Raw genomic sequence first — 72089 nt, 5'->3', positions numbered from 1 at the left:
CTGTCAAACTCTCAGCTACAGGCAGAGCAAGACTGCTGACCTAATTTGGATGTCTATACAATGTTTTAATCCTAAATACTGTCAAACATCCAGATGTTTTTAGAAACAGGACCCCCCTCAGCTGGTGGAGCTCTTCAAACGTATGCTAGCAGCAGCTACTGCTTCCTGATGTGGTCTGTCCTGTTCTGTTTTCCAGGACGTGGCGGCGCAAAGCAGCCAGCCAGCGTTCACAGCAGGTACGGACATCGCCCATTGACTCGTGTCGCTGAAGGAAGCCTGTTGTGACAGCATGCTCTTCTCTTTCAGCCATGTTTGGTTCCGATGCGCCCGCCGCTCCAGCCGAGCCCATGTCTGATGGAGGGCTGCAGTGTTCTGGCTGGAAGGCCTCCGCAGCCGGCGCAGCATCACAGGCAGCTGGGCCGCTGTGGTCATCAACTGACTACAACCAGCAGGACTCAACAGCTCCGACTTTGGGGTACCAGGCTGCCCCCGCCCTCACCGCCGATGTGTACATGCAGACTCTGTGTCCCAGTTACACCATGCTGACCTACACCCACACTCCACTGCTCACCAACTTTGGGGTGAGTACCACAGCCGCAGCAGCCTCATTCTGATTTACTTATACCTTCACACATAGGCATACAAAACAGAGATGTCTTGCAAGGCACTGACCAGTTTTAACAAGTGTCCTTCCCACGGACACTTGAGGGGCAATATTTGCATGTGGTCAGTAAGGGTCCAGCACTCGCACCTTACTAACAACTAGACTGTGGCATAAGGGCACCGTACAACACCACTACCCATATTTCATGAGTGTGTGCAACTTTCCCTATCCTAATAAAACGTCACGATACACTCACCACACACACAACGATGGTCTCTTGGGGTGGTTGCTAGAGCCTGAAGGGAAGTGTGAGACACACCTGCACTCCCCTGAAGATGCGGTCGCTCTTGCCTATGACCCTCCTGAAACCCAAAAAGCTGTAGCACCTCTTTTAAAATTCAAGCCGAGAGCGGCGTTGTATGGCCCGCAGGTCCTCGTCGCTCACCTCTACCCGCCACCTTTGTGAGCTCACTACGTGCACGCCATTCAAGTCTACAACTTTTTAATCCAACATTTTTCCCCCATAGCTTCCAAATGATGCTTGAGAAGATGAGAATCTCCACAACAAGATTTCATTTGTATCTGGTAAAAGGCGTTTTTTTTTTTATAAAAACGGTGGCCTCTTCCTGAGGTCAAAGGTCGACAAAACTCCAGGGGTGATTGTAGACTTAAGGTTGTGGGATGAGTGTAAAATTTCATGAAAATTGCTGAAACAAGAGTTTCCTTTTCCCGTATTGTGGGAAAATGTGAAAATCGCCAAATAATACAGTTTGCCACAAAATGGTCGCCAAGCCGAAGGTTGTGTGGCCATCACATAAGAAATTCAAAACGTCCTTTGGACATCCCTGGTTTCCTTAGATGATTTTGAAAATGTATTTCTTTTAGGCTACATAAGCGATTTTTGCTCTGATTTTGCCTGCCACGATGTCATCGATTTTGGGGGTGGGGCTCGTGCACTATGCCCAAAATTCATTTCCACCGGGTAGTAGGTGTGTGCAAAATTTGGCTTAAAGGGGCAGAATTTGTGAAAACCAAACGGTCCTCGCAGTCCGTGACTGCTGCGAGCCATAACGAGGATTTCTGTAACAGTCATTCTGCAGGAATTTTGGTCCTCTCTTCCAAAACAAACCGCTCCATCTGTCTCTGGGTTGAAAGGTGTCTCCTCCGGACACACACAGGGTTTAGATCCGGGCTCACCAAAGACATGTCGGGGTGGTGAAATGGTTTGCTTCCAGGCAGTCTGTTAAAACCATGATGGACTCTGTTGTTGGACTTGATCGTCAGTGTCTCTGATGTTTGCAGCCACAGTCCTGAACGATCAGCACAGCTTCTGTCACAGGAGCATCAAACTGCTTGGTGAGGTTCAGTCTTTCTACCAGAGGATACTTCCTGGGCTTGGAGGGTAAGGTCGGGCTCTGATGGTCTGTCTTCCATGTGCTCTGGTGGAACAGGAAGCCAGGAAGAGGAAGACTCTAGGTTATCAATTTCTATATGGGGTTTGGGGTTTCACCTGGTCTGTTATGACAGCCTCCTCCTCCTCCCAGTTTTGCTTTCTATCTGCGGTTTGTTATCTTGATCGGTGCCGCATTTCACTGTTTGAAGAAATCCTTATTTCTCTGGGAGTTGAGCAGCAGCGACAGGCTCAAACATGATGTCCCGGCAGCCCCCCCCCCGCGCTGCAGACTGATTTAAAGGCAGATACATTTCAAACTGGCTCATGTGCTCAAACCAGGAGCTGATATTTCTCATTTGAAAAACACATGGGAGCTTTACATCCTCTCTAAATCAGACTCTGCTCTGGGATGATGTTCATTTTGAGGTTTCAGTTGTTGACATGATTCTGCTGACAGCGCTGCTGGGGTCAGGTTAGTTCATACCTGAGCGTTAGCTTGACTCATGCTATCTTTGAAAGACTCCAAAAAACAGTAGCCGAGATTTTTTAAACTCCCTTTTTGTCTGTTGGGGTCCTACAGGATCGACATTTGACGCTCAAAACCCGTTGCTTTGGTATTTCTGCCTAAAGTTCCTTCTGCATTTTTAATGTACACTGTGCAAATGTTTACAGTTAAACCCAGTTGCATTGTGGCGGGTAAGAACTGTAGGCTGAAGGGGAAAAAAAAGCTTAGCAAACAGTTGACTGCCTTTGAATTAGAAACCAAAAAAGAAAGAATTGGCTCACTCATTTTTCTTCTGCTTATCTGGGGGTTGCAGCAGATGCTCACAGCTCCCTCTCCACGGAAACTTCCTCCAGTTCTGCCGGGGAAAGCCCCAACCAGCTCCCAGGCCAGCCCAGAGACTTAGTTCCTCCAGGATGTCCTGGGACTTCCCTGGGACTGCTTCTCAGTGTGACATGCTCAGAATACTCCCCCCAGACAGGCATCCATGAGGTTATCACACATCTTTCCAGCCTTCACAGTTAAATATCCTTCTGCCAAATAATTTTCTTTCCACATTCAAAATGTATTCAAAGTCTGACAATGCTTTTTTCTATGGGAAAACACTTTTTTACATTACTTTTAACACTACAACATAACAACAACATAGTGGTAGATGGATCCCAGCAATGGAGCCACTGCCATGGACTCATTCTTGTCAATAATTGTGGCCAAACAGTCAAAACACAGACAAACTCCTGGTAAATTGGCTGAATATCCTCCAATTATATAATTACAACCAAGCTGAAGGGTTTTTTTTTCCACAAGAGCAGAAACTAACGTGTTTGGCTAAAATGAAGCAGATGGTCAATGCTAATTCAAACTTTGGTCTGTAACTAACAACAACATTTAACTATGACTTGTTTGCCTAAACTTTTCTTCTTCTGCCATTTATACTAAAACATGGACAGACAGTAATATACACGCTTGTCCATCTGGAGAAGTTATAAAAAATGAGGAAAGACATGAACTGTGGCTGCCCGGTGGCGCAGTAGTTAGCGCTCTTGCCTCACAGCAAGAAGGCCCCCTGGTTCAAGTCCCGGCTGGGGGACCTGAACCAGAACAGTCAGACCTTTCTGTGTGGAGTTTGCATGTTCTCTCCATGCATGTCTGACTTCCTCTGGCTTCCTCCCACCTTCCAAAACATGCTTCATAGGTTCATTGGTTACTCTACATTGTCCTTAGGTGTAAATGTGAGAGTGCATGGGTGTGTGACTGTGGCCCTGCGACAGATTGGCGACCTGTCCAGCAGCCCATGACCCCGAGAGGGAAATAATGGATTAGAAACTGAATGAACGACATGAACTGAAATCAAATCCTCTATGATGCACCTTCTGCAATACTTTATTGTAGAACATTTTCAGACCTTCAGAGCACCACCTATTCAAGCTGCTCTATAGACACAACTCTATGGCAATGCACAGAGTTGTGTCTGTGGAAAGGGCAGAGTCTCTGACTGGTTACCATCTCCAGTTGTTTTTGCCAGGGCTGTTTAGTGGCTCCGACTTCTTCAAAGACCATCTAATGTGCTGAAAAGGTCCTCCAAGTGATGGCCATTTTCCACTTGACTGGCATAGGCTGATGATCCAATTCTGCTCAGTACTTCCCACTGAGCAGAAGCTCTAGATATTTACAGTAAAGAGGCAGAGAAACTTAGCCTTCAAGTAAACAGAAAAGAGTTGGCAAGATCAGCCTTGCAGTTTCTCTGGAAACCACTTTGCTGGCATCAAACCATCTTATTCAAGACAAAGCTCAGGGTTTACAACTCCGCAGGACTCTTCACTTTGCTATATGGCTCAGAGAAGAGGCCTCTAAACAGGAACTTGGCAGCAAGAATAGATGGATTTGATAGCAGAGCTCTCCGAACAGTGTGGACATTAAGTGGCACCTCCAGTGCTAGGATGTACTGTACATGCCAGCATCTTGCCTGGCTGGGCAATGCCACACCCCTTGCTTGGCCATGTTTTTTGCGAACCACTAGACCCCCAGACAAGAGCCATCCCCCAGTTTGACCCACCCAAAGGGTGCCGGTTGGAGACGACCACAAGGCAAGCCTCGTTTCCAATGGCTAGATATTATCGCTGCAGATCTCAAACAACTCGGACCGTCAGCAATCGAGTAAACTAGTCCACCTGGTCGGCTCTACACATGAGGACAGGATGACTCCATTCCTCCGCAGGAGATGATGATCATAATGCACCTCACCTTTCCTCCTCTGATGTGTTCAGCTGTGTACATAAATGTTAGGTGGCATAAAGACATAGCTCTCTTCATTTCGCCATCAAGGAAAATTAAAGTATGATGTTGTCCCATGGATTAGCTAAAGACTTGGCAAAACAGAATTCCTTAATTTTTGAATTTGTCTGCTGTTGACTGTTTCTATTGTAATGTGAATACAGACTTGATGCTATTTGCAGCACATTCATAAGGACTTACAGCATAGGACGTGTTCAGTCTTTACTCCAACGATGCTTTCAGTCTCCTTTGGGGATTCGGTTGTGCTGACTCATGTACAAATAAGAATCACTCTTTTTGTCACTGTCAGCAGAGATCTTTGTTCCATTTGTTCATTTATTATGTTTGTCTTTGTTTCAGACCATACCAGTGGCCCCAGCCCAAACCTCTGTCCCTCAGATGGAGCTGTCAGACTCAGGGTTGACCTACCTTCCCTGGGCCCAGCCCCTCACCACATTATCCTCCATGTCCAACCCCGGGGTCCAGTTTGCCTCCAGCTCTGCGGCTCTGCCTGGGTCTCCTTTAGTTCCGATGCCCTTATCTATGTCTCTGGCGACAATGATCCCACAGCTGGGGGCCCAGGGTGGGGACCCGCACTCTCAGATCCTGGAACTCCCGCTGAACTCGGATCATCAGCTTGACCCGGAACAACAGGGCCAGTCTCTTACTGAAAGCCCAGAAGATGCTCCGGAGTCACCAAACCTGCTGGATAAACTTCTGGAGGACCACAAGAAGCAAGAAGAACAGGACAAGGACTCTTACAGCAGCTCTCTCTTCATCGCTAATGTCTGAAAGGTCTGCTGTTGTTCTGTTTGATGGAAAGGCCTTCTCCTCAGGGCCAAGGGCCTTGAACAAAATTCCAAGCAGTTTTTCTATAATCATTACATTTTGCCTGTTTTACTCTGTATTTCTGTTAAACCTCTTAGAACCTTACAGTTATGATGCATTGCGTTAGCGGGCATGGATAGAACTCATTCCTCTCAGGAAGCCTGTGGTCACAACTAATTGGTTTGTATTGGTGGACGTCAATAAATCCTTACTTCCCCAAAATTGTTCAAATTGGCAGGACAAACAGGTCTCTTAATTATTGGAACAGGCCATATCTTGAACAAAAAATTCAGTTTACAGTGGTAGTAAATGTGAAAAGCAGCTGAAGCTGAAGAGGCTGAAGAATGACGAAGCCCTGGAGGGAATGTAGAAGGCTGGGATGATCAATACCCATTTACTAGCTACTTTGATGCTAAACCAATAGCAGAGATTGAAGAATGTGTGATGTCATCAGTTGGTTCCTGAACACGTTAAAGTATAGGAAAGCCAATTACAAGTTAAAGAGCCTGATGCCTGTTTGAGAAAGTTTGGAAGCTCAATTGTTTAAAAATGACGTCCTTCTTTGAACTAATAGGAATGGTAAAGAAATGTTAAACTCATGCTCCATGTTCTTTGTGAAGAGAAGTCACAACATTGATCTAGTACTAAGAGAAACAGCAATATCCTTTGAAAACCAAAAATACGAACAAGATATTGTTGGTAAAAAGATATAAAATCAATCAGGAAGTAAATAACTCTGTCAGTTTCTCTTCCTGTTGTGTCTTTACCATCTTTGTCTTTTTTGTTCATGTGATACAAAGACGTCCAGTAACAAACTTGCGTCTACCAAGTCGGGTCAATCACAATGGACTGAACCACAGCGAGGGATGTGTGTTTTGTGCACTAAACATATGATAACCTTTTTTTTTCACAGTACTCCAAACAATGCTTGAGTAAATTAACACGAGACTGTTTACCACAAACAGTCTAAAAGGTCAGAAATGCAGGTTTTTATGTTTGAAGCTGTTATGTCCTTTAGACGTTTAATTCTATATTGCTTTAAAATAAAAAGTGCCAGTATGAGAAAAAAGAGTTTATCTGTTGAAAGGCCTTCACATCTATAGTTTTAAAAAAAGAAAAAATAAGAATCTGTTTGTCAACTGCAGCAAACCTGATATTCTCCTGATGCTGTGTTCTCTGACATGACTGTTTTAAATGAAGGATTTTTTATGTGACGCTTGTTGTTTACATTGAAGACTTTGTGCCAAACGTTCTTCTTATCTAAAAATAAACCAGTTTTGAACAGCAGAAACTGAAGTGATGCTGAAAAAATCTGCCTCAGTCAAGTTACCAGTGTCAGCTGGAATCCTGAACGCCATTTGATCAATGGTTCAGTGATGCCAACCGAGTTTCTAGGGCTGTGTCTGAATTTCCTCAGTGCTCCCTAACCCCTAAAAGATCATATAAAGCAGGACGATCTAGTGCATTTTGTGCTCACTACCACTTCACTATCACCTCACGTATGATGTCACACATTCAAAACCTAAATAACGTGAACACTTTCTGAAGACTATTTATGAATCCACTGTGTTCTGAAGATGAAAATGTCATTTTTTCAAGACAAATCATTCCAATGCAATGGATTGTGGTCTTCTTCCACTAATCTGTGGAGCATTGATGCACACACTGGCTTTTCCCAAAGCCTTCTGGGAAATTTCTAGAGCACTGGTTTTTGGAATGGTATATTTGAACACCCTTACAAAATGACAAAAGCTTTATATTTTTGCACTCAGTAGTGAGTGTTGAGGGATTTCATACACAACCGTGGTGTTGCTACATAGATTCTCTTTTCTCGTAAACCCAAAAGACCTTTGTGCTCTCAACACTCAGAGGGCTGTTCTTATCACCCAGCTTTGTACATTTTTTAGACTTCTGTTTCTTGGTTTAAGACAACGTGTGAATTGTGCTCAGCCCTGGGGCATCTGATGTTGACTGCTGTGAGACAGACACGTTTTTGACAGTGGGATCCGCTATCTGTTTCTGGACATGTTTTCACGAGTTTTCTGGAGTTGTTTTCCCAAACCATAGGTACTCAGTGAAACGACTCTGAACTTCTTTGTTCTCCCAAAATTAATGTTCAGTTTTGTTAATTTTGAGACACAAGCTTGAAAAAACTGTTTGTCTTCTTCCTGTCATCTCAGATGATTGATTGGTTGATTGGACTTTATTGATCCCCGGAGGGAAATTGTGTTGTTACAGCAGCCAAAGAAGAAATATGGCAGTTAGAGAAACAAATAGCAATAGTAAGAATAAAATTAGTAGTAAAAGTACACGACATAAATAAAAAGTAAACGCAGCAGCAGTTTCAGCAGTCCTATCGTGTCGTTGTACCGTCTATCTGCCGTTGGGACAAAGGACCTCCTGTAGCGTTCCTTTTTGCACTGAGTGTGCAGATGTCAGTTTGTCCCGGCAAAAAATTGGAATAGACTTGTCATGTTAGCAAAAATGAAACGCAACAGACACAGTAGCTAGCAACCTGGAAAGATGGTGGAGACCAGGAAGGAGGATGCTTGGTTTTATGGTCCAGGTGGAAACTAGAGAACAGGACGGAGTTCTGTGGCTGTGGGATCGTAGCAGACTGGGAGGAGGAAGCAGCGAATGCGTCTTGGGGGGATGGAATAGAGAACGAGACCATGGAGAGGAGGAAGGGGGCAGTCCAAGCAGGTGTGCAGTGTTTTCCTTTCTTTCCTTAGTGGGGGGAAGGGAAAAGGGTAGATCCCGGAGCATCATGACAAGACTTCCTTTTAATGATTTGGAGAGGAGGTTAATACGGTGGCCCTGAAGTACAAATCACACCAACAAATCACATCAAGCAAGAACATATTAAAGATCAATTCAAAAAGGAAAACAAGTAATAAAAAACAACATTACATTTTAGAAATCAAAACAGAATTCCAGAAATCAAAAGACAATTCTACAAAAGGAACAAAAAAAATAAACATTTTGGAAAACCAAAGTAAAATGTCAAAACTTTGTTCAGTTAGCGATGTCCAAAGTACCTACCTTTTATGTTGTGTTTGATTTTTTACAATTTAGTTTTGACTTCTGGAAACTACTTTTGTTTTCCAATGCAGTTCTTTTTCATTTTTTTTTTTTTAGAATTGTGGTTTGGTTTCTGGAATTTTGTTTTTACTGTTTTTTGCTTTTTTAATTGTTGATGTCATTAAGATGGATCAGTCCATCATTCCAGTGTATGTTCTAAGAATGTTCCCTTTTGATTCTTTGGATGTGGAAAAACCACAGTGGGCTGAACTTTAGGAAACTTGCAAAAACAAATTATGATATAAATCAAATCTTTGTTGGATCAAATCGTTACATTCACTTCTTATCCTACTTAGCTCCTGAAGAAGAACACTGATCTCCGGTCCAAGTAGTCAGATTCTCTGGTTTGGCAGCTGCTCCTTTGCCTTTTGGACGATCTTTTCAGCAGAATGTGGACGTAGACTTGTCAGGATGAGGTTTTGTTGTTTGCATCTGCCAATATACTGAAAGAGAGTCCTGCAGTCTGTCCTTTCCCAGCTGTCTTCTCATTTTCCTGCCCCCTCTTTAGGGAATCTTCCATAATTCATGTGGCTATGTGTTGATGAAGTGTCTCATTCATCCAGGTGACGCCTTAAGTCCAGTCAAGGCGTCTGGACTTAGGATCTTCTCATTTTGAAATGTTTCGCCACTCATCACATTTACCACTCATGAGTGACAGAACACTTCATGGTTCATGGTTTGGTGCCTCCACCCTCCCACCTCTCTTCATGTTGGTGCTTTGCTCCTCCCCACTTGTTTGTCAGATAATCCTGTCATTACACTCAGCTGTTACACTCAGACTCCTTTTGTTAGAACCTCGCAGACCTACAGTCAGCACTGGTTCGTCTTTCCAATTAATGTTTACAGTATCTGATTGGGCTTTATGGCGCCTAACCCTGACAGACCCCAAGTTGCACTGACCAGTTATCTCTGTGGATGATTTATGTCAAGACGAATGTGTTCAAAACAAGAGTAATAGACGCACTTTGATCATCTTTTGTTCTAGTTTCAAAGCGTTCCCAGTGGTTATAATTATGGTGATGCCGGTTTTAGCCAAAATAAATAAGACCTGTGTCGTTTTCTAAGTCACAGTTTCTTCAGAGCAGCAGGAGCTCATTAGAAAAAGGTGAAATAACTGAAAGCTCCGTTTGCACTCTCTCCTGCCAGTTTACAGCCCCTGATGCCCCTTAACCTAACGTTAGCTGTGTAACAAAGATGCTGATCAGTATCTGCGCTACTCAATTGTCCAGTTCTGATCCAGATTCCAGCTCAGACCAGTAAAAAAAAAAGATGTTCATGGATGTGTTTGTCTGCAGGTGGGTGATCGGAAAGGTCACATGAAGGAGCCTGCTCCTGATCCATCACGATTGGATTACAGAAATACTCAGAAATAAAATTTCAACTTTAAGCTATTTTTTGTCCTCCATCATGAGAAAATGCTACAAGAACATGTTAAAAACACCAAGAACCCCATTTTCACTGGACCGGGTCCTTTCTTTCCTCTGAGCTAATGAGCATCTGCTCTCCAGAGACTCTGCTCACTGCCAGCCCGGTCTTCCAGTCCTGCCGGAGCTCAATACTTTTACTTTTCATTTTTACAAAGCATTACAGCAGGAAAATCAATCATCAGTGCAAACATACAAATATTAATCATTCAGAGGGAAACACAAATTACAACACTTCAGGATTTTTTGTTAACTGTTGTGCATGAATACAAAATATTAACACTAGTTTTCGTTTTTATTTGCATTTGTAAAAGATGGATCCAGTTTCCATCGTGTATCTAAGCATGTACTGTTCCCTTGTCCTCTGTAGACATGTTGAATGAATGTTCACAGTTGCTGTTAATAATCCCATGTGAACTTGACCCCCCATCAAATGAACGACCTCGGGAGAATTTCAGGCAGGCAGCTCAGCAGTGCATTGCTGTTTACTCCTCCCTAGGGGCGGTTCAGCACAATTTACTCACCTGGGTCCTCACTTCACATGGATTTATCCCCCCAGCCTCCTCCCCGGCCTCCACCTGTCAGCTCCATTAGGTAGTTTTCTATGGAGATCTTTGTTTTAATGTATCTGACCGGAGCTTTATGCCAAACTAAAAGAAGTCTGGAAAATAAATCATTCTCTACTGCATGAGTTGTCTGACTGAAGTTGTGTTTGTGGATTTCTGTCTGTTAAAAGAACGGCTGTTAAGAATGGGAACTGTCAATAATCTCAAAGTAAAGTAAGAGCCTCATTAGTTGTCACTCAACTATACTGTTCTGTTTGTTTTATCATGTTTGACGCAAAATTAAGTCACCTGCTGTCCTATCTTTGGTCTGCTGTTCCCCCCTTTAAATGAAGTAAAATACATAAAAGAAAGAAAAATGAATGTTAGCATCCCGCAAAACGGGGCATGAACTTAAGCTCGCTTCTATGAAACTGTGCACATCTGAGATTTTAATGACGGCGTATGAAGATTAAATAATTATAATTCTTGAACTCTCATATGTTTAAGTTTGAGCCGGCAGATATACTCATTTGGATATCAAGAAAAAGCACAAATCCACACGAAAAGAGTGCATATCTTCACTTCAGAGTTTTCAAACATGGATTTTACAACATGTGCTAGTAGGGGTGCTATATAAACTCCTCATCCTCTCCCTATCTCTCACTCATGGTGCAGAGACGTAAGCATGGTAAGTAAAAGTAACTCGGCAAAACACAGTAAAACAGCTAAACAACTAAAAACATTTGGTCAAAAACCCACACTTAAACCCAAATCCATCCAGACAGGCCAAGGGAATGGTATCCCACAATCCCTTGCGGTGCCGATCTAACAGCAGCACCAAAGTTACACCTACTTAATTGAATTAATTTAAATAAAAGTAAAATAACTGTCTGAAAACTACGTGTTATTTTTAAGCTGACTTAACTAAAAAAAAAAAAGATTTATCTTAACTGAAGCAAATAATTAAGTTAGATCAAAGTAAAAAGTTTATCTTTCCAACATCCATATGTGGTCTTATCACCCTCTCACGGTGTAAAAAGTATTATCTGAGCTTCTTCATCCACTAATTCATCTTCAAATGAACACACCATGCTGCTTCACCTCTCTGAAAACAAACTAACCTTCAACTAAACCTGCTCCAGACCAGGTTATGTTCAGGGCATGAGTTGCCATGGCAACTTGACATACCCTAAAACATACTTTCATTTCTGGAACGTAAAGCTGAGGTTATCCACTTCTTTAGCCTCACACTTACCGTGGGAGCTAGCATAACCTGCTTTCTGGAATACCCCCCAGATGAGAAAGGTTGGGACAAGTATGTGGGCCTTCATGGCCCCACATACAAGGGAGGGGAGATCTGGTCCAGCGACATCTCTGCTGACACGTTTTCAGGAGTCTCAGTCTTTTTTCATCTTCTGCTCCCATGTCACTGTCGGATTATCTTGTCTTGGTGTGCATCATCATCACAGCTGACAAAAAAAGCAATTTTCTCCACTTACATGCTTGTTTTCAAAGAAAAAACATTTGGGGAGAATTTATCAGTAACAATCGTCACGGTAACAACATTGTAGTTTGTTTGTTATGTTTCTGTCAGCTAAAAGCATCCAGTTTTGTTCTGTTTAGCTAATAGATGGGAACATCTCCCCCCCACACACACGGATACACACACACACACACTCACACACACAGATACACACACACACTCACACACACTCACTCAGATACACAAACAAACTCACCTACACACACAGATTCACACACACACACACACACACTCACACACACACACACGCACACACACCCACACACACACTCACACACACACACACACACACACAGATACACACACACACTCACACACACTCACTCAGATACACAAACAAACTCACCCACACACACAGATACACACACACTCAGACACACAGACACAGACAGACGCCCACACACACACACACACACACACACACACACACACAGACAGACGCCCACACACACACACACACACACACACACAGACAGAAGCACATACACATATACACACACACACACTGCCCGGGGGAAGCGTAGAGGAGCCTCTGCTCTGCTGGAGTACAGCTCGGTGAGTCTGAAGCTCGTTCCCTCTTTGGCTCAGCCGTGTTCAGGGATCTGCAGCAGGTATCTGCCACCTGGCAGGTGTTGCTCCAAGTCTGTCACCTCTGTTGTTGTTCATGTACCTTTGCAACCTCCACATGTCAGCTCTCCTCCTGATGTGAGTGGGTTCAGAGCAATTATCAGGAAGTTCATCTTCAGTAAATTTGCTTCTCTAGATAAGAGGTGGAAGCTGCACACCTGACCAACAAAGCCTACTTCCAGGGAAACCTTCTTTGGTACCGATGCCAAAGTGATGCAGCCTATGGATCAGGGAGGACAGACAGGAGCGTAAATTCTGTTAGTCAGAACATGTTGTAGTCAGTGTGTAGCCTAAAGAGAAGCTGGACACATGACAGCAGGTTGATGTTTAAAGTCCCACTTTGATCCATTTTCAAAGTGTTCCCAGTGCTCTTTTCATTATGATAATAATTGTTTTCCAGGACATAATTTCTACAGAGCGACAGGAGTTTGTTAGAAATTTGGCTCTGACTTGTGGACGGGACTGTTGGCTTAGAACAGGGGTCGGGAACCTTTTTGGCCAAGAGAGCCATAAACGCCACATATTTTGAAATGTAATTTCAAAAGAGCCATACAATAATGTTGTGTCTCTTTCCCACACTGAGGCACGGAGACTTAACCTCTTTTAAGGTTCTTTATTCTGGTTACTGTAGACTGCAACAAACGCTGTACGATTAATTCAGCAACTCCTTATTCTCTCCAGCGAGACGAGAGCGCTTCTCCCAACTTTATATTCCCCTGCTCCCCGCTCCAGCCCTCACATTTCCCTTATTCGGCCCATAGCTGAACCCCATTGGTCCAAACTACCTAACAACAGGCTGAGCGACAGAACTGAGGGCCAATCAGATCAGAACTTTTAACCCGGCCCAACAGCCACCCAGTCCACGTCAGTAAGCAACGATATGTTTAAAACTAAATATACAAGTGAATGTGTGCATTTGATGTAATTTCAACATTTTTAAAGTACAATAAGTCTGTGGATCCTTTTTAATAATATTGTTATGCTGTTGCTGATAAATGAGGCGTTGAGACTTTAAACCTGATTGTAGGTCTGAATGTTCTTTAGATGTGAGAAAGACTGCTCACATGCAGACCTGGAGCCAAACCCACACACTCACGCTGCAGTGAGTGACGGGCAGCAGGTTTTACGTTATTACAATCCCTGCGCGATTCACCTGCTGCCTGTGCCCACAACTCCACCCCCCACCCCCACCCTCTGGTTTCTTCCTCACACATCCCGTCTCCGCGCTCCCGTGAGAGCGCGCAGTTTTAGGCACGGCAATTCACAGGTTTCCGGGTGGTACAAACTCTGTGAAATAATAGATAACAGTAAACTGATAGTTTTCTCTCCAAGCATCAATACTACTGCGCGCCTCTGGCATCGCATCGCGCCCGAGAAGGACTGGTCTAATGAAAAAAAGAAAAAAAAAGTATAATTAAAGATTTGTCTGCGAGCCACATGTGACCATCAAAGGAGCCATATATGGCTCGCGAGCCATAGGTTCCCGCCCCCTGGCTTAGAACAACCCCTCCTGCTAGCTTACAGCCCTTCACCTAACCCTCACACCCCCAAGCTTACATTAGCGGTGCAACAGAAATGGTGATCAACATCAGGTCTGTCCATCCATCCGTCCAGTTCTGATCCAGATTCCAGCTCAGACCAGAAAAATAAAGACGTTCATGGATTTGTTGGTCTGACAGTGGATGATCAGAATGGAACAGAGCAGGGAGCCTGTGGCCCCGCCCACCATGTTTTCTACACATGAATACAATCTTTTTCAAACGTTTTTTTTCTGTTTGTTCCTGAATATTCAGAAATGTGATTTTAATCTTAATCTTCTCTATGATTGTCCTCCCGTCATCAGAACTTGTTAAAAACACTAAAAAGCCCTTTTCCATTGAAGTGGGTCTTTGATCAAATCAACACTGTCAGCCGCCGCTGGAGACCCGCCCTTCCTCCCATGCTGCACATGCTGCGGCCCTGGAGGCATCAGCCTTTCAACACAAGCCTCTTCTGTGTCCCATCGCCTTCACTGGAAAGCTGAAAACAATTTGGCGGATGAGTCACTCTGTAAGCCTGTTGTTTTAATGTGGAGCTCCAGTTTGGCTGCAGTTCAGCGGCCGTGCTGACTCAGCGCGCATGAATGTCCTTTGGGGTCCCATCAGCTGTCGTACTAAAGAGGTGAACGCCTGGTGCTGAGAGATGAGGAGCATGTTCATTCCCATTGTTGTTTCTTTTGTAAACCTGCTCAGAGAAACTGTTAGGTGCATCACTCCGCCACCCTCAGTGCAGAAAACTGGAAGTTCAGGTGAACGGAAACATTTTCCTTCCTGAGCTTGAGTGGGACCATCATGTTCTCCCAGGCCGGGTGGCACAGTCCATGACGGAGACCACGACTGTCCTCAGGACAGAAACACAAACAAGTTGCAGAAAAGTTTCCCTGCACACTTTCTTTTATTTGTTAACCAGAACTCAGATCTGATGGCTACTGTGAGCGGGTTCCTTTGTTAGTGGACTTAAGGAGCCTCATTTATTTTGTCCTGTCAAACAGATGGTTTTGAGCCTGATGTTGAGGTGGGTTGAGCAAACTGTCCTTAACATTCAAACTAGGCCAAAGTCCCGCTGCACCCTTACGGGGGTCGACCCGTAAGGGTGCAGTGGGCTTTTGGGTTGTGTGGGGCCGTAGAGGCTCGTAGAGAGGAGCGGCTGCATCTTAGAGCAGTGTTTTTCAACCAGTGTGCCGCGGCACACTAGTGTGCCGTGGGAGATGGTCAAGTGTGCCGTGAGAAATTGCCCTCATTAACTGATCTAAAAATATTTTCCATCTCCAGGAAATCAACTCTTTGTTCATCCAAACAGGCCCTGATAAAACACTGAGTAGTTAGGAATATAAAAGATCTTAAAATTACTTTTTCTTTGTGTTTATTTAATTCTATTAAAGACATTTTGATAAGAATCACGGTACCGCGATTTACCTGCAGCTATAACTGTGTAAGGAAAAGTCCCGCCCCTTTAACTGTCTCCGCCAATCATTCTTGAAGGCTTAATCACACGTCATCAGTCTGACCAATCAGAAGTGGTTAAAGTCTCCACTTCCTTGTTCTTAATTCTGCTGATAAAGTCGCTCAGTTCTAACAAAAATACCAGCTAAAGCTCGTCTTTAGCTGGTGGTTCATCTCTTAGAAAAAAACATCTGCAACTTCCTGCTTTTTCTGCCACAATTATCACAAAAATCCTTTTTTTTTTTGGATGCTGGTGTGCCGCGGGATTTTTGTCAAGGTTAAAGTGTGCCGTGGCTCAAAAAAGATTGAAAAACACTGTCTTAGAGGGAGCGCAGGTGTGTCTTCCCTTGAGGCTCCTGCAGCCACCTTAAAGGGAGACATGAAAATGGAACTTACCATTGTTGTGCATGTGGTAAGAGTATCATGTAGTATTTGTGAGCTACACACACTTCATGCACACAGGTGATGCTGTTGTGCGTTCTCCTTACAGCACACTCTAGTCATTAGTATGTTCTTTGCTCCACCTTTGCTAATAGACGCACAGGATGTGCACGTACACGTGAGTGCCTGTAGGACGCCCGTGGAATGTTTCTACAGACTATACTCGGTGTGTCTAAGTTCCATATTCCTAATAGCCAGGCCCTGCAAAGGAGCGTGCACTTTCCACTGGAACAGCTCTAACTCCTCCTTGCTCAGGATTTGGGGGATGAAAAAAGGAAAATCCCAACGACACGCCTGCGTTTCACCTTCTTCACCAGGGGTGTCCAAACTTTTGCAAAGAGGGCCAGATTTTTTGAGGTGGAATGAGTAGGGTCGTAATTATGTTTTAGTTTTGTTGCTACCTTCTGTTTCCTCTCGTCCTTGGGTTTTTTTATTCCCTCCAGTCACTTTTCTCTTCCACCTGTCACCTGTGTTCAGTTATCTCATCCGTCCACCTTCTTTAAGCATTTCCTCCACTTGTTGCCAGATTGTTTAGTGTTTCTTCCCGAGTGTGGAGCATCTAGCCTTGTTTTTCAGTGATAAACCTGGATGAAAGACTTTTGGATTGGAATTCCCTGCATCCTGCGTTTGTCTCTGCAATGGGATCCTGACTATTTTAATAACATTGAACTTAAATGAACTGTGGGCATAATGTCCCACAGCCTTACCTCCCCTTACACATTAAGTGTTTGCTGTGGCAGCATGCCTGAAGGAAAAATGAATATTTTTGCTCACCTTGTTCTTTCCTGCGGGCCCCGAACAGATTTGACCTTTTTTTTTGCCTGCAGACAGCCTGTATCCACCTGTAAGGGCAGTTGTGACCATATGTCTACAGTTCAAAACTGCTAACTTCTTTAATGAGCAGCATCAGCAGCATCTCCGCCTTCAACAGGTTCGTGTGATTGGCATTCCCTCTGTGTGCCAGCTTTTGGAAGCCTGAGTGTGAAAACATGGCTGCTGAATCTGTAAAGACAGTTTTACCTGCAGGAACAAGCATGAGCGACTCCACTGACGGCACACATGGGGGGTGCATACATCTGCTGGAACAGGGCTCTGCCTCAGGGTCCCCAAAATCTGTCAACGGAAGGAAGTTTTGAGAAAGATTTCATGTCAAAGTTGTGCCTCGTAGCCATGCAGTTCAGTTGGGAGTCCTGCTTTGATTTGACTTGATTTCAACACGGAAACGTTGCATTTGCAGGAACTTGATTCACCTCTGCATTCTTAGACTTGACCCCGTTTGAATCTGAGATGAATGGAGCAGAGCTCCTGAACGGATCAATGGTGGCGAGGCGCCCGTGTCCGGCGACTGTTAGACAGGTGAGGCTGTGCAGGCCTGAGGCCGTCATCGTCAACCTTCCAGCACTCTCAGGTCACATTTAAAGACACATTTGTTCAATATGAGCAGCAGCATTCAACAGATGTGTGTGCAGCGGTTTTCACTTCCTTGTTAGCATGCTTCTTGGCTTCAAACGGACTAATGGGTTGTGTGACAGGCTCATTTGACCCGTTCTTACCCAGTTCAATGACATTTCTGAGCTCCATGGCGTCATGGAGCTCAGGGAAAGGTTGGGGTTAGACACAAACTGGTTCTGGGTGGTTTGAGGTTGAAGTCAGCTATAAAAACTCACTTTTAGTCATTGGAATGTCTAAATAGGATGAGCTGTTCAAACATGCGTGGGGTAGGATGACTTAGAGAAAGCTGACTCAGGTGTAGACTTCACTGGTTGGCCTTGAAGAGGATGTCCAGGAGTCAGGAGAAGAGCCACGAAACCTGCGGTGACCTTTGGTCAGGATTACTATAAATAGGGATGTTCCAATCTGACAGGATGTTGCATCCTGATCAGAGAGCAGAAATGTATTTTAATCTTATTTTGATCAGCGTTGCTTAATCTTACAGATAAACATCCTAATAGAAATCTGCATATCATGAATGAATCACGATATTTTGTTGCCACAAAGTTCAGCAAAATACGGCACACGTTTGAACAAGAGGCACACAAATGGCGCACAAAACAGGAAGTGCACAACAAAGGATCTTCTAAGTGTTAAAAGATTAAATAAGATGAATAAAATAAAAATCAGGAAAATCTGGATCTTTTAATTAACCCTTGTGCTATCTTATAGACATTTTTCCATTGGGAGTTGGGTCATCTAGACCCACTAGACAGTGCTCTGAACCTTTTTTCTTCAATGATTTGTGATCTTCACTGGTGTCCATGGATAATCTTTCCACCTTTATCCACCTTTGTCATGGTAGGGAGAACACGTCAATGGAAGGGGGGGGTCATCTAAGATAGCACAAGGGTTAAGTGTGTTTAGATGTGCTTGAAAAGTATTGAATCAGGACTATGGATGATTGGCACATCACATTAATCCAAACAACTATTGTTCCCCTCGCCTTAGCATATTGTTAGCATGATTATTCATGATAAAAACAACAACAACCATAGGCATAAGCTGCCAAAAGTATTAAGCCTTCAGTTGTTTCCAGTCAGGTGTGTTGTTAGTCGTGTTTGTCTGGGTAGACGCTGCTCTGGAGTGAGTGTTTTGCTCTGTGGCGGACCGTTACACACCCGGGTCTTCAGTCGTGCCACGTCTAAATCCCTCATGAACCATTTTACGATGCAGAAACCAGCTTTGTATTGCAGATTAAAAATTCCTGCAGCCGCAAAAAATGCCTCTAAATAAACTGAATGAACAAAACAGAAAATACATCTCATTATGTAACTACAGGCAGCAAAAAACACTGCAAATAACCACATGCATTTGGAAAATTATTTATGATATATTTCACTCATGAAAATGGGATTATTCGAATACTAAATCCATCCTCCTCCTCTTTCCTCTAAACAGTCCATCACCCTCTTGCCTCACAGAAAGATGGCCCCAAAACAAAACACTAATGGGGGACCTTTCTGCGTGGAGTTAGCATGTTCTCCCCGTGCATGTCTGGGTTTTCTCCGGCTTCCTCCCACCGTCCAAAAACATGCTTCATAGGTTCATTGGTAACTCTAAATTGTCCCTAAGTGTGCATGTGAGAGTGTGTGGGTGTGTGGTTGTGGCCCTGAGACAGACTGGGGACCTGTCCAGGATGACCCCTACTTTCACCCACTAGCGGCTGGGATAGGCTCCAGCAGCCTGAAAGGGACAAGACGGGTTTAGAAGAGCCATCCATCATAGTCCATTTCTGTTGGGGCGTTTTAATTTTAATTTGCAGCATCAGTTCTTTTTTTTGTTTGCGCTTTATTTTTGTTTATTTTTTATTTTATTTATTTATTTTTCATTAACTTTTTTAGTAACATTTTTAGGTGGGTCTCGGCCACTTCAGTAAGGCTTAACCCTTGTGCTATCTTAGATGACCCCCCCCCTTCCATTGACGTGTTCTCCCACCATGACAAAGGTGGATAAAGGTGGAAAGATTTCATGTAATCCATAGACACCAGTGAAGATCACAAATCATTGAAGAAAAAAGGTTCAGAGCACTGTCTAGTGGGTCTAGATGACCCAACTCCCAACGATAAAGTGCCTAGGATAGCACAAGGGTTACTTAAAACTTTCTTTCCTTTTAAAACACGTAAAGACATAAAAAGGGTTTAACTGTTCATGGAGCCAGAATTGTTTTTACATTTTTTTTAAAATTGAAATAAAGAAAACCTGCAGTTATGCAGCTCTACTGAGGTTTGGAGAGTGATTAAGTCAGAACAGAACTTTTAGAAGTATTATCAATGTTGCTTGTTCTTCTATTGTCTGAACACAAACACACTAAGTGGCATTTTGGTAAAACACGGTGGTGGAAGGCTAATGATATGGGTCCCAGTGGGACAGCTCCCTCTGGGCTGCAGTGTGATGCTCTCCAGCAGAGCCGTCACACAGAGCAGCTTGGGTGTTGCAATGAAGGAGGCGTCGTGCTCAGGCTTGTCCCTCAGCTGCCACCGAATGGAGAGTTTGTCCTCAAACACTAAAAGAGGCAGATAAAGATAAAGAGCTGCAGCTGAAAGCTGAGGGAACTGTGTTTTTGTTGTCTCCACTTTGTCATGTCCTTCAGCAGCACCTGGAGACGTGCTGAAGGACGAGGCTCTTTCTCCGAAGACATCGTATCTCTGCTCACATCCCTCCAGCAGGACTCACAAGGTCAACAGATTTATAACTTTCTCTTTTACTGAGAAAGCCCTGATGTCAAAAAGGTTTGCACAAGAATGGAAACTCCCCAATGTGCGATCCTTTTTTTGTTTTTCTTCCACAGAAATTTCAGTTGTTGCTGCTTCTTTTAATGCCAAACAAAACTTAAGCGGGAAACTTCCTGAAAATTTTTCCTTGGAAAACAAAACAGAGGTAAAACAGGAAAAGTGAGAACAGGGCATTCAATGGTGAGAAATTGATGGGTTGGAAGATGTTGATACAACAGAGATATCCTGAAAATAAGTGGGGCTTTCCTGTTACTTTCTCCCGCGGGGCGGCACGCTGCTTGAACCACCAACCTACTGTCCCTGTGATCAGGTCTGAGCTTTCCCTGCAGGAAACACTGCAGAGAAAAAAACGGTCTGCAGCGCCGGCAGGCACAGGTGAAAGGTGACCGCGCAGCACGACCTGAGCTGCTGTGGCGCTGCGCTCTTCCTGCAGCTCCACTGACCGTCCAGGACACGCCTTTCCACCGCAGGGGGCCGCCTGGAAACAACCGAACCACTGTGACCCGACAGCAGCTTTTGGGGATTCACACAGCTGATAGAACCGCTCAAATATTAACAAGCAGAAAGACAAAGGTTGTCCATAAATCAAGCGATAAACCTTCAAAGGAAACTCATAAATGGTACAAGCTCCACCATAGATTCCACAGACGTCTACTTTACAGCAGGAGCCTGAAGGAAACCTACTGTAGAAACACTTCTGGCCGGGATCAAACCTTTTCAGAAAGTCAATGTCTAGCCTAAAGGCTGTGCACAGGAACCTAAGTACCTCTGACAGCTTCAGCGACAAGTGTCTTCAGCTTTAATGTTGTCCTTAAATGGATCAAAAAGGACTGAAAAAGGCCAATGAAAACTTGATTAGCAAAAAGACGGAAAAGTATCGGTCAAAATTAAGCAGAAACTTGGTAAAGACATGGACCTAAATGACCGGCTAGAAACAGCTACAATAAGAAGAAAAGGACAAGTCATGTGCTGTTCAACTGCAATTCCCATGATTGAAATTACTTCCCTAGAATCTGGACCTGGACTGCCAGGAATAGTGGTTTGGACCCAAAATAAAGATTATTATGCTTGTGAAAGTTTTAAAGTTTAAAAAACAAACCCAAAACTTTAAAAGACAGCAGTAACCAAAATGGTGGCAGCAGATAATCCTGGAAACCGACTAAAATATTCTGAGGACAAATTCATTGAAGTTGACAGCCGTGGATGGTTAGCAACCGTAACATGGTGTGACTGTAAATGGGGTCAAATACACAAACCAGAACAGAACCTTGGTTTAAACCTAAGCTCAAACAAACAGAGCTCAAATAATGAGATACTAATCCTAACAGGCACAACAGGTCTCCGCCTGGTCTATGGGATGCCTCTGTTTCCTCTGGCCCCCGGTTGACCCTCTGACTCCGTTTCTGGTTCTGGTGTCGAGTTTCAAATGCCCAACGTCTGCTTTTCCACAAAGAAAAGGGACATGAACTGGGGGGACACCATAACATCTGTCCACAACAGGAGGCTCTCGGCTTTTGTCTGCTTAGCTGCTGGACAGGACCAGCAAAAAAGGACAGATGATGCAGTTGATAGGCAGATTACCAACATTTAACTCTATCAACCCATGGACCTTACACACCTGACCGATAATCTCTGACGACAACCAAAGGATTCCAAATGGAGTGGACTGGACTTTTGGTTGTATTTACAAAGCTTTCTTCAGGGTCCACGGTGTACCCTGCCTTGCCCAACAGTACGTGGGATATGCTCCAGCATCCCTGTGACCCCAAAAAAGAGTAAGCGGGTTTGTAAAACGAATGCATGGAACTCTTTACTCATGAAGTCCCTGCAGAAAGGCTTCTTTGTTTGCAGCTTGAGTGGTGCCGGACACCGTGCAGACGTTGGAGAACCACGTTGTGTTCATAAGGACGGTCACCAGTGTGTGCACGGCTCTTTCCGGGCAGCAGCCCTGGACCAGACAGGTGTTTGCGCTGTTGCCTGGCTCCAGGCGGCTTCACGCTGCTGTAAGGACACCGTAGGCTGAGCTGAGCCTGGGAGATGTTGGGTCCGGGCCATGTCCGCTCATGTCCGCCATGTCACTCATAAATCAGTTTAACCCTGCTCAGTAAAAGACAAAACCCACCCACAGAAAACAAGAAGTTTATCTTTCTGCGTGTGTGACAAACCACCACATTCATGGCCTCTGACTCATGCAGATGGATTAGCACTGCACATTTTTGAACTTTACTGAACCAGTGAAATCCCTCAGGGATTAAACCTGAGAGAACAGCTCAGGTGACAACCTCAAAAAAAGTGCACCAACGTGGGTTCAGAGCTGAAGGAAATGGCTACAGGTGTTTTCGGAAGGTTGTGCGGGAAAGCCAGTGGATCTTGTGACATGTTTGCGCATCCTGCAGATTAATAACTAGGAGAGCAATCGTTGGAAATGTGTCTGTTAATGAATAAACGCGTTTTATGGAGAAGTTTTCCTGAACGGAATCCAACAATGTTTTCCCGTTCTCCTCGTCGGCACTGGATCGGCACATAAAAGAGCCTGTTTGGCTAAACAGCTTCATTCATGTCGGTGAGGCATTTTTTCTCTTTGAACGGGGGCTTTTGAGCCTCTGGACGGGGCTTTCCGTAGGTTCTGCCTCCAAATCACACCCAGAGACTCTACCCGATCTCTCATTGTGGAAATTGGATCGATTGGATCCGGGTGCAGAAATGAGAAGTAAGTATGGAATGAATCCAGGGGGAAGAGCAGAAAAACCCCCTTCAGCATTTGTTTTTCTGTTCTGTTCTTGGCAGACAAGTGAAACTTTCGGTCTGTGCCAGTGTTAGCCTATCAAGCACCAAGGTGCAACTGCACACTTGGCACAGGGACAGGAACTGTGTTCGACCTGTCACAACTAGAGTCGACCTGCCGTTTGAACGCCCTGAGACACGGGCAGAAGATGCTTCACATACCGGCCCTTCATCGCCTAATAAGTGGCTCCTGATGATTAAAATAGGTGTAAAATTCAACCCCGCTTTTCTAATAAACTTCATGTCTTAAAGGTCGACCGTGTCAGGTTTATCCTCAGTCTGTCTATCACAGTGAACCCTGCTGTGAGCCTTAAATGATGGCTTCATTAATTATTGTTGTTGTCAAATGGACCTCTTCAATGAGAAACCCATAAATAAAATGTATGAACAAAAACCAGTCACTCAAACACTTTATGAATCACTTTAAACTGTGGTTTAACTACAACAGGCAGTTCAAGAACTAGAGGATAAATGGCCAGAACTCCTGATTTCCATCACATAGTCATCAAGAACTCATCACGCTGCTTTCAAATCTGCAAAACTGAGACATTTAAAACTTTAACACACTATCTTTTGAACTAATTGGTGTAATTCCAACGGATTCTGAAACAGAGAAAAGCAGTTTAAGAATCCAGTGGTTAACGCTGGTTGCTACTGTAAAAGTGTTACATATCAGTGTAAGGCTGCTCTTCTCTGCTTCACAATCTGTTGAGATTACCTTCGTGTGCAAATAGTTCAAGAGTTGCAGGACTCTGCACTGTTAAAGGGTTTACCACTGCAGGCCTCACAAAGGGCTCCCAACCCACAACCTCTAGATCAAGCTGCCCTGAATGGGACTCACGATCTGCCTCAAATGAATTGGACAATACTGGCTTATTATCACAATCACAGACACACACAACTAAAAATTCAAATCCTGGACGAGCCCCCAATTTTTGAGTCAAATAGCAGCATAATGGGAAAGTAAGGCAGGGAAAGTCACAAAACAGTTTTAGATGAGCAAAAAGTAAATACTGACTGCATAAATAGGAAAAAACTAAAGGAAATAGTTACTTATCCCACAAATAAAGCTTAAGGAAAACACAGACCAACCGAAGAAGGAAATGGCTAAAAAGACTGAAAGATTTGTAAAACGAGGTGAGGACAAAAGCCTGCATAATAGTCTGGTTTAATTCAAGTGTAAAATAAAACGACTACGCTAGAACCCATCAGCCAAACCTTTTTCAATGTAGTGCTAAATCTCTTCAAGGGGCTGATAGGCAAACAGAATGAACAGACAAAACCCCAGCTGCACAACGAGTGTGGCACTTTTATGGCATCCTGGAAAACCGTCATTGACTCTCATAAATACCTCGGCTACCCCCTGATTCTGAAACCCCACCATGGAAGACAATTCTGCGTCCTTTGCAGAAGGAACACTTGTACGATTTCATAGATGTGCACTCTTGTGCACATGCATGTACGTGCAGTTATGTACACAAGCGAATTCACTAATTTACACAGGCATTTACACAACTCACACAAACATACATGCACATGCTTGTGTGTTCATATTCATGGTCATGTACATCCATCCAGATGCTTGTCCACATCCATCCAGATACATGCACGTACAAATCGTAGAACCTAGCATGGCCTCCACTCCTTCCGCCTTTCCCCCTCTCTCCTGCCCCATGTGCCATATGTTTAGTGAGGATCCTGCCTCCTTTAGTGAAGATAGCGCTAGGTGTGTTAAGTGTAGTCTTGTGTTAGACTGGAGGCCAGGCTAGATTAGTTAGAACCGCGGCTCCGCACAGTGGAAGCTAAGCCAGCTAGCCAGGTCGTTACTCGTAGCGCGGGCCGCGCTACCAGGGTTAACCCAGTTATCGCCCCAGCAGCCGGGAAACACACATCCGTTTGTACCGGTTGGGAGGAAACATAGTGCTAAACGGAAAAACTCAGAGCGCCCGAGACTCCACGTTAGTAATAGGTTCTTCCCCCTCAGGGTTCCCCGCGGAACCCTCAACTCTGGTTATCGACTCCTCTGAAGTTAGAAACGTGGAGCTCCCAGCGGCTACAGTCAGGTGTTATCCGGGTGCCAGAGTTGGTGACATTGAGGTGAACCTTAGGATGTTAGCTCAGAGTAAGTCCAGGTTTCGTCGAGTCGTGATTCACGCAGGCGGTAATGATGCCCGACGGAGACAATCAGAGGTGGTTAAGTTAAACGTAGCTTCGGTGTGTAAACTGGCTAAGACGATGTCCGACACTGTCATTTTCTCTGGTCCCCTGCCGAACTTAGTCAGTGATGAAATGTACAGCCGCTTTTCATCATTTAACCGCTGGCTTTCTAGATGGTGCCCAGAAAACAGCGTTTGTTTTGTGGATAACTGGACCGCGTTTTGGGGGAAGCCCGGTCTCATGTGGAGAGACGGCGTCCATCCTACTCTGGACGGTGCCGCTCTTCTTTCTAGAAACATTTCTGCTAGCCTTAGTCTGTCAACCTGACAATCCAGAGACGAGACCCGGGCAAAGAGCAGCAGTGGAAAACTCTCCTCTGAGCCTCCCTTGGTGCTGGTGCAAAACCCATGCAGGGAAAGTCAAGCAGGTCCTAGCTTTGGCCTATGTTCTGAAAGACAAATGAAGGGAGCGCGTCATAGAAACCTTAAAGTAACAGACAGCAGTACCCACAAGCAGAACTATGATGTCATTAAATGTGGTTTATTAAACATTCGATCCATTTCCTCCAAGTCCCTCTTAGTCAATGAGTTAATCACTGACAACAACCTAAGTCTTCTAGTCTTAACAGAAACTTGGCTCCAACAGGATGACTATGTTAGATTGAATGAAGCAACCCCCCCCCCCCCACACACACACTTATGCTAACTATCAGAAATCCAGGATTTCAGGGAAAGGAGGTGGTTTGGAAGTAATATCACAGTCTAGCTTACTTCTCAGCCCCATCCATCCATCCACCCATCTTCCTCCGCTTATCTGGGACCGGGTCGCGGGGGCAGCAGTCTAAGCAGAGATGCCCAGACTTCCCTCGCCCCAGCCACTTCCTCCAGCTCCTCTGGGTGACGAGCCAGAAAAATAGCGGTTCAGAACCCCCTGATGACGAGCAAAAACAAGGACCCAATTACGTCGCCCGGATTGGCGTCACTGGGGCCCCACTCTGGAGCCAGGCCCAGGGTCGTGGCTCGCAGGCAAGCGCCTGGTGACCGGGGCTTTTCCCACGGGCCCCGGTTGGGCACAGCCCGAAAGAGCGACGTGGGACCACTCTCCCAGGTGCCTCGGCGGCCCAAACCCCGGTCATGGAACTTGGCTACTTCTCAGCCCTTAAGTTAAAAATGGTTATAACTCATTTGAAAGCAACATATTGTCTACAAATCACCCAAACAGGAAGACTCAAAGACCTGTTTTATTCATAATTATTTATCGCCCCCCCCCCAACTTCCTATCGACTACTATTTTGGATTCTGGTCAAATTATAATAAAAGGGGGTTTTAATATTCATGTTGATGACCCCAGTGACTGTCTAGGAAATGCTTTTGCAGCTTTATTGGATGATGTTGGTTTCACCCAAAGTGTGAATGAACCCACTCACTGTCATAAGCACACCCTGGACCTTGTTCTAACCCATGGTATAGAGATCAGCCAGCTGAGTGTCCTTCCTCTTAACCCCATCATTTCTGATCACTTTCTGATTACCTTCCAGTTTACACTGGAACATCCTTCTGTCCCAGTGAATAAGAAACAGCCTAGAAGAACCTTAACTGACCGTTCTGTTTCTGAGTTTAAACACACAGTTCAGCCAGTACTTAGTGATATTCTGAGCAAATACTCTGAGTCCATCTCCCATAGTATCAGTCCTAGTATAAATAACTGTTTGTTGATGTTGCCTTACAAGCCCTCGGGAGTACACTCGATGTTGTTGCCCCCCTGAAACCTAAGTTCGTCAGACAAAACCGAGTAGCACCGTGGTTTAACGCTGAAACTCGTTCTCTTAAACAAGAAACCCGTAAGTTGGAAAGAGAATGGCGCCGCTCCGGTTTAGAGCAGTCTCTGGATATCTGGAAACATCGCCTATTAAATTATAAAAAAGCGTTGCGTAGAGCTAGAAGCCAGTACTATTCAACCTTAATATCAGAGAATGGAAATAATCCAAGATTTCTTTTTAGCACTATTGCTAGATTAACTCGCAGTCAGAGCTCAGTAGAACCACATGTTCCTGTTTCTCTCAGCTCTGATGATTTTCTTACATTTTTTGATAGTAAAATCTCAAATATTAGACATAAGTTAAATCAAGTTATTCCTACTATCAGCCCGGAGCAGGCTGAAGCGGTAGAAATGGAGGCATCCATAGAAACCTCTGTAACATTAGACTGCTTCACTATTGTGGATCAAGTGGAAATAACATCAATTATTACGTCCTCCAAATCCTCAACTTGTCTGCTAGACCCAATTCCCACTAGACTTTTTAAAGAAACTTTTCCCCTAATTAATGATTCCCTATTAACAATAATAAATGTGTCTCTGGAAATGGGTTACGTGCCACAGTCTTTTAAATATGCAGTTGTTAAATCTCTTCTGAAAAAGCCCAGTTTGGATCCTAGCATCTTGGCCAACTATAGACCAATATCAAACCTCCCCTTTATTTCTAAAATCCTAGAAAGAGTTGTAGTTAGGCAGCTTTACTGCCACCTACAGGACAACAGCCACTTTGAAGACTTTCAGTCGGGGTTTAGACCACACCACAGCACGGAAACTGCACTAATTAGTCTCTAACGACTTATTACTGGCCTCAGAAAAGGGACTACTTTCTATTCTGGTCCTGTTAGACCTCAGTGCAGCCTTTGACACTATCGACCACAGTATTCTACTCCATAGATTAGAGCATGACATAGGGATCAGAGGATCTGCCCTCCAGTGGTTTAAATCCTATCTGTCCGATAGGTATCAGTTTGTTAATGTAAATGGACATTCCTCTCAGTGCACTCCAGTTAACTACGGAGTCCCACAGGGCTCAGTTTTAGAAACCATCCTCTTTATGCTGTATATGCTACCCCTAGGAAACATAATCAGGAAACACAGTATTAATTTTCATTGTTATGCTGACGATACACAGTTGTATTTATCCATGAAACCTGAACGACAATATAGAGAAACTGAACGCCTGCATCAGAGACATCAAGACCTGGATGACAATCCAAGCACTAAAGGGTTCACCTTTTTTTCTCCAGTTCACCGCTCACACTCCCGTTTAGACTATTTATTAATCAGTAACTCTCTTTTAAAAGAAATTAAAAGTTCCAACATTCATCCGATTATTATCAGTGATCATGCACCAGTCTCTGTAAATATTTCTAGGGAAAAATCCACACCCTCATGTACGACCTGGAGGTTTAATACGTCTCTGTTAAAAGACCAGGAATTTCTTGAATTCTTTAAAAAAGAATGGGCAACCTTCCTAGAATTCAACAATACACCAGACATCTCACCGTGCATTCTGTGGGAAGCGGCAAAGGCAGTCATGAGAGGGAAAATCATTTCTTATTCAACGCACAAAAAACGCAAAGAGAAAGCAGATTTATTAGAATTAGAAAATAAAATCCAAACCCTGGAGACTGCTTATGCTGCTTCTGCACAGGAACACATTCTGGGAGATCTGAAAAATTTAAAGCTGCAGTTAAATGACATCATTAATAAACAAACACAATTTCAAATACAAAGGCTACGACTTGAAAGATTTGAAAACTCTAATAAATCTGGCAAATTTCTGGCTAATCAGCTTAAAATTAATAGAGAAAAATCATCAATCACCTCTATTACGGACCAAACAGGAAATATCACTCATGACCCGGTCAAAATTAATAACGCATTTGAAAACTTTTATAAAAACTTGTACACACCACAGATCAATCCGTCAGAGCAAAGTATTGACTCATTTCTTAATAATGTAAACCTACCCAGGTTAAATGAGGATCAAATAACAAACTTAGACTCTCCGTTCTCGTTGTCTGAACTTCATGAAGCTCTGTCACTTATGCCTAATGGTAAAGCACCAGGGCCTGACGGCTTTCCTGCTGAGTTTTATAAAGAATTCTGGGAACAGCTGGCACCAACGTTTTATGAAACGGTCACATCTATCAATGAAAGCCAATCAATGCCACCTAACATGAACTCAGCCAACATAATTCTTCTTCTAAAACCAGACAAAGATCCCAATAGTCCTTCAAGCTACCGCCCTATTTCTCTAATCAATGCAGACGTAAAAATTATCTGCAAAGCACTAGCACAGAGAATAGAAAAAATCACTCCTCACATAATTGACTTCGACCAAACTGGATTTATCAAAGGCAGACACTCGGATGACAATCTCCGAAGACTTGTTAATATAATAGATTTTGCCACCATTAACAACCAGGAAATGTCCATACTATCACTGGATGCTGAAAAAGCTTTTGACAGAGTAAACTGGAAGTTCCTTATTGCCGCCCTCCATAAGTTTGGTTTTGGAGAAGCATTCATCAAATGGATCAAAATATTATATCACAACCCCAATGCATCAGTTAGAACTAATAAACAGACTTCAAACAGGTTTTTTCTTGGAAGAGGAACCAGACAGGGTTGCCCACTCTCTCCTTCTCTTTTTGCTATATTCATTGAGCCTTTAGCTGCAGCAATAAGACAGAATGAAAGCATTAAAGGAATCAAAACTAAACACAGCCATCATAAAATTAGTCTCTATGCAGATGACATATTACTGTTTTTAAGTAATTTACATTCTGTAAATGAAACGGCAACAATCATTAATGAATTCTCCTCTATATCAGACTATTCCATTAATTGGAATAAGTCTGTTTTATTACCACTGAACAATAATGCGGAGCAAAGACTCACAATACCAGTTAAATCAGGAAATATCAAATATCTAGGTATCAATTTTTCCCCCAAACTATCAGAACTGGTGCAGCTAAACTACACCCCATTACTGAAAAACATACAGGACGATCTAACACGCTGGACCAACCTGCCTCTGTCCCTTATGGGCAAGGTAGCCACGGTAAAAATGAAAATCTTACCCAAAGTTAATTATCTCTTTTCAATGATTCCCACACAACCGCCACTAAAATGGTTCAAAACATTAGACTCATCCATATCAAGCTTTTTATGGAACAATAAACCTGCAAGAATTAGTCTAAAAACTTTAAAATCTGCAAAAAGCTGTGGAGGATTAGAATTACCTAACTTCCACAATTACTTTCTTGCAAATAGATTACAATACATCTTAAAATGGTTAAAAAATAATCCAGAAACCAACTCATGGTTAGACTTGGAACAGGCGTTATGTGGAAAGATCAACCTGTCAGATCTTCCATTTATTAGCCAAACAGTTAAAAAACAGGATTGTTTCAAAACTATTAATATAAACGCCACTTTAACAGCCTGGTGGGAATTTCTCAAAATATCAAAATCATCAATTCAACCGTGCAAAATGACACCCATCTGGAACAACCCAGACATCCTCATAAACAAAAAAATTATCCACTTCCCAGCTTGGCAAGCAGGGGGCATAAAACAACTAGAGCACATAATTATTGATAGAAGATTCATAACTCCCCAGGAACTTCAAGACAAACATGGAATAAATAACTTCTTGGAATATCAGCAACTTAAATCAAGTATTACTAAAAAATTTAAATACAGAGACAACGATTTAAAGCTACCAGATGTAGTTACCACTCTGATCAATTTCTCAATGAATAAAACTCTCTCCAAAATATACAAACTTTTATGTAATTTAGATAATAACATTTCACTTCCGACAACAAAATGGGATGCGGATTTGAGCATCAGCACAGATGAAAGCTTTTGGTCAGAACTTTGTCTAAACACCTTTAAACTGACAAAAAGTCCAAATCTGCAGCTAATCCATTTTAAAACCCTTCACAGAATTTACTACACTGGACAGAGGATGTTCAAGATGGGTCTCAGCAACTCAGACATTTGTCAGCACTGTGACAGTAATCTACCCGACAATTACATGCATGCACTGTGGTTCTGCACGCCTGTCCAGGCTCTCTGGCAGCAGGTATGTGCCGATTTATCAGTCTGGCTTAAGGTTTCAATCACAGCTTCACCGTCACTTTGTGTGCTTGGTGACATGAGTGCCATCGATGTAGAAGGAGGATTAGGCTCTATCATTTTCATAACTCTTTGCATTGCTAAAAAAACTATTTTAATAAATTGGAAAAGCAAGAAAAATATAAATATAAGTCAACACAGAAATCTGCTGCTTGATCAGATCAGCTTGGAAAAAATGTCAGCCCAAGGTTCAAGTAACTTTGAAAGAATTCGGTCTCTCTGGTCTCCCATAGCTGACTCCATGACTTAGGGGATGGGGGGGCCTGGTCGTCGCTGCTCCTTGCCCTTCTGCCGTGGGCTGGGGTGGGGGCCGGGACCTCCGGTGCCTGGCGGGGGGTGGTGGGGGCTCCGTTGGTCGGGGGGTCGGCGCCGGGGTGGGGCGGGCTGGGGCGCTGCGTGGTCCTCTGGGCTTGGGTGTGGGGGTGCGTGGTGGGGGGTGGGGTGGTGTTCTGGCTTGGCTTGGGGGGGTGGTCCCTTTGCCTGTGCTGGGGGGGGTTGGCGGGGGGCGCTGCTGGGGGGGGGGGCCCAGCGGCACTGGATGGGCTTCCCATCTACGCCTGGGGCTGGGATCAGCCCTTCCCTGGCTCTGGGGCGGGACGGGACAGCCCTCTTGGGGCCCCCGGGCGCTCTGGGTGTCATCCGCTTCGGCTGCGGGGTCTGGGGTGGGGTGGGGTGGGGGGTCTTGTCGGCCCGGTCCTGTGGGGGGGCATTCTGGGGGAGGGGGGGGGCACTATTGGTACGGGGCAGGGGGGGTTGACGGGTCGGGGTCTCCGCTGAGGCCATCGGCGGTTTCCCCGGCCGGTTGGCTGCCTCGGTCCCGTCGAGGCCTGACCAGAGCTCTTCTAGGGCCGGCGTTTGGGGGTGGGGGCCTGGGCTTGCTCCGGGGGGGGCCGGCGCTTTCTGGCTCCTCTCCCTCTGTGTGGGGTGGGTGGTGCTGGGCCTGGGGTGTCGGCGCCTCCGGGGGTGGGGCCCCTGGGCTGGGTGGGCCTGGCCCCCTTGCTGGGGGGGGGGGCGGGGGACAGCTGTTTGACCACCGGGGGACAGTCTACCAGCTGTCCCCAACTTACCCCCTTCCTCATATAACCTCATAATAGGGTGAGGGGGTGGGGGGATTAGCCTGCGATGAGCCTTGGGGGGGGGGGTTTACTAGGCAGTGGCCCCCCCTCCTATGGTTGCCGTATGGAGTGGGCCCCCCCTCTTTCGGTTTTATTTGCACCTTAGACATGTAGGGCCCTTGGTAGGGGGGGTGCTTGGACATCACTGCCAGCAAGCAGCAGATGTCCTCCTAGCACCCTACCCGCCAATTTTAACCGCACCTTAGACATTTAGGGCCCCTTGGTGGGGAGGGTGAGGGGACATCACTGTGAGTAATCAGGAGATGTCCCCTTAGTGCCCTACCCGCCAATTTTAACTGCACCCCCCTTAGTACACACACCCCTCCCCCCTCAATATATACATCCCAACATAAACACACACACATGCACACACACACCCTCTTAAACACACATATACGCACACACATTTTGCAAGGAAGGTGGGACCTAGGACCATCTGTCCCCTGCCTCTTCCCTGGTGGGGGGTACGGGCCCCTTTGCAGCGGCGGCCGTGTCCCCGGGGTGCCGGCTTCCTGGGCCCGGCGGTGCTCTCTCCGCGCGGTGGGGGGGTTCACATTACATCTGAGCCGGGGGTGTTGGTGTCCCTGGGGGGTGGGTTCTGGTCCTTGCTCCTGAGCGCTGGGCCCCGCCTAACTTCCAACTGTGGCCGAGCCTGGTCGGGCCATATTTACAACACCCCTTGTGGGCCCTCTTTTTTCCCCGGGGTTCCCCCCTCCTGGGCGGGGGCGGCGGGCCCCTGCCTTGCTCCTCCCTGGACCAACCGTGGGCCGGGCGGATGGCTGCCTGGAGTGCGGGGCGGGTCTCCCTTGGGGGGTCCTGGCTCGTACCTGGGGTTGGGGCGGGGGGATGCCCGGAACTCCTGGGTGGTGGTGGGGTGCTCATCTGGGGCTGTGGGCGTCCCTCTCCGGTGGGGCCCTGCGTTGGGCTCTCCCGGCGCGGCGGGGGGGCTGTTCTCCTGGTTGGGCTGGGGCGGCCCTCTCTTTCCCTCTGTGCCTCCCTGCTCTCTGGCTCTGGGGGGCCTTGCGGCGGTCCTGCTGGCCCTGGCCTGGGTGGCGGGCTTGGTCGCCCGGGCGGCGGTTGTTCCCTGCCGGTTTCCGTGTGGCGTGGGGGGGATTCCGGCTGCCGCTGCTGCTGCGGTGGGGGTCTTGGGGTGGGGATGGCTGGGCGCTCTCCTTCCTTCTTTACACATTCCACCATCCATATTAGAAGAACATGAGCACTCACCTGAGCACGGGTGTTGGCTCACCTTTGCACTGGCGGTTTGCGTGACTGAATGACTGAAATGTTTCACACTAGTTGGTTTTAAGGCATAGGTATGCGTGTAAGCACTATCTGTTTTGTGTACATGTCGACAGATGGACATTTTTGCAACTAGCAGGTGTGTTTGACACTTGGGTGTGTGTGTGGACAGGCTCCGCCCTTTTTGTACTGCATTTGAGCCTTACCATGGTGATTAACAACCAGTAAACTTGTTGCTCTATGCTGCTTCATGGTCTTATCCCCCTTCCCCTCCTACTATCACCCTCCTTCCCCCCCTCTTTCTAACGTCCCTCTCTCTTCTTCCCCTCTTTCCTTTTCCGTCCGGTCCAACACCAAAGATCTTCAAACATGTTTGAAATTAATAAAGTTTGGCCTCAATTACAAAAGGGGTTTATTCAGACATACCTTTGGTTTGTCTGAAGATTAATAACCCCTCTTGTTAAAGTAAAATATGTCCAACACAAGAGGCCCTCAGCTCTCATCTGTTTGCCCAGCTGTTGGACAGGACAAGGTTAAAAAAAAAAAAAAAAAAAAAAAAAAAAAAAAAAAAAAAAGACCTGGATGACAATTAATTACCTCCTCTTGAACCCATAAAAAACTGAGGTCATTATACTAGGTCCTAAAAACCTCAGAGATGTTCTGTCTGCTCAGATAGTCTCCCTGGATGGTGTAAGTATAGCCCCCAATTCCACAGTTAGAAACCTTGGGGTTTTATTTGACCAGGATTTATCATTTAAGGCTCACATATCTCAGGCGTGTAGAACTGCCTTTTTTCACCTGCGGAATATTGCTAAGATCAGAAATCTACTTTCTAAGAGTGATGCTGAAAAACTCATCCATGCATTTGTTACGTTGAGGCTGGATTACTGTAACTCCTTGTTAGCAGCGTGTCCTAAGAGTTCCTTAAGAAGTCTCCAGCTTGTTCAGACTTTAAATATGTAGTTGTAGATTTAGATAAGTTAATTCTTCTCTATGAGTTCTGGTAAATCGCCTGTCCGTCCTGGGGGAGGATCCCTCCTTCATGTGGGCACCCCTGAGGTTTCTTTGTTTTTTCTGGAATCCGTTTTTTTTAGGAGTTTTTCTTACTGCTAAGGGGGGGTCTAAGGGTAGGGATGCCAGTTTAGCCTAGTCAGTTTGTTAGTTCAATTTAGTATTTGATCCTTTTGATTTTATGTTTAACTTTTTCATTTACCTATACGAATCCCATCGAGACGACTGTTTTTGTGAATTTAGGCTAAATAAAGAAAATTGAATTTAATTTAATTGAATCCATCCAGATACGTGCACATCTATCCAAATACATGCTTGTGCACATCCATCCAGATACATGCACATCCATCCAGGTACATGGACGTGCGCATCCATTCAGATACATGCATATCCATTTAAATACATGCAAGTCCACATCCATCAGATATATACACGTACACATCCGTCCAGACACATGCACGTCCATAGAGATACATGCAAATTTATCCAGATACATGCTTGTGCACATCCATCCAGATACATGCACATCCATCCAGATACATGCACATCCATCCAGTTACAAGCATGTCCACATCATCCAGATACATGCACGTCCAGATCCACCCAGATACATACCAAGGTTATTATAGTTAACGAAACGAACGAAAAAACTAAAACTAAAACTGAAAAAACATTTTCGTTAACTGAAATAAAAATAAAAACGAGAGTTTTTAAAAAAACGAGAACTAACTAAAACTGTTTCTTGTGTGAATAAAACGAACTGAAACTAAATAATATTAATCCCAAAAAATCTATTTACTTCACGCTGCTAGTTTTACTGTGTATTTGACCCCTACGGCATCACGTTGTCTGTGACGTCACATGATGTCTGTCAGACACTGCCGGCTAGCGTGGTCATAGACATTTACATGAGCGTGATGGCTGCATTAAAAGTTGAGAGAAAGCGTGAGAGTCCTATTTGGGACTTTTTTATATATAACAGCGTCGAAAACAAAAGCAAGTGCCTTGTATACGAAGCAGGAGACAAAATTAGTGGAACGCTCCTCAAAGGGAAAAACCCTACGAATCTAAAAATACATTTAAAAAGCGCACGCAAAAACGCAAATCAACAGTACCTAGACAAGCTAGCCTGTCGCCCGCCCTCCCCCGAAAAAGAAGCGAGAGCAGGTCACGTAATGCTGTAATCAGCTGTTGTATTTTAATTTAAGGATGGTTGTCCTTGTGTCCTCTGAATAATAAGTGTTTCAAAATGTATCTTTGATTGAGTTTTTATTATACAATACTTATTCTGGTGATTTTGAATCATGCACCTGACAAATATCCTAATTTACAAAAAAAAAAAAAAGAAAAACTAAAACTAACACTAAAACTAATAAAAACTAAACTAAAACGAAGCAATTTCAAAAAATAAAAACTAATAAAAACTAGTAAAGCTGCCTCTAAAAACTAATTAAAACGAAATAAATTTAAAAAGAAAAATTCAAAACAAAATAAAAACTAAAACTAATAAAAAAATCCGAAACTATTATAACCTTGATACATACACATACACATCCGTTCAGAAACATGCACGTCCACATCCATCCAGATTCATGCACGTCCACATCCATCCAGATTCATGCACGTCCACATCCATCCAGATTCATGCACGTCCATAGAGACACATGCACGTCCACATCCATCCAGACACATGCACGTGCACATCCATCCAGATACATACACGTGCACATCCATCCAGATACATGCACGTCCACATCCATCCAGATACATTTACATCCACATCCATCCAGATACATGCACGTCCACATCAATCCAGATTCATGCACGTCCATAGAGACACATGCACGTCCACATCAATCCAGATTCATGCACGTCCATAGAGATACATGCACGTCCACATCCATCCAGATTCATGCACGTCCATAGAGACACATGCACGTCCACATCCATCCAGAAACATGCACTTGCACATCCATCCAGATCCATGCACGTTCATGGAGATACATGCACGTCCACATCCATCCAGATACATACGCGTCCACATCCATTCAGAAACATGCACTTGCACATCCATCCAGATCCATGCACGTTCATGGAGATACATGCACTTGCACATCCATCCAGATACATGCACGTCCACATCCATTCAGAAACATGCACTTGCACATCCATCCAGATCCATGCACGTTCATGGAGATACATGCACGTCCACATCCATCCAGATACATTTACATCCACATCCATCCAGACACATGCTTGTGCACATCCATCCAGATACATACACATCCACATCAATCCAGATACATGCACGTCCACATCCATTCAGATACATTTAAATCCACATCCATCCAGACACATGCTTGTGCACATCCATCCAGATACATACACATCCACATCAATCCAGATACATGCACGTCCACATCCATCCAGATACATGCACTTGCACATCCATCCAGATCCATGCACGTTCATGGAGATACATGCACGTCCACATCCATCCAGATACATTTACATCCACATCCATCCAGACACATGCTTGTGCACATCCATCCAGATACATACACATCCACATCAATCCAGATACATGCACGTCCACATCCATTCAGATACATTTAAATCCACATCCATCCAGACACATGCTTGTGCACATCCATCCAGATACATACACATCCACATCAATCCAGATACATGCACGTCCACATCCATCCAGATACATACACATCCACATCCATCCAGACACATGCTTGTGCACATCCATCCAGATACATACACATCCACATCCATCCAGATACATGCACGTCCACATCCATCCAGATACATGCACGTCCACATCCATCCAGATACATGCACGTCCATAGAGACACATGCACGTCCACATCCATCCAGATACATGCACGTTCATGGAGATACATGCACTTGCACATCCATCCAGATCCATGTACGTTCATGGGGATACATGCACGTCCACATCCATCCAGATACATTTACATCCACATCCATCCAGACACATGCTTGTGCACATCCATCCAGATACATACACATCCACATCAATCCAGATACATGCACGTCCACATCCATCCAGATACATACACATCCACATCCATCCAGACACATGCTTGTGCACATCCATCCAGATACATGCACGTCCACATCAATCCAGATACATGCACATCCACATCCATTCAGATACATTTAAATCCACATCCATCCAGATACATGCACGTCCACATCCATCCACATACATTTAAATCCACATCCATCCAGACACATGCACGTCCACATCCATCCAGATACATGCACGTCCACATCCATCCAGATACATGCACATCCACATCCATCCAGATACATGCACGTCCACATCCATTCAGATACATGCACGTCCACATCCATCCAGATACATGCACGTCCACATCCATTCAGATACATTTAAATCCACATCCATCCAGATACATGCACGTCCACATCCATCCACATACATTTAAATCCACATCCATCCAGACACATGCACGTCCACATCCATCCAGATACATGCACGTCCACATCCATCCAGATACATGCACATCCACATCCATCCAGATACATGCACGTCCACATCCATCCAGATACATGCACGTCCACATCCATCCAGATACATGCACGTCCACATCCATTCAGATACATTTAAATCCACATCCATCCAGATACATGCACGTCCACATCCATCCACATACATTTAAATCCACATCCATCCAGACACATGCACGTCCACATCCATCCAGATACATGCACGTCCACATCCATCCAGATACATGCACATCCACATCCATCCAGATACATGCACGTCCACATCAATCCAGATACATGCACGTCCACATCCATCCAGATACATACACATCCACATCCATCCAGACACATGCTTGTGCACATCCATCCAGATACATACACATCCACATCAATCCAGATACATGCACGTCCACATCCATTCAGATACATTTAAATCCACATCCATCCAGATACATGCACGTCCACATCCATCCAGATACATTTAAATCCACATCCATCCAGATACATGCACGTCCACATCCATCCAGATACATTTACATCCACATCCATCCAGATACATGCACGTCCACATCAATCCAGATTCATGCACGTCCATAGAGACACATGCACGTCCACATCAATCCAGATTCATGCACGTCCATAGAGATACATGCACGTCCACATCCATCCAGATTCATGCACGTCCATAGAGACACATGCACGTCCACATCCATCCAGATTCATGCACGTCCATAGAGACACATGCACGTCCACATCCATCCAGATACATGCACGTCCACATCCATCCAGATACATTTACATCCACATCCATCCAGACACATGCTTGTGCACATCCATCCAGATACATACACATCCACATCAATCCAGATACATGCACGTCCACATCCATCCAGATACATACACATCCACATCCATCCAGACACATGCTTGTGCACATCCATCCAGATACATGCACGTCCACATCAATCCAGATACATGCACGTCCACATCCATTCAGATACATTTAAATCCACATCCATCCAGATACATGCACGTCCACATCCATCCACATACATTTAAATCCACATCCATCCAGACACATGCACGTCCACATCCATCCAGATACATGCACGTCCACATCCATCCAGATACATGCACATCCACATCCATCCAGATACATGCACGTCCACATCCATCCAGATACATGCACGTCCACATCCATCCAGATACATGCACGTCCACATCCATTCAGATACATTTAAATCCACATCCATCCAGATACATGCACGTCCACATCCATCCAGATACAAGCACGTCCACATCCATTCAGATACATTTAAATCCACATCCATCCAGATACATGCACGTCCACATCCATCCACATACATTTAAATCCACATCCATCCAGACACATGCACGTCCACATCCATCCAGATACATGCACGTCCACATCCATCCAGATACATGCACATCCACATCCATCCAGATACATGCACGTCCACATCCATCCAGATACATGCACGTCCACATCCATCCAGATACATGCACATCCACATCCATCCAGATACATGCACGTCCACATCCATCCAGATACATGCACGTCCACATCCATCCAGATACATGCACGTCCACATCCATCCAGATACATGCACATCCACATCCATCCAGATACATGCACGTCCACATCCATCCAGATACATGCACATCCACATCCATCCAGATACATGCACGTCCACATCCATCCAGATTCATGCACGTCCATAGAGACACATGCACGTCCACATCCATCCAGATACATGCACGTCCACATCCATCCAGATACATGCACATCCACATCCATCCAGATACATGCACGTCCACATCCATCCAGATACATGCACATCCACATCCATCCAGATACATGCACGTCCACATCCATCCAGATACATGCACGTCCATAGAGACACATGCACGTCCACATCCATCCAGATACATGCACGTCCACATCCATCCAGATACATGCACGTCCACATCCATCCAGATACATGCACGTCCACATCCATCCAGATACATGCACATCCACATCCATCCAGATACATGCACGTCCACATCCATCCAGATACATGCACATCCACATCCATCCAGATACATGCACGTCCACATCCATCCAGATTCATGCACGTCCATAGAGACACATGCACGTCCACATCCATCCAGATACATTTACATCCACATCCATCCAGATACATGCACGTCCACATCCATCCAGATACATGCACGTCCATAGAGATACATGCACGTCCACATCCATCCAGATTCATGCACGTCCATAGAGACACATGCACGTCCACATCCATCCAGATACATTTACATCCACATCCAACCAGATACATGCTCGTGCACATCCATCCAGATACATGCACGTCCACATCCATCCAGATACATGCACATCCACATCCATCCAGATACATGCACGTCCATCCAGATACATGCACATCCACATCCATCCAGATACATGCACATCCACATCCATCCAGATACATGCACGTCCATAGAGATACATGCACATCCATAGAGATACATGCACGTCCATAGAGATACATGCACGTCCATAGAGATACATGCACATCCACAGAGATACATGCACATCCATAGAGATACATGCACGTCCACATCAATCCAGAAACATGCACGTCCATCCAGATACATGCACATCCACATCCATCCAGAAACATGCACGTCCATAGAGATACATGCACGTCCATAGAGATACATGCACGTCCACATCAATCCAGAAACATGCACGTGCTTGCACACAACCAAACAAGTTATCAATACACCCGATGGAGAAAATTTGCAATAGAGGAAGGACAAGGAATCTGAAAGTTTAAGAACAGACAGGTCGGCATCCTTTATTCCATTATCAGTCCTTTTTTATTATTCTTCCAACACCATGTTCTCTGATTTCTACATGAATTAACATTCACATTCAAATTACAAGAACCAATTATGTAGCGGCCCTTAGGGACAGCTTTGCTTCTAGAGAAAAGCACCCCAAACTCAAGTCATTAGGCTGACCTATGGAGTCTAAACCCCACAGCCCTCACAGGTCCCTACAGGAGCGGGGTAATCAGATACAGTGAAACCAGAGGCAAAAAGAACCACTGGACGGGGTGGCTTGCTCAGATGCTACATCAAGCACTAAAACTATCAAATTTAAAACAAGTCTAATCTGTTTCAAAATCCTGTAATAGAGGAGTCAGAGCAGGAGGTGAGACAGAAAGCTGCATGCCTGTGAGGCTCCAGGGGGAGCGTGCACTGATGCACAGAGACATGACTTTCTCTGTTTGGAAGGGTGTGGACTTTATGACAGGGAGGAAGGAGCTGCTGTGGACTTAATCTGCACCTCAGCCCATGTTGCTCTTACTCTTGGGTTGAGGCAAGTGCCAGATATTTCTTGTTGACGCTCTTTCCCTGCTCTGCTGCAGTTGTGCTGAAATTCTGTGGCATGCTCTGCTTGTTTCTTGGAACTGTTTCTACAAAGTCAGGCCGAATAACACTGAATGAGTGTTGCATGGACCTGGAAGCACTTTTTGAATTTCATTGCACTTGTGATGATCAAGATCTGTCTGTCTTAAGGCGCTGACTGGTTCGTTTAGAGTCCTGGACTTCAAACAGGAAAGTGTTTTAGGAAAAGCTCACTAACTGCTGTGTGACATCAGTCTGTTGGAGGTTTGAGCGGAGTGGGGTGTCTGCTCCACCTCCACAGTTTAGAGTCCTGACTGACTCAAGATCATGAGAACAGTGTCTGCTCAATGCAAGGTAAGAAGAGCATACTGACTGTGCAGCCTGGAATTTGACCAGCAGGCTATCGAGCAGGCTCCTCACCCCCCACCCCCTAGTTAATTAGTTGTGAACTATGTGTCTCATTCATTTTTAATTCAAAAATATTCCCGTTACAGTTTAACCTGAAACCTGTGACCTGAAATAGACTGGCCCATTTAGGCGGGGACTGTCAGACCTGCAAAACTTCCTGGACATCAGCAGCAAGATGAGTGGTCTGTGGAATCAGTGTTCCTGTTTTCTGACAGGAAACGTCACGTGAAACCTTTTCTCTAGGGACTTTCAGTGGACTTTAGTGTAAAGCGTCTGCTACAGGGCCAGTAGGTTCTGCTGCAGACCCCTCTAACACTCCAAAGTACAGACAGCAAAGAGGATTGACGAGAAGCACAGACTGATAATAGAGGGTGGGGTCATGTAGACATATTGGCTGAAAATACCATTAAATCTCTGAATTTGACAAAGTTACCCAGTGGGTTGTGAGTTAACCCACACTCTCTGTGCGAGGCTGACCTTGTTCCAAAAGACTACGAAACTGCCGATGACACAAGCGGTTGTAGGTTGAAGACTCAAGCACAACTGAAGTTCACCAAAGTGCAGCTCAACAGACAAGGCGTGTCATGCCAGGTGTGAAGCACGGGGGTGGAGGCCTGATGGTATGGGCCTTTTCAGGACCCTGCTTACATGTAAAGCATGGAGTCACCAGGTTCAGAGTACACTAACGTAATGTGCTCAACCTTGGTTGAAAACTTTCAGCCTGATAAACGGAGTCCATGAACCTGGTCCTTGTCTCTGAACCCGCCCCCCTCCCAAAAGCCACATTTCATTGGAGTGTGATAAACAAGGAGCTGTCTTTTGGCCCAGTTTGTTCCCAGACCTACATGTAAGCAGAAAGGGACTTCAGGCTAGACGGCGAGCCCCGCCCGTTCATTGTTCTCTTATCAAAGGGTTAGCGCAGCCTTATCAGGCACTTAGGATTACAACCTAAATGTCTGAAGTGTTTGCCCCTGGGCTAACCTTGACGGACTGGACTAAGAGTGGGGTGGGGGTGAGGGGTATTATCAGGGTTGTTTACAGTAGATCTGTGATGGATCACGAGATTCATCTCAGTGGATCTGAGCTCTGCCTTAACCCGTAACCCATGTGCTATCCTAGGCACTTTAACATTGGGAGTTGGGTCATCTAGACCCACTAGACAGTGCTCTGAACCTTTTTTCTTCAATGATTTGTGATCTTCACTGGTGTCCATGGATTACATGAAATCTTTCCACCTTTGTCATGGTACGGAGAACACATCAATGGAAGGGGGGGGTCATCTAAGATAGCACAAGGGTTAAGCCAGAGCACCAGCGCACAGACATTCAGCGCTGCTCAACAGGCTGAGAGCGGTTCTGGGGGCTCGCCATCTGCTGATAGATCAGTCTGCTGATGGATAGATCAGTCTGCTGATGGATAGATCAGTCTGCTCATCAAAGCCTGAGCAGCTAATAAACATCTGAAATGGAAACCAAAGAAAGAGCAGTAAAAAGAGAAACACTGAGCCGTTCGTCTTAGGATCGGTTCTGCTCAGACAACAGAGCACAAACAGAAATTAACGGTTTCTTTCTGACTTCAAATATGATCTCACCGACTCCCGCTGTAACCATTTCACTAACGGAAGTCCTTGCTTGATATGTTTTCCTCTAATTAATTAAGTTCTAATTAATGTGTAACTAGTGTTGATATAAATATGATGAAATGTTTCAGATTGATGTTTAAATGGCAAAAATAAAAAGTAGACGTTCATTTGTAGGACTGTTTTGCAGGTTTTGGATTTTTCATGTCTGCGACAGACTGGTGACCCATCCAAGCTGAGCCCCGCCTACGCCCATCAGTGGCATGGATAGGCTCCAGCAACCCCGTTTGCTTGGAGTAATGGATGGAGGATGGATTCTTCAGGTCCAAACGTGCTTCATGGTTGAATAAATGGCATGAATTTAGCTGGTGAACTTATTAACTCTGGTGGGCTTTTGTATTAACTTTCTGCATTACATATTTCTTGGGTCTCTCTAAAATGCAGACAGCCTCTCTTCAAGCTCCTCCTCACATCCGATAAGTTGTGCAGACAGTTATACTGTATATCAGCATGACCCAGATGCAGGACAGATAGGGCAAAGCTCAGTGAAGAACTTGTAATTTAATAACAAAAATATGTAAAATAATGAAAAAACTGTTTTCTTGTCACCATGTCACCACTTTCGCCAATCCGGATTGAACCTGAAGGAAGTTCACTCACCTTCTACCTGAGCGTGGGCTCGGGAGAATCTGCCAATCAGACTTTTGAACTGTTCAATGTGGCAGAATCAAAGATGGGCAGGTCAACTAATTTACCATTGGCTAATGAATGAATGTTTCACTCAGGATAGTTTGCTAATACCTTATCCTTATTAGCTATCATCTGCTATCATCCTACACTGGGCCCTATGTTTGTTTGTTTTTTATCTTTCTGAAATAAAGTATTATATGTCTTTTATAGAAAGATCTTTGCATGTTTATTCTGTTTTAAAGTATGAAGTTCTTTTTAAAAGCTTTCTGCTTTTTGGTTGTTTGTGGTAAAAACCTTCCTCACTTTAGATGAGGTGCTGCAAAACAATTGATAAACTGTTAACAAAGTTAATTAATACATTTGTGAAGCTCATAAGCAGTTTAGTAATATGGACTCTGAAGACTTTAGATGTTAATAAACCTTATTAACACTTTTAGGTATTTGCAAAACATCTATAATGCTAATAAATATCTTACTTGCATTAACACCTGCCCTTCCTCCTCCCCTCTATCACCTTTGTGTCTTTTATACTTGTTTTTTATGTTTTCACTATGTGCATGTTTTTATTAAGATATGTATTTTAGATGATAATTTAATTGTAAATGTATATTTTTAATTAATGTATTTAATTGATGTTTTTAGGTTGACAATTTTTAACACCTGTCCGGGGACTACGGATGAAAAATAGCCTTTGGGCTAATTCTGGCGCATTGCAGTGATGCTTTTAATCTGCACTGTCCCTGTTAAATAAACGAATAAGATCTTACACATTAATAAAGCCTATTAATTTGTTAAGTTAGTTGATAAAATTTATTAAGCTTATGACCACTTAGGCTTGTGTCAGGCATCTATAATGCTAATAAATATCTTACTAGAACCCCAAACAATAATAATACTTCTTAATTTGTTAACAAAGGTTGTTAATAAATCGTATTAAGCTTCTTAACACTGACACATTTGTAAGGCACCTATAATATCAATAAATATATCATTAGCATCCTAAAAACATCCTAATAATAATGCTTGTTAATGTGTTAACTAAGTAATTTAATAAACCTCATTAGACTTATTGTACTAAGAAATGTTTTCTATTATATTGCTTGTTAATGCATTAGTGGCGGGGTAGCTCGGTTGGTAAACAATGGCACTGGGGGCAATTACCATATCAATGGCGAGCAATAAACATCACCCAGTGGCAAGACCATCCAGAGAATGGGTCAAAGGCAGAGAATTTCCCATTGAGGGATACATAAAGTATAAAAAAATAACAAAGCTTGTTGAGGACTCTAAATATAAAGTGTTACCAAAATGGTACCAGACTCAGAGACATTCAACTGTCTCAAGTCTAAGCATTTTCTGTTCCTGATAACAAAATTGTTTTGAAAAAGTATTGGTTCAACTCATGGTTTCCCAGTTTGAGGTTTTGGGTTCAAATCCAAACCACTGAACATGCTGCCAGTTGTTTTTTTGTTGAGTCTCACCCTGGACTGAACTCTCTGGGACGTCCCCTGACAGGAAGATCAACAACAACGCTGGATGTTGTTCATGCATGAAAGCATGAGCTCACCGTAGAGTGATGGACTCGGCTGCCTGCGAATGCACCGTTCAGTTTTTCCCAGACTTCTGCAACTGTTTCTGTACCCCCCACCCCCCATGGGATCTGCCACTCAGACACCATCATGGAAATCCATCAGAGCAGCCTTCTGCTTTGATGGTCGAATTCTGGACTGAATTAGACCTGGTTTTGAGGTTTCTCTCATATTGGAGGATTCTTGTTTGAGGTCTTAAACTTGTGATAGAAACTGTATTTTTCTTGATGAAATTGTTTCAAAATAGCTTTAATAAATGATAAGAATGATAATATATTTAATTTAAAGAGCCTTTCTTGCCACTCAAGGACACTGTTCATTACAGAAAATACAATAAATAAATAAAATCAACACTATAATCAGCCAAAGGATGGGATTGATGTCTCCACAACTGGAGGACACACACTCAATATGAGAATGCCCTTAACCAAGACAGGATTTGTCTGTGAAAGCACTTTTCATCCAAGATGAAAGGAAGCAGAGCAGAATGGCTGTTTTTCCACGATGAAAGGACGCTTCTGAGGAATTCCGCTACCCCAAATCCTCAGGTTTCGGTGCTCCACAGGAGCAGCAGTTTCCTCACAGTGGCTGAGTGAGAGAGAGCCAACCACAATGGCTTTGGCCCAGCGCTGCTGTGAGGAAGGAAGTTCAGGTCCACGCAGTCAAACTATGAGTTATCCCTGACTGAGTCATCAGTTACACAAACATCTGTCAAATGCATGCGGCTTGATCTACTGTAACCCTCGTGCTATCCTAGGCACTTTAACATTGGGAGTTGGGTCATCTAGACCCACTAGACAGTGCTCTGAACCTTTTTTCTTCAATGATTTGTGATCTTCACTGGTGTCCATGGATTACATGAAATCTTTCCACCTTTATCCACCTTTGTCATGGTAGGGAGAACACCTCAATGGAAGGGGGGGGGGGTCATCTAAGATAGCACAAGGGTTAAGGCAGTCTGGACAGTAAATGCTGTGGATGAATCAATCTATTCCATGTTTAATGACACTTTGTGGAGGAACCTAGTGACCCACTGACTTGGAAAGTACTGAAGGAGGATCAGAGCTTTTGCTGAGCTGTGTACTCCTCTGCATCTCAGAGGAGAAGACTTCCCAAGAATTACTTTTTCTTCTAAAACTCTAGGAACACGTCTTCAGTTTGTTTCTCTGGTCTGATTCCAACCTAATAGTTTAACCCTTTAAACTAGTGAAGCGGCCATGGAGCAGCGGTACAGCAGTCTACCCCTGATTGGAATGTTGCAGGTTCAATTCCCACCTTGCCCAGCCATGTGTAGAAGCATCCTTGGGCAAGACTCTGAACCCCACTTTGCTTCTGGTGGAGGGTTGGCAGCAGAGTGTGAATGTGACTGTCCCACCCTGAGGAAAATGGTGATTTTAACATGTTCTTGTGGCATTATTCTCATGACGGAGGACATTTATAAAGAAAATTAAGCTTAAAATCACATTTCTGAGTATTTTTTTTATTTAAATCGTAGTGAATCAGGAGCAGAAGAAAAAATGCTGTTGGAAAAAGGTCGTATGAGATCACAAACTCCCTGCTCTACTAAATTCTGATCATCCACTTGTAGACAAACAGATCTGTGAACGTCTTTGCTTTGCTGGTCTGAGCTGGAATCTGGATCAGAACAATTCACATTTTCCACATTAAATTTCAACATCACGAGGATCAAACTTTTATTCTATCAGTCTGATCTGCATGGCTCAGCTAACCACCAGGTCTAGTTTTTTACTGTCAAGTTCTGGAGTAAACATTTGCAGATGAAGCCACGCCCACATTTGAACAGAACAGAGCTTTAGTCAGAGAACCTCCCCGACACAGATGGTCTCCGGGCGCTACAGACGTGTGCCTGGACTTAGGTTGATCCTGCATGGAATCACACACGGAAGAGGGAAGCAGACGGAGCTGCTGCTGCTGTTTTTGTGGCCGTAAAACGTCCTGCTGCAGGAGTCAGACCGGAGACCCCTGTGGCCCCCAGGGGGCCCTCTCACAGAAACACTTGCTTCACGTTTTTTGACACATTTATTCAGCACAACAGATACATAAATGAAAATAAAGCTGCAAATAAAAACAGAAAAATAGTCCAACAAAACGTGTGCGTGTGGGGGGGTTACAGTCATTAATATCAACGGAGGACAGCTCCGAGCTCAGTCCCTCCTCCAGTAAGGGTCCTCGGGGGGACAGATGTAGGGATAGTCTGTGGGGGGGTAGTATGTCGTGTACTCGGGGGCAGGCAGGCTCTCCTGCTGCCAGCAGGCAGCTTCGCAGTCCTGAGGGGGCTCAAAGTGGGGGTAGTGGTAGAAATCCGCGGGGCTGAAACAGGGGCCCATCCTAGGGGGCGAGTCGAAGCATGAGGAGGAGGAAGAGGAGAAGGAATCCTGCGGAGAGAAGCTGAGGAGGTCCGAGGAGGCGCAGAAAGTCAGCGGGTCCAAGGGGGGGCAGGAGGCCTGCGGGGGAGAGGCGTTCAGGTTCACGTGGGGGCAGGAGAACAGAAACCCCAACCCGAATGAGTCAGCAGCCTCACCTGTCTCTCGCCCTCGCGCGTGATCCCGTGCCCGTAGAAGTCCACGTCCGACGAGAGGCCGTGGTTCCACGGAGGCGGGGAGCAGGGTGGGAGCGGCCCGCAGTAGCCTGCGGCGGCGCGGGGGCAGGGGTCAAAGCTGGACCCCAGCGCCTCTCCGAACGGCGCCTGCGCGCCGCTGAACGCGCACGGCGGCATCTGGATGCTGCCGCCCTCGGGCACCGGCGGGGCGGCGGAGCGCGGCTGCAGGGCGCAGCTGGGGGTGCCGGCAGTGGCAGCTGCGGGAGGGGCGTCAGCACGGACACCTGCAGATGACGGGAGGAGAAAATGAGGAGAGGAAGTGGAGCGAGAACAAACAGCTGTTTTAAAGAGGGGGGTGGGGGGGTCCACACTGACGCTCTTGGAGACAGTGAGCCAGGAGACACGCGCGCGCGGCGCACTCACCGGGGGCGCTGGAGGCGTACAGCTCCTTCATCTCCAGATAGGCCTGGAACGAGAGAGGAGAGCACCGCCTTCATCAAGGCTCCAAAACGCGCGCGCTCCATGGAGCAGCACCCTTTTGCGCATTAATTTATGATTTCTGAATTGGGGGCGGGGGGGGGGGGGCTGTTACCGTTTTGAGCCTCGCGCCACTGGCTGCCTGTTCTCTGTAGAACTTCAGCATGTCTTTGACCGTCCACTTCACGCGCACGCCCTGGTACACCTTCTCTGGCTTTTCTGCATAAAAAAACAACATTTTAGTAAACACCCAGACCCCCACCCAGCTTTTTAATCATACCAACAGAATAAAGAACAGATCCATCTCGTAGACATTTGATCCCACTCTGGGTGGGCTAAAGGTCGCTGTGGCTGCGGCTCCCTCCCAGAGTGAGACCCCCTCCCCCCGGCGCTCCCTTCCTCAGCAGACAGCGCGTCTGCAGCGGAGGAGGAAGCGCCGGGAGCGCGCCACAGTGAGTAAAAACGCAAGAAAAACGAAATAAAAATCAAAAACTAGCAGCGATGTGCTCGTTGGGACGCGGGTGGGGCAGGCAGTAAAGCTGGGCTCGGTGCTGGCGGGGGGCAAAAGAACCGAACCGTTTGTTGGAGAGTGGGTGCGCAGACGGGATCGTGATTGTTTAGGGCCGCGGATCCCGGTGACTGCGCGCCTCATAAACGGTTCTCTGATCTTTTCGCTTAGTTTGTTTTTATTTTTTTATTTTATTTTTAATTAGAGCCGCGCGCTGCTCTGGGCACAGGCAGATGCCAAAATCCCCACCCACCCCCACAAAGGGAGCGCCAAAGTTCTGCAGAAATTCTGCCCAAAGGCGTAAACTGCGTCGGATTTGATACCGCAGGCCCGCCACCGAAGCTCATCTAATAAATATTCATGCGCCCAAAAATGCATGTGTGTGATTTGTTTGAAATATGGGGAACGGTGGGGAAAGTGCGCGCAGACACATCCCACTCGAACGCCCCGTTACGCACAGACAGTCCGGGCACGGCGCCGAAGCTGCTCCTCTACCCCCGGTGCTCATAAAGCGGGATCAAAAATGTCTGTGGAGACACGAGCATGTCCTGAGGTGCCGCGTGGCGCCGACGGCATCAGATCAAAAACGCGCGTGGGGTCACAGAGGCGGCCACGCTGTCAGGAATGTGGAGAGGAGCGCGCCGGGCGCGCAGCGCCGCTCCTTAGCCACGAGCAGGTGGACCCAAAACTTTCTTTACTTCTCTGTGAAGAATCTAATTTATTTACCCCACAAATGCCCCAAAAGGTGGAAAAAGAAATGAGGAAAAGTCAGAAAAAGCCAAATCACCCACTCGTGGCCTTTCCAACTCTCTCTTGACTGCATGTGTGCACACAAATAAAAACATAAGCCATACATTTTCATATTCATATTTCCTTTTCTTCAACAGGTAAAGTGGAAAAAAAGCTTTTCCACGTGAATCCGTGGGCTGAAACTCACCAGACATTATGGCAGATATCAGCAGAAGAGTCCTGGAGAAGACCTTTGGAACTCCACAACGTCCCTTTGTGCCTCAGCAAAAATGGCCAAGAACGAAATTTGAGCAAAAGTCTCCAAAAATGTGCCCCAAAACGCCCGTCAGCGCCTTCACAGCATACAACAATATTGTAATATAGCTGGGGACATATTAGTTTGAGATTTTCTCGCTGCATGCCTACTATTTAAAACCCCTAGAACTCAATGATTTGACAATGATTTGATTGCGCGTTACTTACAATTTGAATATTCAGAGGCAGCACTCTCAAATCCATTTTTCTGTAAAACTCAGCCCGCCGGCCGGTTGCAGGAGCCCCACTTTAATGCAGACTTCCACTATTTGGGGGTTTGGAGCAGAAAAACTCATTTTAATTCATTTTACCCTGCTTTTCATGCACCACAGCAGCTCAGCCTATGCAGAGCCTGCAGCCGGGACACGCGCCGTGCGTGGCTCCGCCCGCGCGCTTGCCCCAGCAGCTGTGACCGCACGTGCCCGGGTCCCCTCCTGTCACCCCATAATATGTGCATGCGCATTTTTAATGTTTAATTTCGGACAAAAACGCTTTAAAATTGGATCAGAGGGGGCGGGGCCACGGCCAGCAGCCATCTTTGGGACTTTAGGCCTGCACGTGGCACGCGCCCACCGAGCAGCGCACGCGCATCGGAGGTGCACGCCGTTTTAATACAAAGATAATTTTCATAACTAATATTTTGCGCTTTGCTTGCAGACCCCTCCCCCAACCCCCCAGCGCGCGCCCCCTCATAGTCTGATGCTCTGCCATCAGAGTAAAGGCGGATCATGAGTCTGTGCGGAGAACACGCACGCGCACTTCATCCGCACATGAAAGGAGCCCCGATTCTCAGTAGAGCGACACCCCAGAACCGTCCAGACCGGGTCCAGAACCTCCGTTCTGGTCGGGAGTTACAGCCGTCATGCGCGCAGGGAGAGGGAGGGGAGGGGAAGGGGGGGGGGGTACAGCATCTGCAGGTGCTTCTGATCGTCTGCTGCTGCTGATGCAGAAACATCTGGATTTGCAGCAGCATCCCTGACGGCGCACGCGCACAACAAGCCAAGAGCTGCAGTCTGATCAATGCAGCCCGATGATAAGTGTCCCCCCCCCTCTTCTTCACCTGCACCCCTCGTTCTTGTGCACCTCCCTCCCCCGACACACGCACAGACGCGGGCACGCGCATGGATATTTTTCTCAGTCGTCTGCCCAGCGGCTCCCTCTGCTGTCGAGGGAGGGGATAGGTCCTGCTGAATGACGTGTCCGTGCGCGTGTGTGCAAGCGTGCGTGTGTTTCTGGGACGATTGATATAAGATTCAGTTTGAATAAATTCAAAGTTCCATTATGAAAACAAAACAGAGGCCTTTTTTATCTTGTAGATACATTGAAACATTTAATTTTACGCAAAAAGCAAAGAAAAGCTTCAGTTCAAAAAGTCAGCAAAGTATAAAATTAAACTATACTTGCAAAAATACAAAAATCTAAAGTCGGTTTGACTTCAAATAGTGAACAGTTGTTCAGATGCTGTGATGATTAGTCAGTTAAGACACAGTTTGTGGTTAGGCTGCAAATGTAGAAAATATAGACAGATGCTTTTGCAGATGTTCCTCATCCAAACATATTTAGTGTTTTTGACCAAACTTCTTAAAGGTACAGCAGCCCGTGACCCCGATAGGAACAAAACGGATTAGAAGATGAATGAAAGGGAAAAAAAATCATAAATGTGCGTTTAGCCAAGTAAAAATGTAATTATTTCTCTCTGTGATTCTCTGAAAATCTTTTTGTTGCAAAATAAAGACACAAAAAGAAAAGTGTGTTTTTGCCAAACCTTTACAGGGTTTTTAGGTGTTTCTGCTGTTTTCTAGTATTTGAGCTCAGTTTATTTATTTCTTTTGGGGGGGTTGGGGGAGGAAACAGAGAAGGTCAAATCAGAATCATAAACTGATATGAGAGAGGGTACACACACATCTCTGAAGATGCAGCCCCCCCCCTCCCCCCACAGGCCCAGACAACCCAAAACCCCCCAGCAGCCCTCTGTGAGGCTGCATGGGACTCAGGCTTTACTCAACACCAGCTCCACGTCTAAAACCCTGATCCGAGCTGCAACAAGACGTCCCACTCAAAGCAGACTGTTCCAAGACCAGCTTTTATTGGAAAACATAAAGACAAAAGGCAGAAATCCCACTTCAAGAATGCTGATGGATTTTAAAAAGGGAAACCATGTGAAGAATCCTCAGCAGAACATCGTCAGCCTGCAGTCTCTGAGAGCAAAGACAGTCTGTCTCTGGTGGATCTTAACAGAAGTTATGGGATGGGTCGGTTCAGGAAAACATGCAGCTCACATCAAAATCATATGAGAGGTCAGAGGTGAAGTCCTTCCTTGACTGAAGTCCCATTTGAAAAAGAGAAGCTGCTGACGTTCTGTTTTGGCAGAAGAAAGTTCTGGAGCTGGTGTTGCGGGACGTTCCTGCTGCCTTCCTCTCTTTGTTGTTGGCAGACCTGAGGTTTTGTCTTGCCATCTCTATCTTTAGGGTCAAACCTCCTTCTCTGCGTCTGACGTGGCAAAAGACCTGAGTGTACTCCCACCACCGTGCCTCACTGTGGGAAAGTCCAAGACCAGGTGACAGACGGTCGGTCCTAAGTTCTGTCCCGGTGGTTTTGTGGAGATGAATGAAGGCCTACCGTCCCAGAGGAAGTGTACTTCACCCTCAAAGCTAAAAATCTTCTGCCGTCATGCACCTGTGGTCCGCCTGACAAGCTTCTCAGGTGTGTTTCCTGTCAGGCGGAGGCGGGATGACGGTCAGTTTTCTGAGACTCTAAACATGTTTCTTTCTGTGTGTTGATGTCAAACCAATTCTTCTTGTCTTTTGCCCCCCAACACCCTCTGGCCCCCTGTGCTGTATTTCTGTATCTTAAGTGCATTTTATGGAGTGACTGTCCACGGACCCCCCCCCCTCCCCCCCAGTCTTCTGCTGGTTAAACTCTTTCCTGCTGTCCAACCACTCCTTTAGCTGCTTCTGGACTTTTGGATTTGGTCGCTTTCGTTGAGTTGACGATGAGAAATGTTTCTAGGTTCCTCACTAACTGGAAAACCTGAAGGTTTCCGTTCTCTTCTGGTCCATCCTTCAGTGGACACGCTGCTGCTTCACGACTTCACTTAAAGGAACTCTCTGTGGCTTTCAGAAAAACGGCTTTAGACACAGACAGCAGACGGGAAATCCAGATTCTAACTGGAAAAGGGATCAACTGAGGCCATTCAAGGCTTTTTAGGCATTTTAAAATAATTTCCAGCTCTTAGTGTTTGTCTCTGACCTTCGTTTAAACAATAATTGAACATTTTATGTCGTAAAATAATTGAAATGAAGCATTCTCATATCGGTATCAGAATTATTCCTTTCTTTCTTGTGTTAATTTAGATTTTTTCAAATTAATGTTTTGTCTTTTAAAAAGCATGAAAATTTACAGTAAAAAAACTTTCAGTATCCTGTTAGTTTTAATTCCAGCATCCATGGCTGTTAGGATTCAAACTTCTTTCTTCTTCTTTGGTTTCTTCCTCTTTTTTTCAGTCTGTTTTTTCTTGGAGTTTTTCCTCACCAAGAATGAGGGTCAAAGGTCAGGGATGCCCAATTTAACCTGGTCTGTTTAGTTTAGTCATTACCTATTTATGACTGATTTCATGTTCTTATATGAGACAACTATTGTTTTGGTGTTGGGCTAAGGAAATAATACAGAATGAAAACAGACAGTTACTTTTGGAATCGATTACAAACTACTTGTTACTGTGTTGAATCACATCCCTGACTCTCAGTGTGATTGTCTCAGAACAGTAATGGTCCAATGGTGCTCCTCAAAATGACCTCAGTGGGCGTGTTCCAGCAGGTGACTGGTGTGTTTTCCTGCACAGTTGTCCTCCTGTGAGAGGACAGGAGTTTGGTCATGTCAGTCCTGGTCTTTAGGGGAGCAGATCCACTGAGCTGAAAACCCAGTTCTGGATAAAAGCGCAGGGTCATGTGACCTCAGGGTGCAGCATCCTCTCCTGTTTGAGGTCCGTGCGTCAGAGCAGCTCCTCAAGCTGCTGGTTCGTCTTGTCATGGAACATCTGTGGGGCATTTCAGGATGGATGTGTCCTCCCCCAGCTCAGCGTCCCACTCCTAACAGTCCATCTCAACGCCTTCTTCAGTCAGACTTCCACTGCTCTACCAACGCGTTCTTAGTGCAAACTTCAGTTTAAAAAAGGAAAAGAAAACAGAGAACCCCCACTTCAACCTCTCCACAGAGACTTCATGAGTGCTGCTTCTTAGTGGGACTGTCTGAACCCCCCCCCCCCCCCCCCATCCCCTCCAGTCAGTAGGCTCGTCTGAGCTCATAGGGCGACCAGGAGCTCACCCCTTCCTCTTTGGCCCAGCTGGGGTGGGCGTCAGCGCTGGGTGGCAGGCTGCAGTGGCCTTCTTCATCTGCCACCATCTTGGACACCAGGTCACTGACGGGGCTACTCATGTAGGGGGGGCAGCCGAAGGAAGAGGAGGAGGCCGCAGGGTAGGGGTTGCTGCTGGTCAGGGAGTGGTAGTGCACGTCCTCCAGGGGGTGCAGCGTGTACGGCTGGCCGCTGGGAGCCGGGCCCATGGACGAGCCCCGGCTGGGCGGGCTGCCGGGCGGCTCCGGGCTGGGCATGGAGGGCGGGACGCCGACAGAAGTCAGACCGTCCGTGCACAACGGCTCCCCCTGGGACACGGCCTCCGGTGCCGCCTGCTCCCACGAGTCTCTCTGCAGGACGACATGGGAGGAAGATGAGGTCATCCTCTTTATCATCAGGATTGCAAAACAACATCTGGAGAATTAAGTTTCCTCATGAAAGTCATAAGCTTGTACTTCATCACAGATGGGGACTTGGACTCAAGACTTAGAGAAGCACTTCAGTCTAACAAGTAAGGACTTGGAACTTAGCTAAAGACTCAACCGCAAGGAACGCAAACCAAAAACTTTAGCTCTGCCCTAAAATTGTGTCCCAACCGGTTATTTTAATGTTTTATAAAAACAATTGTGACAAAAAAACGACATTATTTAAATATAAAGACTTGACTTGAAATTTATGCCAAAGACTTGGGCCTTGATGTTCACTTTTAACTTAGTGGCTTTTGAGACACTTTTGTTTCAATGAAATGCACATCTGCTGTTCATTCATCCAACGTGACGCCTGGCATAAAGCAGCAAAGCTCCTTTTCTCCCTGTCAGAATCAGCTGCTTCACTTTAGTGGCATCAACACTTTGTTTCAGCAAAGCTAAACACGTCTGTCAAGTGTTGCAGATCAGGACAAAGCTGCTGTTCTCTGCCTCAGATTTCCTCAGTTTCCATTCATTACATGAACTTTTTACCACCACAGATGCTGCAGATCAACACAAAGTTGTTTTTCCTCCAAATGACCTCAGTTCCAACACCCATGAAGCACGTTTTTGGCCTGTTAGAAATCAGTGACGTGTGGTGAGGTTGATGGCTGGTGAGGCACTGACTCCTGAGTCAGATTTACCATGAGAGAACTAAATATTTCAGCATTCATCCAACAGCAGATAACAGCATAGAAGAAACACACAAGAACATATTTGTCATACAGAGAATATTATAGAAAATAATATAGAAATTGGATAAAACACTCTTCTTGTGTATAGATTATTCATATGTTCTGTAAACAAATTAAAGTATACATGTGTGTTCAGCACACATTTGACCCTCAGTAACTATTTCTGGTATTTTTCCAATTTCAAATTCTGGTGTTTTAATCAGTTATCAAATGTTTGTGAAAATAATCATAAAAATATAATGTTATTTTTAAAAATTAAAATTATACACATGTTTGGCCTCACTTTTTGAGTCCATGTGTCGATCCTTCTCCACAAAAAGCTCTATGATCTGTTGGAAAGTCTTCCTGATTTTCCTTTAGTTTAATAAGTTTCTCTCTCTCAATGGAGAAAGACGTCCTTCGTCTGCTTCTACGCACCAGTGTAGCTACGAAGCAGCTGTCCGCTCACGTCTGCCCCCTGCTGGTGAGGCCAGGCTCACCTAAAGCCTTTTCTGTGGGCCTATAGCAGGGCTTATAGTGCACGTCTCTGTTAACATTGAGTCCTGGTGTCAGACATGAGGCACAGCGCTTCAGAGCCTCACCCAGAGTTTCTGCTCCATCTGTGATCACAACACTCAAATTCAGCGATTTTAACCTCAGAAACTGTGGAAAACGTGTTGAGTTGACTGAAAATATAGTATATTTAACACAGATCAGTGGAAAATAATATTTACTTAATTAACCTTTTTCTAGTTTATCACGACTATGTCAGGTGAGGCTGTGCCTCACTTGCCTTACTTGACCGCACGTCACTGTGAGAAATCCAAAGAAAGAAAACCTTAATCTGTTTGCATTCGGTTTCAGCGCATCAGAAACACTGAACGGTCTCAACGATGAGAGAATCCTGCAGATCCCTAAAGAAGAACACGTGAGAGGTGCTTCCACATGTAACACCTCACAGCTCTGAGGCTGACAGCAGACCAATAGGATAATGGAAACGAGGCAAACAGGTTTCATTGTTCCATGAATAAATGCATTCAAACATCCCTGAAACCCACAGAGACCCGACCAAAACCAGGAGAAGCTGTTTCCTGAAACCAGGTCACCTGTGGTTTCAGTCTCTAAGAGTGAAAATGAAAAGACGCTTTGCAGATAAAGACTCTTTACTTTTTTATCAGGGCCTGACTGTTAAATAACAAACTGCCATTAATCTTGATATAAATATTGAGGATATGCTCAATAGGGGGCGCTCTAGAGGGTAAAATCTGTGAGAAAGACGTGTCCCAGAATCTCTGTCTTTCAGTATTCTGAGTGTTTGATGAGCCGCTGCTGCAGAGCTATGGAAGCGATTCTGTAGCATAAATAAAAAGCAAAGTCAAAACCCGAAATGCTTTTTCATTTTCAAAATGAAGCTGCATTTTTTGACTTAAAATTAAAATGAAAAAGCAATATTTCAAAATGCTTTTTCATTTTATACTTAAAACTGGTTATTCTGTGTCATAATTAAAACGAAAATGCAAAGAGGGGATTGCATTTGCATTTTCACATCCACCCTGCAAAATTTGTAGCAAAATTCTTTCTCAGTGAGCATTAGCAGAGGGGAGGCGGGGCGATGACGTCACTGCTTTCTCGGTGTGTCCGGCCGCTGACAGACACAGACACACGCACCAGGAGCAGACTGTGTTAGCGGCAGAGAAGACGGCTTTGAGTTGGTTGTGAACTTCTGATGATTGTACACAGCTTCTCAGGACTACATAGCAGCATGTCCACCTTCTTAATGCGAAAAATGCAGCAGAATGTTCCTTTACTGCCCTCGCGAATCAGAAGCTGTGAATCGCAAACCAACTTCAGCGTCGTCTGACCGCACAGATTTAAAAACATATGATCGAGCAGAGCAGGCCCTTAAATATAATCATAACAGTAATAAAAGCACATTATGAAGATAGTCTCCTGCAGCTTCGCGCTGAGTGAGTGTTTTTGGTCCAACCAGCAACGTTTACCACAGTGAAATCTGCTGTCTCTGTTGATGGGGCTCCAGCTGTCATCAAACAGCAAATTCAGCGCGAAGCTGCAAATAAATTTGTAAATATGTGGGAATCAGTCTTTATTTTGTTCTGGACACCACTGGAAACACAAATTCATATGATGGTTTCTCAGATCGCAGCAGCATTTCCGCCTTCAGCGATCATCGGGAGCTTCGCGCTCCGCTATGCGAAGGCAGCTGGTGGTCCGAAGAAAAAAGATTGTCCGCGGTGCGTCAGGAGGACCGCAAAAGGCGGACATGCTGCTATGTAGTCCTGAGAAGCTGTGTAAACTCATCAGAAGTTCACAACCAACTCAAAGCCAAAAGTCTTCTCTGCAGCTAACAGAAAGCTCCACTGCTCCTAGTGTGTCTGTGTCTCTCAGCAGGCGGACACACAGAGAAAGCAGTGACGTCATCGCCCCGCCTCCTCTCTGGAAATGCTTTTAAGAAATGATTATTGAGACAAGGTTCCCAGGGTGGATGTGAAAATGCAAATGCAATCCCCTGTTTGCATTTTCGTTTTAATTATGACACAGAATAAGCGGCTTTAAGTATAAAATGAAAAAGCATTTTGAAATATTGCTGTTTCATTTTAATTTTGAGTCATTTGATGCAGCTTCATTTTGAAAATTAAAAAGCATTTCTATTAATCCATTTTAAATGTCGAATTAGACATTTCTAAATGAATTATGCTACACATCTACCAGTGAACGTCTTGAAAATGAAATGTAAAAAACATTTTATTTTAATTTTAATTAAGTGACAGAATAAACTGTGTTGAGGAAGGAAATGAAAAAGCATTTTGGTGGATTGCTTTTTCATTTTATTTTTGAGTCAAAAAATGCAGCTTCATTTTGAAAATGAAAAAGCATTTCTGGTTTTGACTTTGCTTTTTATTTATGCTACAGAATCGCTTCCATACAGAGCTGAAAACTTTCACCACAATATCCTGAAAAAGTCCAGTCTGTCAGGGCTGTGTCCATGTGGGCACGCTCCAGGAAAAACCCACCTGGGGGCAGGCTCCAGGTAAAACCCACCTGTGGACACGCCTCCTCATGTTTACTCTTGTAACTGTGTCCATGAGTTACCATGACGTCACCATGGAAGATGAAAAGGATTTCATTTTACTTGCAGTGAACTTAATATTTGGTTTGGCAGAATTCTGCTCTTCCGTGGGTGGCAGTGGTGCTGAGGGAGAGTGGCTGATCTCTGATTGGAAGATTGCAGGTTTGGTTCCCACCCTGTCTGCCCATGTGTCGAAGTGTCCTTGAGCAAGGCACTATCCTCACACTCCTGATCCATCATGATTTGACTAAAGAAATACTAAACTATCAGGAGAAAAATGCTACAATAATATTCTAAAAACACCCAAAACACAATTTTCATTGGTGTGAGCCATTAGAGCCAAATCCTCACCCATACATAAAGAGTTATAGGCTTGGTTGCTCCTCCGCAGCACAGCGCGACGCGGAACACCCTCATGGCGGACGGCTCTGTATCCAACCACCGCAGGGTTTCCCATTCAAGAAACCATTTCAGACACCCCTGTCCCTCCACGTGCCCCTACATTCGGGGGGATAGGGAGAGCTTCTGTAGGACCCCAGTAGGATGTCCACACAAACTACACTCTTTCTGATTTCCTAAATAGTCAGCCAGTGCGCAATGAGGGCACACTTATCACTTAAACATTAAGATTATCACCTGTGTGCCACCTGTGGGTCACCTGTGTGCCACCTGCGGGTCACCTGTTTGCCACCTGCGGGTCACCTGTGGGCCATCTATGGGCCACTTGTGGGCCCCCTGTTTGCCACCTGCGGGCCACCTCTTTGGCACCTGCGGGTCACCTGAGTGCCACCTGTGTGCCACCTGCGGGCCCCCTGTGGGCCACCTGTAGGTCACCTGTGGGCCACCTGCAGTTCACCTGTGGGCCATCTGCAGGTCACCTGTGTGCCACCTGCGGGTCACCTGTTTGCCACCTGCGGGTCACCTGTGGGCCATCTATGGGCCACTTGTGGGCCCCCTGTTTGCCACCTGCGGGCCACCTCTTTGGCACCTGCGGGTCACCTGAGTGCCACCTGTGTGCCACCTGCGGGCCCCCTGTGGGCCACCTGTAGGTCACCTGTGGGCCACCTGCAGTTCACCTGTGGGCCATCTGCAGGTCACCTGTGTGCCACCTGCGGGTCACCTGTTTGCCACCTGCGGGTCACCTGTGGGCCATCTATGGGCCACTTGTGGGCCCCCTGTTTGCCACCTGCGGGCCACCTCTTTGGCACCTGCGGGTCACCTGAGTGCCACCTGTGTGCCACCTGCGGGCCCCCTGTGGGCCACCTGTAGGTCACCTGTGGGCCACCTGCAGTTCACCTGTGGGCCATCTGCAGGTCACCTGTGGGCCACCTGTGGGCCACCTGCGGGCCACTTGTGTGCCACCTGCGGGCCCCATACAGATTTGGAAATTCCTTGCCCACAGACGGCCCATATCCAACCATTATGGCAGTTGTAATTAAGGCTTTACCTGTACAATAATCTAAGGGCAGTCAAGACCCCCTTATCTCATCAACACAATTGTACCAAATGGTAGAGTTAATATTCATTTGCATCCTTGATAGAGGAAAAAGCCTAAACAATAACGACAATGGACACCAACAGGAATTCACTTTTTACAAAATCTCCTTCAGAGAACACTTTTCAAATGTGGCCTGATTGGAACTGGAACTCTTACCAGAAATAGGTGCGATGACTCCCCCCCGAAGGGGGGCAGCAGGGAGGATATGGCTGACGAAGGCAGGAAGGACCCCCCAGCACTCCGGTAGTCCCCAAAGGTTTCTGGGTAGTAGCTGTCGATGAGGGAGGAGTAGCTAGTCATGGTGGACGGTTCGCAGCCAAGTGGTTTACCCCCGAGGGTGCTGGAGTAGACGTCTGGGGAGAACTGCTTGGTGGAAGGGCAGAAGTCGGAGTCAGACATGAAGGGACGTCTCATCCCGTAGTAGCTTGGCAGCATGTGGGATCCTATAAAAAGGGAGGGGCAAAAGTACCTTTGTGACAAAGAGGCTTGGTTTAAATGTGCAGAAAACGGCCAAGCATGGGTCTTCAAAGTATCTGATTACCTTACTTTGTCTATTGATTAAATGGAATCCATGTGTTTTCTCAGCTGAGCTAAAGCTTCTGTCTCGGGTTAATTTGGATAAATAAGGACACCTTCATAACTAGCTAAATATGCCCTGCTTTAGAGGATGTCAGGTCGTGAATCAGCCGCTCACAGATCCAATGGGACCTGTAGGACAGTTCTGCTTGTCTGCCCTAATAAGTCTAAACACCATCAAAGGGTGGGACTCCCTCTTGGGGTCTTGGATTGTTTAGATTTTCAGCAAAGCATTCTTGTTTAAGCTTTGGTTACTGGGGAGGGGAAAGGTTACAGTTTACAGCCCATTTGTATAGTTTGGCTGTTTGCTGAAGGAATCGATCTGTGAAGCATCAGCTTTTCATTGTGGAGTGAACGTGAGCACCTCTGAGTCTCACCTGGCACCTGGACAAATGAAGACGGAGAGGAGGTGGTCCCCTGTGAGACAACAGAAATACCTCAGATTAGAACACTTTCAAGGTATTGTTACTAGAAGTGAATGCGAGGATGTCTGTCACGGCCAGTGCTTCCATAAGACGTCTTAGAACTTAGAATGAAGGGATCGACTTTGGACGGATCCAGTCATTGTTGCGCTCTGGTCTTTCATTTGGGAGAAGACTGAGCTCAACAAAATGAAGGAAACACAAGTGAAAAGAATAGCAATACTTAATAAAGTTTCAAATTTAAGAATTTAAGGTTTACACAGAATCAGTTTACCATCAGCGCACTTGACTAAACCGATGTCCCTTTTAAGGAACAGACACAGAGTGGCCCCCAGATGATGCAAATTTCTCCTCTTTGTTCTCTCAAGTGGCTAACTCCACCACATGGTGCCAGAACTGTCCCAGCTGGACGTCAGGAAGTTGGAGTTTCTCATATGATACAGCCCGGAATGAGCCCTGACCTGAACCCCGTAGAGCAGGTCTGGGACCAGTTAAAGCAGAGACTGGATGGTACTACACCCTCTAGTCACCCGGCAGAACTGCATGTAGCTATTAGTGGTCTGTTGGATAGATCTAAAGCCTCACAAATGTTTCCTTTACCTTTGTTTGAATGATTTAATCATTTAAAGTCTACTTGCCAAACAGCAGACGTCCTGTCAACAATCAGCAGAAAGAATCAACACAAAAACCATATTTATAGACCTCTAAGATAATCCAATGTAGTCCAGATCATTAGCTGAATAAACACATCCACTTTATGATGACCTAAAGAAATGATCAACCCTGTTATGTGGTTGAGAAGGACATTCCCACTCCAGTCATCTCATGATCTATTTTCAAAGCCTTCCAGGTGGTCTTTTAATTACGATGATACTGTTTTTAGCCAGGGTGCCTCACAGCAAGAAGGCCCCAGTTCAAGTCCTGGCTAGCTGACCTGAAACAGAATCACCCGTGTGGAGTTAGCGTGTTCTCCTGTGCATGCGTGGGTTTTCTCTGGCTTCCTCCCACCGTCCAAAAACGTGCTCATAGGTTCATTGGTTCCTCTGAATGGTCCCTAGTTGTGTGAGCGTCCATGGGTGTGTGATTATGGCCCTGAGACAGACTGGAGACATGTCCAGGATGTCCCCTGCCTTCACCCACGAGTGGCTTGGATAGGCTCCAGCAGCCCCGTGACCCCGAACAGGACAAAACGGATTATAAGATGAATGACAGTCATTTTCTAAGACATAATTCATTTGAATTCATTCACTTATGCATATGTATGCATAAGTATGTATCTGTGAGCTCTAGTTGTATTCTGTACATGTTGACATGTTTGTATGTGAAGATTTTTGGAGCCAACAGGTATGTTCGTTACATTTGAGTGTGTGGATAGGCCCCGCCCCTTTCAGATCAATATTTACACCTGACAGTTGTGATTATAAACTTCCAAAAATTGTGTTATCTATGATTATGCGCCCCCCCCACACACACACACACACTTCTGTAATCATTCTTCAGCTTCCTTACCCCCTTTCTCCCCTTCCTTTTGTGCCCCCCATCTTTAACATCCCACTCTCTTCTTGTCCGTCCGGAAAGAATGATGGGATTCCTCTTCCGTTTCGCATGACTCACATTTGACAGAGTTGCTCAGCTGAAAGTCTGCAGTTGCAGGAAGGGTGACTATTTCTGGCTGTTAACAGGAAAAATGGCTGCCTGGACTTCAGGCTCTGGTCTGCCGGTGAGCGTGGGCCGCTCTCACGGCTCTGCCGGCAGGTTTGCATACTGCTAACATGAAAGAGTTGATATGAAGCCTGAGCCGGCTGGGGCACAGGCAAATTCTGAGGTTGGAATTTGAATGAAATTTGCCCGTCCCAAGACTTCCTCATGTGGCGCAGGTACGGCTGAGTGCTCCACTGAAGGCTGGATATGGAAAGCAGCTGGCTCCAGAGCACACAGCCAGATAGTGTGCACTCGTGCTGGAGGATGCAGCTTATTGATGGTGATTATTTAACCTGGTTTCACAGAAAAGAACTCTTCCTTCCTATGCAAAGCCCGTGTCCTATCAGCTTTCCCCATCCTGCTTTAATGGGATCAATAAAAAGCTCTCATTTGGGGTGTTGGAGGACGTCTAGACTCAACTCCTCTGTCTGATCCTGCAAGCTCTGCTGTTTGGCCATTGGTGGACTGGAAGATGACCAAGGCGGATCTTCCTGAGGGTCCTAGGAGCAGGGCGTCCCAGGATACAGCCTCTCCATCCCGCCCGTGAGCCCTGGAGGCCACATTCACGTCCCGACTTGAGGGGGTTGCTTTGTGGTCACCCCCCCTCTTTATGGCCTCAGATAGAAGCTAACAGGGACATTCATGTTTGCAGGCATGAGCCTGCAGAGCTGCATGCAGAGAATCCTCTGGCTCGTGGGGCCTTACATACATTTACTTACATACATTTAGGGAGGGAAGGGGGGTGACTCTTTCTAGAGTCACACACAGAAAAAAAGGATGGATGCTAACTGACAGGAAACATGGAGGACTTTGTTGTCAGTGTTTGGAGGAGAAGATTGTGGCTTTAGAACAGTTAAACACCCACCCCAAAGAAAATGTGTTTTTGTGGCATTTTTCAATAATTTCAGCCTAAAACTGCACTTGTGGAGAATCAGGAGAAGAAGCGTATGGGATAGTGAATGGGAGTGTGATTGTGGCCATGAGACAGACTGCAGACCTGTCCAGACGTGCCCTGCCTTCACCCACGAGTGGCCGGGATAGGCTCCAGCAGCCCCGTGATCCCAAAAGGGACAAATGGATTAAAAGATGAATAAATGAATGAATGAGTTTGGAATAGAGCTGTGAAAGAGTGAGATTCACCAGATTTACACCACTGCGACATTTTTGAAAGGTTAATGGTTCCTCAACTGACAGGAGAGTTTGCATCAGCAGCTGAGGGGCTGTAAGTGTCCGTGCATCACAGGTTTTGCTGTTTAACGTTGTCGTTCTTGGTTCATGCTAATTTAATGTGGAACTAGAAATGTAAGGTTTACATGATCTTGTTTTATGTCGTTTTATTGATCTCCAATCTCCATCTATCTATCTTCTTTCAGGGTCACGGGCTGCTGGAGCCAATCCAGCGACTGTTGGGCCAAGGTGGGGTAGACCCTGAACAGGTGACCAGTCTGTTGCAGAGACACACTCCCTCACCTAGGGGTAATTTAGGGGCAGAAATGATGTAGCATGTTTTTGGACGGTGGGAAGAAGCCAGTGTGTCCGGAGAAAACCCACGCATGCACGGGGAGAACAAACCAACTGCACACAGAAAGGTTCTAGCCGAGATTTGAACCGTTTTAGGTTAGCAGCAAAGCTTCTACAGAAGAAAGGTTGGGAAACGATCCCTGTGGCACACGTGATCGGACGACCAACAAGCCATTGCAATTCATTCTGATCGGGTGGGGAAGACGCGCCGTGGCTGAGATTGAACCAGGCTCAGACATTCTGAAAGAATGAAAGAGAAAAGGTCTCAAACGCCGTCGGTTTCACAGGACGACAGCTGCATTCATTGTGAACACAATTCATTCCAGTTTCAAAGTTTGGTCAACGTGATCAGAGGTCCTGTGGTGTGATTGAAACATCAGAAGCAGCATGGCAGTCTGGATGCAGTGCGTTTCCGGCGCCGTGTCCAGAGTTCAACTATCCTAACTTCGGCAAAGATTTTGCGTTGCACGACCAGTGAGGGACTCAGCTTGACTTGTAGATGACGGTCAGAGGGTGGAGTCCAAAACTAACATGGAGGAGAAGCTGACCGTTCTCCTCCTGAACTTATTTATGTTGCCTGTTTGCATCGAGACAATCATAAAAAGGTACTCTAGTGTTGTTATATGTTTTCCTCCTCAGACTCATGCGGGACAGCAGGTCGTCAAACTGGGTCACAGAGACACAGAAGTGCGGCTCAGCGTACCTGCTTGTGGACAGCTGTACCAAACAGTCTCTGGTCCAGGTACGCTGTACCAGAGACTGTCCCTGAGTCTCTGAATGATTCATGAACCCAGACATGGAGACGGGATCACTGATGCTTTTTTGGAGCTCTTCTCAATAAATAAACCTGATCTCTACATATCCTCCATGACTTCCATGTATCATAATGCAGCAATGGGGCTGAGAACTTTGTAGCTCCTCCCACATGCCTCTGCAGCGGGACGTTTGTCAACACGTCTTTGGACAGCCGTCCAGCAGCGAACCGGACGTCTGTCAAAAGAGAAGCGTTGGATGCAATTTTGAGACGCCAATCGCAGTGTGAATGTAGAAGAAACCGCTCTGCCATCTAGTGTTTGCAGCCGTAACTGCATCTGATGGCGGACATGGGCTGAAGCTGGATAATCACACATTCCAGCAGTCTGTCAGACTAGCAAAACCACTGTGGAGAAATGAAGACGGGACGAGAGCGGAATCTTGCAGAAATCTGACGTGAATATGTTCAAGCTCTTTAACAATGTTGTAATCATTGTTTTAGCTTTTCTAAGATATAAAACCTAGATTCTCCTTTTTTATATTCATTACATTTTAGTCTGTCCATTTTTAATTTCTTTGTTCTAGAGTTTAAGGAAAAGCCAAATTTCAGTTCTCTGAATGCCTGCAGACTTTGACTAATGGTGGATTTATGGAGCCCAACATGTTTTACCTCAAAGCCTTTTTGGCTTTCTGTCTATTTACATTGTGTTTTAATGTGGGCATTAAATGCAACATCTGCTCCATCCTTTTGGGAGGCTCCAAATCAGCTGAGCAGGTAAACAGAGAAGAGACGAGCATTGAAACGGCCCTGATTCTGAAAGTACCTGTTCAGGTATTTTCCAAAACAAACATGAGCACTGAAAGCCTTTAGAGAGGATGTTGGTAGGAGGTGAAAAGCCAGTCCTGCTCCTGCATGCAGACAGCTAAAGCCAGATTTCTCTGTCCATGTGTGTGCGTGTGTGAGTGTGTATGTGTGTGTCAGAGGACAACAATAGCAGGTTTGTATAGAGCCATGTTAAGGCACAGGACAATGTCAGTGGCAGGTGTGTGGATGAAAACTTTGCATAAGCAGCCTCCTGCACGGCCTGTATGCTACACCCCCCCCCCCCGGCTGCAGTTCCAAGGGGATTCTGGGAGATCACGGCTATTGCCACCATTGTGTTCTTTTGTGAGGTCAGGATGGGACTTTGCGGTTCATCTCTCTCTCACACTCTGTTCAGCGATTTACAGACGGGGGTGGGGTGGGGGTGGGGTGTACAGGTGAGGCCGCTCTTTAGAAAAACACATGAGTGAACAGGTCGATCCTTCAGTGAGTGCTTACGCTGTATCTGGGTCCGTTGGTCTGCCGGGACCTCTTCTCTGCCAGCAGGTCCTTGACGGTGTGCTTGACCCGGACGCCCTGGTACACCCGCTTGGAGTATTCTGCAGAGCAGGCGGCCAGAGAGTCAGCAAGTCCGCACGCCACCTCAAAGTTCATACAGATTTTGCCGCATCCCCACAAATGTGCGTTCATTTGAATGCTGCACAGTTTCCTGTTCCTCGCCGGACAACTCTTTGGGTTCGCTGTGTAAATGTCATGGAAATGGCCTTTGGTCTGCTCCATGCAAATGCACTGCTAAAAACGGCCAATTAACCAGGAACATTGGAGTGACCGCTGCCGGAGCCCTGAAGGAAAAAAAACCAACCCGCCAAAGCTGTGGTAAAGACACCAAGACCTGAACGGCCTACACAAATCTCACCTGGGCGCCGGTGTGATTTGGGGGCATTCCTGGGAGGCAGAGGTTAAACTCAATGAAAATGCAAACTTTATTATGCCGACGGAAATTGCATGCAAAAAGCTGTATGTAAAAGACCCCAGCTCTTTGAATGCAGCTTTGCCGTGAGCTTCTTCAAGGTCTTGCCACGAACAGTACAGTCTGCACTTGTTTTTTAGAGGAGGAAAAAATATGTATCTGACAGTCACGGATCATAACGAAAGCAACAATCTCTGTGCAGCAGGAAGTTGAGCCCAACACAGTCGAAATTAGACAGAATCAGGTGAAGTTTAAGGTTTAAGGTGAAGTTTGTGGTCAAAAGCAGGTGAGGGGATTCTTACCTGTTTCCATGATGCTGCTGAAGGCTGACGCGCTCCCGTTCACTCGCACGCCTCTCTGCTGTCCCTCTGCTGCTCAGGTTTGCCTATAGTGTCTCCGTATGCAGCCGCATGCTGCCACACATGGGGCTTTAACCGCTGTCAGGAGGGCAGGGACTGAGGAAGAGGCCACCTCACTCTGCAGTCGTGAGGAGGCAGCCTTTCAAAATGACCTTTCTCAATTTGTTTAAATGCAAATAATTGGCTGGGACGTTTTTTAGATTATTTGCATCTGCAGTCGAGATTAGGCTTGAAAGCATCAGGGAGCGAAGAGCCAGCAGCCTGCCACCCCTCCCTGAGCTCCCATTTGTCAGCCAGAGTCAAAAGGATGCATTGTTTGGTCACGTTGGACTCAGGACTCTTCCTGCACCGCTGGTTTGGGGGGATGCTTTCACATCAATTCTAGCAGAGAGCAACTTTCACTGTGACCGGCCTGATGGCTTTCTGACAGATGCTCTGCTCTGTCACCACGGAAACGGGGAGGCAGGCAAAAGAAACTTGCAGAACATTAAGGTGGAGCTACTTAGGGCTGCAGGAATTTGCATGCTGTCTGCTGCTGAATGAAAAGAGGCAACAGGAGTGTGGAGAAGATGCCACTGGCTTCATCCAAGACTGTCCTGCTAACCAGCAGCAGTTCACAACTAACAGCAAAGCTGCCCTTGAACTGAAGGAGAGTTTTAAATGTGGTTTCATGTCATTCCACTTAAAATACAAGCTTAGTGATCCAAATAAATGTCCTTACTTGACGTGTTTTTTTGTATAGGGAGCTGGTAAGGAAATCATGTTTATTTCTCTTTCAACTGAGGCTCATTTATAAAGTATGACAGATTTTAGGGCCACCAAATAAAAGTCTAATTAGGAGATTTAAAGTGGAAGTGAGCGTACAGTGAACACCACACAGCAGCAGAGCGACTAAACGTAGCTGAACAGGTAACTGAATGTTTATTGACAACGTTAAAAATGTTTGGAAGCTCATTGTTTGATTTACAATTTATTAATGTTTTATTTATTGATGGGGGGTTTGCAAGGATCTCTGTAGCCGTTGATGAAGACATCAGTGTCCCTGCAGCTGTCCACTTCAGTCCTTTCTTCCTCCAAAGACCAGCTCTCTACGTCTGTCTGAGGAGGAGCACTTTCTGGCCTTTTCAACATCCTAATGCTAATATAACAGACTATTTTCATATATCTTTGTTGTTTTATGCTGAAACGGGACGTTTCATCTGGAGGAGGGGGCGTATGTGACACTGTTTACCTTCAGCTTTGGTGTTCTGTGCATGACAGCTTCATGACGTAATGAGACACATGGACTTCTGGGTTTGTGAATGGAAAGGAGAATAAAGTAGCGGTCCTCTACACCCAAACGTGTCTCTGAGCTTCTTATTTTACAGATGACAAGCCGCTTTACACCGAACGCCGGAAAGACGGCTACACTGACAACAGTTTGATTTTGAGTCGTCAGAATGCTCAGAATTTCTTTGTTGCTGTTTCTGGAAATAAAGCTTCACAAAACGCTCTGCATATTTCATCTTCAAGCTAGGCTCTGATAGACAGACAACTTTGTCCCCCCCCCAATAATTTCTGACTTTTTTCTCGTAAATTTACGACTTTAAAGTTGTAATAAAAAAAAAAAGTTATTGTCTTTAAACTGGCCCTAAAACTCTGTCATAGTAAAGAACATCAGTATTTCTAAAAAAAAAAAAAAAAAAAAAAAAAAATCAAGGTTTTTTTAAAGAATGCAAGAAAACAGAAGACATAATGAAAAAAATCATTTTTGAAATTGCTAAAGTAGCAGAAAAAACCCAAACCTGAAGCTAACGCAAAAAGCTGCTAATATTCAAGCCACCGGAAAAACTGCTTCATGCTGCATAAGCTAAACATTGTAATTTTAGCAGTTCTACATCAAAATATCATTGATTATAGTGCGTTAAATAAAACTCCCAAAAACATCTGGTGCCCAAAACCGAGAATGAAAAAGGATGACACAAAGTAACCTTGGATCTAAACAATTTACCAGACTTTTTAACCCTTGTGCTATCTTAGATGACCCCCACCCCCCTTCCATTGAAGTGTTCTCCCTACCATGACAAAGGTGGATAAAGGTGGAAAGATTTCATGTAATCCATGGACACCAGTGAAGATCACAAATCATTGAAGAAAAAAGGTTCAGAGCACTGTCTAGTGGGTCTAGATGACCCAACTCCCAACTATAAGTGCCTAGGATAGCACAAGGGTTAAGAGTTCAGCACATGAGGAAGAGCCCAATGTCTGCTGAGTAAAAGAAAGTGAAACTGAAGCTGAAAAATTTGCTAATGTTCCCAGATTCACCAGTTTAACAAAGATTCACTAGTTTATTATAGATTCATTAGTTTATTATAGATTCACTAGTTTATTATAGATTCACTAGTTTATTATAGATTCACTATAGATTCACTAGTTTATTATAGATTCACTAGTTTATTATAGATTCACTAGTTTATTATAGATTCACTAGTTTATTATAGATTCACTAGTTTATTATAGATTCACTAGTTTATTATAGATTCACCAGTTTATTATAGATTCACCAGTTTATTATAGATTCACCAGTTTATTTTTAACGAGCATGAATGAACATTTGAAAACATGTGGGACATTCCTGAAAGAGCTAAACATCTGTATCCCAGAAATGTCAATCAGTTAGAGCTGAATGTTTCTCACACAAGTATAAAAAGTCAACATGTAATCCAGGGGTGGAAAGACCATTGGACAAAGGTAGGTGATCACCTGGAGGACCATAGGGGTCCATAGCTGAACACTTCATAAAAGTGTCTGGAATTCATTTTACTTCAATCATTATTTTACTCTGTCATTAAAAAACACTGAACTGGCATGAAATTGATCATGTAAAAATGTTTGATCCTCCCCCCTCCTTCTGCAGCAATGGTATATATTCCAATCAACAGTAAGTCCAGAGATTGCACGTCAGGGAGCAGAGGCAGCATTGATGCCAGACTGGGGGGTTTCCAGCCCACTAGGGGGGCTTTTAGTCTGACTTTGTGGGCAAACATTGCTTTATTATTTACTAGATTATTATTTAACATTCTAGATTTTTTTTTTATGTCCTCACTTCCTCAATGATAGGTCATGAATTTCACTTCAGATCTGACGTGAAGCTGCACTGAAAAGACAGAAAGAGGCAGAAAAACAACGGGGCTTTTTGTGATATTAATATAAACAATAGATCATTTTTTTTATGAATGCATATGTAGGTTTTTGGGAGGATTTTTACTGTTAGTAAAAGTACTTTTCTCAGGTGATATTTGATGTAGTTTATAACTTTGCTCCTGGTGTTTTATGTTTACCAGCATCACAGCAGGGAAGTCCGTTTGGTTGCTCCATCAGTTAAGTCCGGAGGCGGTGAGTCTTTGCACCTCAAAACACACCTGTTTCTCCACGTAGAATCAAAAGCCCTTTTGTCTCCCAACCCAAAAATAATCAGGAAGGCTAGTTTGGAGAGAAGCACTGTGAACCAACCCTCTATTTCCTTGTGACTGTTTAGTTGTGATGCATAGTCTTCATACCTGCTGTCATTACATGCCCTCAGGGCTGCTCTCCAAAGCTAAGACAGGAATGTTGCTGCTGAGGTGTTAAACTCAACAAGTGTTATTTGGGGGATTGATAAAAGAAATCTACCTGAAAAAAGGAGAATTTATGTAATTTTATTTTCTTTCACTAACAAAACAATCATAGTATTCACACTGTCCTGGAGCTGGTTTACTCTCATGGTGCTCTGGGTTTGGCAGGTGAGGAGATCACTGGAACTCTGTACTGCATCAAACTCTGAAACTCTTGTCCTTGGACAGAATCTCTTCACTTGTAGGTAAATTTGGACAGAGCGAGTTCAAACACCACCGTCAAACGGTCAGCTGTTGGAGCTGGTCGTTCTTTCAGGTGGTTTGGTCCCATTTAGTCCTTAGTTCTTTCCTGAGACAGCTGTGGGTGAAACCAAACCAAATCCATGGGGAACATTTATCAAATCATCTAAAGTACACCCTGCCTTTGTCTGACCGTGGTTGGGACAGGCTTCAGCAACCCTGTTAGGGACGGGTAACTCTGTGCCAAGTTGGTGCTACCAACATATGTGGTACCACCAGTAATGTGTAAAAACAGGATTTCTGTGCTTTATTTTGGCCCCTTCGTTTCGCACACGTCAGTCCCTTGCATTCTCTTCAGTTTTCCTGTATAATTGTAGCCAATCATCTCACCTTTCCTGCGATTGTGGGAGGCTCACATAACTAAGGGTGAGGGTACAAGGACCTTCAGTCAAAATGCTGAAAGTGAGCAAAGGTTTGTCAGCGCAAA

At 45.2% G+C, this 72089-nt stretch overlaps 3 protein-coding genes and 1 long non-coding RNA gene across 6 annotated transcripts in view; 2 read left to right on the top strand and 2 right to left on the bottom strand.

Moving 5' to 3' along the window:
* pou2af1 (POU class 2 associating factor 1) overlaps positions 1-6257 on the top strand; it is a 20037-nt gene extending 13780 nt beyond the window's left edge. For both annotated transcript variants that reach the window (XM_004076005.3, XM_011483034.3), the window contains 3 exons: positions 197-236; positions 307-581; positions 5134-6257. In XM_004076005.3, coding sequence (XP_004076053.1) covers positions 197-236; positions 307-581; positions 5134-5565 — 747 coding nt within the window. In that variant the 3' untranslated portion in view covers positions 5566-6257. The remainder of the gene's footprint in view (positions 1-196; positions 237-306; positions 582-5133) is intronic.
* Positions 6258-22723: 16466 nt separating this feature from the next.
* On the top strand, positions 22724-44601 carry LOC110016268. Its single transcript, XR_002291594.2, has 2 exons — positions 22724-23179; positions 43889-44601. It is a non-coding gene; the product is annotated as an uncharacterized LOC110016268 (long non-coding RNA).
* A 3040-nt stretch (positions 44602-47641) lies between these two features.
* On the bottom strand, positions 47642-51149 carry LOC110016267. Of its 2 annotated transcripts, XM_023961751.1 has the most exons (5): positions 50460-51149; positions 49130-49233; positions 48961-49003; positions 48520-48821; positions 47642-48442 (listed from the first exon to the last, which is right to left on the bottom strand). In XM_023961751.1, the coding sequence occupies exons 1-5, from the start codon at positions 50464-50466 to the stop codon at positions 48143-48145; spliced, it is 756 nt and encodes a 251-aa protein (XP_023817519.1). In that variant the 5' UTR covers positions 50467-51149; the 3' UTR covers positions 47642-48142. The 2 variants fall into 2 exon arrangements, with proteins under 2 accessions (XP_023817519.1, XP_023817518.1); XM_023961750.1 differs by lacking the exon at positions 50460-51149 and having other exon boundaries at positions 49130-49382.
* Positions 51150-54826: 3677 nt separating this feature from the next.
* On the bottom strand, positions 54827-68827 carry c13h11orf53 (chromosome 13 C11orf53 homolog). Its single transcript, XM_023961749.1, has 5 exons — positions 67713-68827; positions 66939-67039; positions 61598-61637; positions 60801-61087; positions 54827-55267 (listed from the first exon to the last, which is right to left on the bottom strand). The coding sequence occupies exons 1-5, from the start codon at positions 67720-67722 to the stop codon at positions 54848-54850; spliced, it is 858 nt and encodes a 285-aa protein (XP_023817517.1). The 5' UTR covers positions 67723-68827; the 3' UTR covers positions 54827-54847.
* Positions 68828-72089: the final 3262 nt, after the last annotated feature.

The sequence above is a fragment of the Oryzias latipes genome, chromosome 13, assembly GCF_002234675.1.
Source record: "Oryzias latipes chromosome 13, ASM223467v1".
NCBI classification, from domain to species: Eukaryota; Metazoa; Chordata; class Actinopteri; order Beloniformes; family Adrianichthyidae; genus Oryzias; species Oryzias latipes.
Note: the sequence above shows the minus strand (reverse complement) of the source record. Positions and strands in the feature narration are given on the sequence as shown.

Excerpts from the sequence above, each read along its gene's own strand:
- c13h11orf53 (XM_023961749.1), bottom strand. Across the intron at positions 61,638-66,938 it reads CCAACGGACCCAGATACAGC|GGGACCACCTCCTCTCCGTC; the intron begins GTAAGCACTCAC and ends GTTGTCTCACAG. Across the intron at positions 55,268-60,800 it reads AGTCATCGCACCTATTTCTG|AGAGACTCGTGGGAGCAGGC; the intron begins GTAAGAGTTCCA and ends GTCGTCCTGCAG.
- LOC110016267 (XM_023961750.1), bottom strand. The coding sequence starts at position 49,252 with ATGTTGTTTTTTTATGCAGAAAAGCCAGAGAAGGTGTACCAGGGCGTG. Across the intron at positions 49,004-49,129 it reads GTGGCGCGAGGCTCAAAACG|GCCTATCTGGAGATGAAGGA; the intron begins GTAACAGCCCCC and ends CTCTCGTTCCAG. Across the intron at positions 48,822-48,960 it reads GTACGCCTCCAGCGCCCCCG|GTGTCCGTGCTGACGCCCCT; the intron begins GTGAGTGCGCCG and ends CGTCATCTGCAG.